General features: G+C 37.5%; 4 protein-coding genes across 5 annotated transcripts; 1 reads left to right on the forward strand and 3 right to left on the reverse strand.

The window, feature by feature from the left end:
- The first annotated feature begins 9,706 nt into the window (after positions 1–9,706).
- On the forward strand, positions 9,707–10,645 carry OR5J2 (olfactory receptor family 5 subfamily J member 2). The gene has a single exon (XM_075548163.1). The coding sequence runs from the start codon at positions 9,707–9,709 to the stop codon at positions 10,643–10,645; it is 939 nt and encodes a 312-aa protein (XP_075404278.1).
- Positions 10,646–19,404: 8,759 nt separating this feature from the next.
- LOC142445701 (olfactory receptor 8K3-like) lies at positions 19,405–20,352 on the reverse strand. The gene has a single exon (XM_075547636.1). It carries the CDS (start codon positions 20,350–20,352, stop codon positions 19,405–19,407), a length of 948 nt encoding a protein of 315 aa, XP_075403751.1.
- Positions 20,353–27,587: 7,235 nt separating this feature from the next.
- LOC142446413 (olfactory receptor 8K3-like) lies at positions 27,588–34,502 on the reverse strand. The gene is made up of 2 exons (XM_075548164.1): positions 33,603–34,502; positions 27,588–27,632 (listed from the first exon to the last, which is right to left on the reverse strand). Exons 1-2 carry the CDS (start codon positions 34,500–34,502, stop codon positions 27,588–27,590), a joined length of 945 nt encoding a protein of 314 aa, XP_075404279.1.
- Positions 34,503–40,250: 5,748 nt separating this feature from the next.
- Positions 40,251–49,187, reverse strand: LOC142446414 (olfactory receptor 8K3-like). 2 transcript variants are annotated; one of them, XM_075548165.1, is made up of 2 exons: positions 48,300–49,187; positions 40,251–40,322 (listed from the first exon to the last, which is right to left on the reverse strand). In XM_075548165.1, exons 1-2 carry the CDS (start codon positions 49,185–49,187, stop codon positions 40,251–40,253), a joined length of 960 nt encoding a protein of 319 aa, XP_075404280.1. The 2 variants fall into 2 exon arrangements, with proteins under 2 accessions (XP_075404280.1, XP_075404281.1); XM_075548166.1 differs by lacking the exon at positions 40,251–40,322 and having other exon boundaries at positions 48,246–49,187.
- Between the last annotated feature and the right edge of the window lie 9,003 nt (positions 49,188–58,190).

Consider the following 58,190-nt stretch of genomic DNA (forward strand, 5'->3'; position numbering starts at 1 on the left):
TAATGAAATGTGCTAAGATCTGGGATTAGAAAACCAAAATTGAATAACTTGCTTGATATTCATTAAGCAAAAATTAATGAAATAAAAATTAATCTCTCTAGTATGCAATATTGATGGATCCTATGGAGAATATAGTACAAGCATGAAAAGAGATTTGAAAAAATACACAGCATTTTTGTGCCAAAAAGGAATTTGATTGAAAAGGCTAAAGGAAACAAAGGCAAATATTTCTGTTTACCTATGCTGACATAATAATAGGCATTCAGGTAAACACACAGGCTGTGTAGGTGTGTGTGATAGGTAGGTTTATTGTGCCAACCTGGCCCATGAACATATGTTGAATTAATTGAAGGGTGGAGTGATAAATGGCTCAGTGAGCCTCGCCTTTCCTTTCTCTTGCTCTTTCGTGATCAGAGCAGTGTGTGGCTGCCTTGCTTGTTCTGTGCCTCAATTTGTAAGCTACAATACCTGTGGTACACCTAACCTGTGGACTGTGTAGCTGTAGATTTAGGTTCCTTCAACGCCTGCTTTGCCACACTACTGAAGTATACATCGCTTGAGCTGTGGACTGTAGGACCCTGTCCTCTGGCTGATTGTTGGTGACCTGCCTTGCTGTTTGCTGCCTGTGGCCGGATAGCCTAAATTACTCTACAGAAGACTACGTGGTGGCCCTCAAGACTTGAAGGAGTGTATTAGCTGTCTCACGGAAGGGAGTTGCACTGAGCCATTTGAACTGCTCTGAAGATTAATTAACTGTTTATTTCTTATGTGATATATATAATCATTAGCGTCCTGGTTTTGTTTCTCTAGAGAACCCTGTCTAACATAGTGTGGGAGGATGAGTAGAAGAATATGGTGTCCCATTGAGCTTTGCCCACCCAGAGCCCTCTGCTTTCTTGGTGGCCGAAGGGGTGGGCGGTAGTGCCCACTCCTGGGCCGTGTGAGGTATAGGCACACAAAGAGGAAAAAAAAAAGAAGAATATGGAAATTTAACAGAAGATATCTACAGGTGAGTATATATATAATGCATATATTTAAGAATGCAAATATGTGTATATATATATATATATATATATATATATATATATATATATCCACTTGTGTGCTGGAGCACAGAGAAGGAAAAGTCATCAAAACTTCTTAGCCATAATAAAACACCTTTCTCTGGGCCCAGAGGGTCAGGAACATCATCTTGGGGGACACCAAGGTCAATAGGTGTAACCTTGTCCACAAAGACAATGTTCAACATCCTAATTTGATAAGTCATGAGTGAGGTTTTAAACCGTGTAAGTTAACAAGTTAAAACTATTGATCTCTAACTGTTCATAGAAAAGAAGACTGATGAAAACCAAACACAATTAGTACACTGGACTAATGAACCATGTGAACACTAGTCTCTACAACCCTGAGAGTAAAACTATCTGGTGTACAGGATAACATGAAATGCAGTGGATATGGTAAAATAAAATGTGCAACAAAACTCAATATGATTAAACACATCTTACTTATTGATCCAGTAGAGGCTGATGGAACCTCCTAGTCAACCTTAGTCAACCCAAAGCTCTGGGAATGAACTCACACTTGTGGCTCAATTCCCAGCCAAATAATAGGTCGAAAAGGAGAACAATAGCACTGGGGAGATATGCCCACCTTTGAGTAATCAATAATTTGATATCTGAAGAGCAGAATTTTACCAGGGACAAAGTTGAGAAAGATTAAGAAAGAAAGATGTATGAAAAGAGGCAGCACAAAGAGAAAGTGACTAAGATAACATTATATTGAAAGTATTACAATGAATTAAATGGAAACAAGAAGTTGGATTTTTGAATGTAAAGTTGATCTGTTTTGTAAAACTTTACTCAATGAACAATAAAAAGTTTTAAAGAGAACATTAATAACACACTGAAATATCTTAATTAATGAGTATTTTACCTGTCTCATTTCTAATATTCTCTACTTGATCTTTCTGTGTTCTAATATTCATTGATGTTACTACAAAGAACTCACAGACAAAATTTATGATTAAAGGGCTGATTAAGAAAGTTAACAAGTTGTAATGCCAGGGAAAAATATTCAGGGATGAGCTGTTTATCAGAACATGGCACCAAGTTCTATCAAGTTTGCTAATAAATGCCCAAAAGGCATACCACTCAATAAGCCTCGACCCAAAGGCTTTCAGCTTAGGCTCCATGGGTTAGCAAACTCAGCTCACTGAATTACGCTCGCAAAGACACCACACTCCTGTAAACCTTAACCTATAGGCACTCAGTCCACTTCTAGTTCAGTGTCCAGAAGCCATCCATTCCACAAGCTGGTCTCGTGCAAGAAAGCTTTTGCACCCTGTCCCAGTTCTAGTTTCAGCTGCTGTTGCGCTGATGCTGTACAGCTGTTATCTGGATCTAAGTTTACTGTGCAGGGTCCCAAGGATGCATTGCATTCCTTTCACGCAGCTGATGAACTCTTCCATTCTTCTTCTCAGAGGGCTCATTGAATCTGCAGCAGGATGGCACTCTAGAAAATCCTGTTTGTAATTACTCACAGATGAATCTTAACACTATCTTCCCCTGCATTTTTACCAGATCTAGGTAGAAGCTGTGGTTTGGTGGGAGTTTGAGACTTTGGCTGGAAGAGCCAACTTAAATAATGCACTTCCCTTGCAGTCCTCAAAGGTTAAGATTTATTAAAATTAATAATTTTTACTGATTTGTCAAGGGGAAAAACAAGAGCCTTTGTTAATATTCAACTATTTCAAGAGGCAACATATAATCAATAACCAATGAAATTCAAGGAAAAGACTATCCAAGCTGTACTGAAGAGATTGGAGAAAATCATGGTTCCAGAAATGGTTGGAATACCAATGGGAATATTTACAGAACCTGATCAGTGCTGGAGCCAGTCACTAGGACAAGGAATTTGGAAAGCGGCTACCTGGCTAACTGACTAGAACTGATCCATATCTGTGTCCATTACAATGAAAAATGACCCAACTAAATGTGAAATTATCAAATTATCAAACAACACGCTTCATGGAAAATATAGCATCAAGATTGGAGGAAGGCTTATTAACATAGTAATATTCAAATGACACCCAATTGGTTGCTGAAGGCAAAGAGCGCTTGAAGAATAATATGACCAACAAAGAATACAATCTTCAGTGTGGATTACATCTCAATATACATAAAATAAAAATCCTCATAATTGGTCCAATAAATATCATCAGATAAAAGCAGAAAACATTTGTTGGTTGGCACCTTTTTATTTGCTCCTCAATCAATGCTCCTGGAAGCAGCAATCAAGAATTGACATCTGCTTTTATGAGAAAACCTGCACAATTCTCTTTGAAGAAAAAAAGGTCTCATTGTGAGGACTAAGGTGCAATTCATCAGTATTTTCAATTACCTGAAATGCATGAGACTGAGACCATTCACAAGGAAATGGGAGCTGTATCCATACATTTGCATCATGCTGTTGGCAAACAACACTGAAGTACCAAAGACTTCCTGAATTAACACCAAAACTATTTTTAAATTGGCACAGTAAGAATGTCCCTTAGACTGTCTCACTGTTTAGGACATATGATAAAGAGGAGAATCCTGCCTGGGAAAGGACATCATGCTTGGTAAAGCACAGATATCAGTGAAAAAGGGGAAGAATTTCCCCAGATAGATTGACCCAGTGATTTCAACTATGGGCAACTGAATGAGGCAGTGTTCCATTCTCCTGTACATAGGTTTCCTCTTAGTTGGAACTGACTTGATGGGACCTAACAGCCAATGTTTACTCAGTGATAACATTCTAATGCCATTTTAAAAATGCATAACAACTTCCCTTCTATCCAAATTCATTCTCTTAAAAGGAATAATGAAACATGCCAACATTTTGTTTGTTGTGTTGTTTTTTCTTTATTTAAGTTTTAATGACGAAGTTTACCTTTAATGACGAAGTTTATCTTCAACTATATCTGAAATTCTCTATAAATTTTTATTTGGTTTATTTATTTATAGTAGCATAAGTTGATATTGAAAATATTATGTCTTGAGCAGGTGCACCTTAGTCTTCCAAGTAACATTCTTCCTCATCACCACCTTAAAGAGGCTCAGTGTAGCATATTTATTCAGTTAAAATGTCATTGATTTCTTGACTACTTCCATAAGCATCAATTTTTGATCCAAGCAAGATTAAATCCTTGAGAATCTCAATCTTTTCTGTGTCTACAATAATGTTGTCTATTGGTCCAGTTGTGAACATGCTTATTTTCTTTACATTGCATAAAGAAGGCTATAATCCTTGATCTTCTTCAGCAAGTGCTTCAATTCCTCCTCACTTTCAGCAAACAAACTTGTGTCATATGCCTACCACAGGTTATTAAGACTACCACAGGTTATTAATAAGACTTCCTCCAATCCTGATGTTGCTCCCTTCTTAATATAATTCAACTTCTCTGATGACTTGCTCAGCATATACAGTGAACAAGAATGGTGAGAGGATCTAACCCTGACACACACCTTTCATGATTTTAAACCATGCAGTATTCTCTTGTTGTGTTCTCACAACTGTCTAGATCCATGTACACGTTCTGAATGAGCACAATGAAGTGTTGTGGAAGTCCCTTTCTTCTCAAGGTCAGCCACAGCTTATGATGGTCCACAGAGAAGAATGTCTTTGTATAGTCAGTAAAACACAAGTCAACATCTTTCTGGAATTCTCTACTTTGAGCCAATATCCATCTGACGTCAGCAATAATATTTCTTGTTCCACATTCTCTGTTGGGTTTTCTCTGAACATCTGTCAGTTCTCTGTCAATGTGCTGCAGCAAATGTTGTTGGATGATCTCAAGCAAAATTGTCCTTGTGTGCAATATCAATGATAACGTTCTATAGGCTGAGCCTTCGGTGTCAGTTTTCTTTGGAATGCACACAAATATGGATCTCGTCCTGTCAGTAGGCCAGGTAGTTGTCTTCCAAATTTCTTGCCAGAGAGGAGTGAGTGCTTTTACGCTTTTTCAGCTTTAGAACCATTTCAGTGGTATCCCAGCAATTCCTGGAACCTTGCTTTTGGCTCGTGCTTTCAGTGCAATTTGAACGTATTCCTTCGACACCTTTAGTTCTTGCTTCTACACTATCTCCTGAAATCGTGGACGACTGATTGTTTTTTTTTATAGTGATTGCGCATCCTTGCCATCCTTTCTTGATGCTTACAGCATCACTCAACATTTTTGCGTATAAAATGTTTCAAAATTGCACTTCGAGGCTTTGTTTTTTTTCGCCAAGTTCTTTCAGCCTCAGATATGCTGAGCTTGTTCTTTCCTTTGCGTTTTCTAATTCTAGATCCTTGCACATTTTTTAAATAATACTTGACTTTGTCTCCTAGAGTTGACCTTCGCAATTTTCTATTCAGTCCCTTGACTTCATCCCTTCTTGCATTGGCTTTAGGTACTCTATGATTTATAGCAGGTTTCAGAGTCTCTTCTGACATCCACTTTGTTAATTTCTTTATTTCCTCTCTTTTTCATGACCTTTTTCTTTCTTGATGGATGATGATTTCATGTCCTCCTACAGCCCCGTAGGTCTTTTGTCATCAGGATTCAAAATGTCAAATATGCTCTTGGGATTTTCTTAAAATTCAGGTGGGATAGATGCCAGGTTGTATTTTGGCTCCTGTGGACTTTTAAAATTTTTCTTCAGCTTTATCCTGAGCTTACATATGAGCAATTGCTCATCTATCCCACAATTGGCCCCTGGTCTCATTTTAGCTGTTGATGGTGAGCCCCTACAATGTGTCTTCCCACAGATGTAGTCAAATTGACTTCTGTGTATTCCATCTGGTGAAGTTCGTGTTGATAGTCACCTTTTGTATTGTAGAAAAGAGGTATTTGCTACAAATAAGTCACTGGTTTTGCAAAACTCTATGATGAAATTTCCAGCTTCATTTCAATCACCAATTTCATATTTTCCAACTGCTATTCCTTCCTCTTTGTTTCAGACTTGTGCAGTTTAAATGATCAGTAAAACTATTAATGTATCTTGATTGCACGTTTGACCAAATTCTGAATAAAGTCTTTGGTAGGATTCTTCCATTTCTTCATCACTAGCTTTTGCAGTTGGTGCATAAAGCCAAATAATAGCTGTATTGATTGGATTTCCTTGAAGGCAGAGCCACATAATTTGATCACAAATAATATTGTATTTCATGGTGGGTTTAGCAAGATTCTTTATTTCTGGCACAGTAAATCATAGGATTGTGTAATTCAAAAAGGGCAAAACCAGCCCATTTCAGCTAATTAATATGTAGGATATAGGGCAAGACATGACAAAATAATAATCTATTAATTATCAAAGGCTCATGAGGGAGGGGGGAGCGGGGAGGGAGGGAAAAAAAAGAGGACCTGATGCAAAGGGCTTAAGTGGAGAGCAAATGCTTTGAAAATGATTAGGGAAAAGAATGTACAGATGTGCTTTAAACAATTGATGTATGTATATGTATGGATTTTGATAAGAGTTGTATGAGCCCCTAATAAAATGTTTTTTTTTTAAAAAAGGATATTTATCTTCATGCATTCCATTTCATTTTTGGTTTTGCCCAATTTTTCTAAATTCATACTGTGCACAGTCCATGTCCTAAGCATTAGAAGATTTTTGCAACTGTTTCTCTTTACCTGGAGCCGTGCCCCACTGCGAATGGAGAGCCTGAGGTTCGACTCCCACAGACTTTACCTGACTCATGTTACCATGGTCAACTCACCTCAAAGAAATCATCTCTTTTTCAGTCACATTTCAAGTACCCTCAGACCTCAAAAATTAGAGTTATACAAATGGTAAGGTCTTTTTCAGTGAATGTGTGTGTGAGTGTATATATATACACATATGCTTATTTATCATTGAGGAAATTATCAGTTAGAACTATTAAAATATCACAGAGTACAGAGCACATGAAAATTATATCTATAAAAATTAAATTCTTAAATGTTCAGGCTTATACATTTTTATTTATCTTATTTTCCAAAACTTTAAAATGTGTTGGTAGCTCCAAAGAGGGCAACCCAAGTGTGTCCTATAGAGATACTATGAGTTAATAGTGTCTATTAGAAGATGTGTGTGGGTTAGGTAGGTCGGGTGTTGTTTTATGAGAAGTTACTTTTTAAAAATGGTTATGATCTAACACAATTCTGTTTATGCATTCCTATTTGGTCAAAGGTATACTCAGTCCACAGTATATATTTAATATTTATTTCATTTCAGACTAGTCATTTAAGATTGATCTTTCTACTATTTTCTCACCCATTATTACCTAATTCCCTCCACTCTTTGTAATATTCTTTGTATTAGATACCTTAGAGGAAATAAGTACCATGGAGACACATTCAGTATTCTCTTGAGCACCAAGAATACCATCCAAGTAGTAATTTTGTTGTTTTTGTGGTTGTACTGGTTTAATCAGCACAGGAACTTATTTACAGATTCTGGCCTCATTATAACCAAATGCATATAAACCTGCCTCTATTTCAAATTTATCCTCTCTGAGGAAACAACAATAGAAAATTATTTCTATTAATTTGTACATCTTAAATTAAGCCTAAACTTTACTTACCTAGAATGATCATTAAATTTCTACTATTAAAGTATTTATCATCCTGATCTTTAAATATTAACTATTATAATTTCTGAATAAATTTTTAAAAACCAGGAAAATAGAAATGCACATTATGAATAAGCGGTTATCCTAAACTATCTTCTGTCTTTGGTAAGTGGAATCTATTCACTTGATTGCCTTCTTACCTCTTTGAATATTTTAATATTTAGCATTTCTTCTTAAGAGAATTTAAAGTTTCAAATATGACAGCATTATAACTAGGTGTTAACTTTTAAATGTATAAAGCTAACTCCTTATCTTATTATTACTACCTTTTAAAAAATATTTTATTAGGGGCTCATTGAATTGGGTATTTAATATAAGTTCACATTAATATATTTAAGTGATTTTATATTCAAAATTAAATTCCTATTTATAAGATCATATTTCATGGGTAAATATTCGGTTAGAACGATACAAAAAAGTAACCAACTAAAGAACAGGAGAATTATATCTATGACAATATAATTCTTAAATTTCAGGCTTATAAGTTTTTGTTTATCTTACTTTCCCCAACTGTCATATTTGTTGATCATTCCTAAAAAAAGAAAAAATTTGAAAAAAAAAACATATTTATTTCATTTTATTTTCACTTGTAAAAACTGGGAGAAAGATGAAAATTTCTACTTTGGTAAAGAGTTATAGTCTCAGAAACCCATAGTCAGTTCTACAGTTCTCTGTCCTATAGATGTCATCACTTGATAGGTATAATTTTGTAGAATTTAAATTTAATTCTTTTACTTTTAAAATAGATGGACAGAAAGATTGTTTAATTATTATATTATACATATTGTGCATATTCCTCTTAGTTTTAATTATCATCTACATTTTCTTTGTTCTGGTATTATTTTGTTATTAAGGTAGACATTCAGAATGAGGGTGAAATTTTGAGACAAAGGTTTCATTTTTCTTATTTGCATATTAGTTTCTGCAATTAAAATAATGACACCTTTTAAAATAACTAGGAAGAAAATTAATTCAAATACAAAAATGGTGATTATAATGATTTGAACTTTTTAAAACAATTTTATGGGCATATAATTGACATATAATTTAAAACAGTTTTATTGGCAACTATTGACTGGCATATCAATAGTTCAATCATATTATGGAGGGTTAAACAGTCATCATCACAATCAAGTTTAGAACGTTTTCTTCTTTCTTGCACACCTTGTCTTAGCTTCCCATTTCCAGCAACGTCCCCTGCCATTCTTTCAAGAAATGATTAATCCCATTACTGCCTCTATAGATTTATCTATCCTGGATTCAATGTACAGAGAAACATAGTAAAAAGAACAAAACAAACATAAAACCAACAACAATAACAAAGAAAAATATAAAAATCTCAATTGAAAAGAAAGAAAACGTAAAACTCTAGAACAAATATCAATGGGTAAAAAAGGAAATCAAATGATAAGATGTTAAACTTTAACCAAAGTGCATCTACAACAAAATCGACTTTCCAATGTATTCTGCACGATAACAAGGCTATTGCCAGAGGGGTTTACCCCAAACTCTTGACAGCTTCACGTGTGTCAGAATAGAACTGTGGTCACCAGTGTTTTCCTGTGTGTATTCCTTTACAAGTAGACATTAGGCTTTTCTTTCCATGTGTCTCTGGGTAGCTTCAAGCCACCAATGTTTTTTTCCATCAGTGAACAGGTTAACCCTTTGCAATATGCAGGGAGTTTTGGAAAGAATTTTGTCTCACCCACTGATAATTGGGTCGATCTAACTCACAGAGAACCTATAAGGCAGAGGAGAACTGAACTTGCGGGTTTTCCAAGACTGTAAGCGTGCATGGTAGTAGAAGGCCTTATTTTTCAATCTGTTGAAACAGTTTTCAATCTGGTCATTTCAATCTGTTGACTTTGCAGTTAGCAGCCCAACACTTAACCCACTATGCCATCAGGACTCCCAAGAAAGAAGTTTAGACATTATTAATTTTATGGATAAGGAATATCAGTCAGAAAAATACTATTAATTCAAAAAATGGATCAGTAACTCTTCACATCAAATCTAAATAGTAATCCACATTTTTCTTTTTACAACAGATGTTCTGAAAGCAAACAAGCAAATGGCCGAGGAGAATCTCACCGTTGTTACTGAGTTTATTCTTTGGGGCCTGACAGATCAGGCTGAAATGAAAGTGGTGCTTTTTGTGTTGTTCCTGGTGATTTATGGCATTACCGTCGTGGGGAATCTGGGCATGATCTTCTTAATTCGAATCACTCCCAAACTCCACACCCCCATGTATTTCTTCCTCAGCTGCCTCTCATTGGTAGATGCCTGTTACTCATCTGCAATTGCACCCAAAATGCTGATAAACCTCCTGATGGTGGAGGGAACGATCTCGTTCCCTGCCTGCATGGTGCAGCACTTGTGTTTTGGGATGTTTGTTACCACAGAAGGTTTCATGCTGTCGGTGATGGCGTATGATCGATATGTGGCCATTGTGAATCCTTTGCTTTACACTGTTGCCATGTCTAAGAGAAAGTGTGTCGTGCTGGTCACTGGTTCATGGATATGTGGAACAATTAACTCATTAGTACATACGATAAGCTTGGGGAGACTGTTCTTTTGTGGGCCAAATGTTGTCAGCCACTTTTTCTGTGATATCCCTTCGCTACTAAAGCTGTCATGTTCTGACACATCCATGAATGAAATGTTGCTGTTGACCTTCTCTGGAGTCATTGCCATGGCAACCTTCTTGATTGTCATCACTTCCTACACGTTCATCGTTGTTGCTATACTGCGTATCCGCTCAGCAGCAGGCAGATGGAAAGCCTTCTCCACCTGTGCCTCCCACCTGACTGCTGTGACCATATTCTACGGGACCTTAAGCTTCAGTTACATTCAGCCGAGTTCCCAGTATTCGGTAGAGCAGGAGAAGGTGGTTGCTGTATTCTATACACTGGTGATCCCCATGTTAAACCCATTGATTTATAGTCTGAGAAACAAAGAGGTCAAAGATGCTGTGAAAAGGGTCATAGAAATGAAACATTTTCCCTGTTGACTTTCCATTTTGACCTTACAATATTGCCTATGTCAGTTCTCAGTCATTTGTGTTTGTATATTTTGTGAATGAATGCTTAAATTCCTAGTGTTTTCTTGTTTATTTGTTTCATTTTTAAGATTTTTCAGGCCTTTCCCCTATTTGCTCACATCTGAAGAGATCAGTCTGAAAAGGAACGCTATTTAAGTCATATAGCTATTTTTTACATGTGTCTCATCACATTAAACTTTGAATACAGAACTTTGTCTCTCTATTTTTTCACTTTCTAACATTGGCTTCATACAATATTTGTCATTTTGAGATAGACTAATATCCCTTACTATAATGCTCTCCATGAGTTGCCTTGTGATTTCATCACGGTCTTCTAGCTAGTGAGAAATAGCATTCCATTGTGTGTATGTACCAAAGATTCTTTATCCATTCTTAAGTTGTTTCCATCTTCTTGCTGTTGTGGACCATGCACCCATGAACCTCGGAGTGCATTGTCTTCTGTTCATGCTACGACTGATTTAATCATTTATATGATGATTCTGTCAGAATTAGTGGCAGTGATTTTTGAGATGCCTTTTACTACACAATTATAATATTTACCATTAAGATTCTTTGGGAAGTAAAGCTGCAATTATATTAAAATGTATATGAATAAGCAATTAGGCACTATTTCCCCATATTTTTGATCCTTTACTGACTATTAAATTTAGTACATGTTGCATTTCTTAATGCATTGAATTGTAGAAATATTAAATTATGATACTTTATAGTTTACAAAGAACAGATGAGCCCTGTCAACTTGCTACATTTAAAATGTGGAAATGGATTCAGTTTTTCCTATAATAAACACATAATTGTAAACCTGGTTATTTTAATGATAAAAACGTGAAACATTGTATATGGATTAATTTAAAATATATATAGCAATCACTCACGAAAGACACATATTTGAGTATTTTTATTTTTTTCCCTTCAGTACATTTTAAAATCAGGTTTTTATTTCTTCTGAGATTTAGTCAGCATGTTGTTCAATCTATAAATGAGTTTCATATATTTACAATATTGTGTGTTTCAGTACATGAGGAGTACATATCTACCCATCATTGATTTATTTCACCAGTTTTCAGTTTCTAATCTTGCCAGTCTTGTATATATATTTTTATGTATGTATAGATATGTCACATGTTTGGGTTTGCTAAAAATTATACTTTCATGAGCTTCAAATTTTTTACTGATAGGATACAGGATACAATTGGATCATGAATGTTGACTGTACATTTTATGATATTGATGTGTTGATGCTATTAGATGACTTCAAGTCAATTCCAACTTATATCACTCCAAAAACAACAAAATGAATCACTGCCTGGTCCTGCGTTACCCTCAATATTGTGTTATGTTCAAGCCAGCCATTGGGTTAAACCATCTTGTCAAGGACCTTCCCCTTTTTTCTGTCCCTATACTTTACCAAACATGATGGTCATCTCCAGAGACTGGTCTCTCTGACACCATGTCCAACAAATGTGAGTCAGAGGCTGTCCTTCCGTCTAAGGAGCAGTCTGCCTGTATTTCTTCCAGGATAGGTGTATTTGTTCTTTTGGCCATCCATGGTACTTTCAAAATTCTTTGGCAGTATCATAATTCAAATGCATTAATTCTTCTTCACTCTTGTTATAATAAATTATTAATTCTAGTATTTTTTAAAGATTATTTTCTCTACAAACAAATCACTTGCAAATAAAGATGCTTTTATTCATTTGTTCCATATATGTGTCTTTTAATTTATGTTCCTTTTCTTGTTGCAAAGTGGAGCCTCCATTATGGTGTCAAATAGATAAGTTGACAGCAAATATTTTCACTTGTTTCTTACCATAGGAATTATGTACATAATTTCATGGTTAAGTGTGATATCTGCACTAGATTTTTTTAATCCATTTGCTCCCTGCAGTGATATGATTATAGAAACCAATAGGACAGAGTAGAACTACTTCCTAGGGCTTCTGATGATTCTAATCCTTATAGAAATGAACTTCCTAATCTCTCTCCCTAGACCAGGTGATAGATTCAAACCTTTGACCCTTCAGTTGGTGTCCCAATGCTTAAATTACAATGCCAGCATAAGCCACTTCTACATATTTTGTTTTATTTTTTGTTTGTTTTATGTTAAGATGGTTTTATTGATGCATCATTTACATGTCATATATTCAATAATCCAATCACGTTAATAAGAGTTGTGGAATAATCACCACTTTCAACTTTAGAAGATTTACTTCTTTCTTGTACTCATTGTTGTTGACTCAACATTTTCCCCAATTTCCCTTGCCATGTCCCTAAGAATTATTAATCCAGCTACTAACTCTATCAAGTTACTTATCCTGTATTCTCTATAAAAAGAAGTATACAAAACAAAGAAATACAAAGAAAGGATGCAGCAAAAATGACCAAATAAAATAGAGTACACCTCGATTTTAAGAAAACAGAAAATATTTTAACACTGGAATAAATTTAAAATGATTAAAAGGGGAGATCAAATTTTACATAGTAGCCTAGCAACAGCTGTCAAAAGTCAACTGTACAATGCTCTGTCATTAAGTTAACTTAGATCCCTAGACAATGGTCTGTGGGAATTCACTGGAGACTTAATTCACATAAAGTATTTGCAAATAAATTATGGGCTACCACTACTGTTCTAGGATACTGTTTTATAAAGAAATCAATCCAGTGACATTAATCTATGTACAAGAAAGAGCTTTACATTAAGAAGCAACTTCGCATCAAGATGGCATTTCAACCCAGTGCAGCTAGAGTCCATAAGGCCCTCTTCAAATCATGTAGCCGGTGCCCAAAAGTGAAGTGGAAGGCAGGGTAATCACAGATCAATGGGTGAGAGTCACTTAGATCCAAGATTGATAGGAAAATGGCAGGGTGCCAACAGTTCTCATGATCTAGTAGCTCACAGAAGACTGCTCCCTGAGGCAGGCAGAGTTCCAGCAGCCAAAAAAAGTGGAGCGGCAGATCAAGCACTTCCCAGTGCCTTGAACTTGTCTACCAAAAGGTTTATGACACCCAGGAGAAGTCATCGGGCTGCAATCTGATTGACAGGTTGCACTCCTCCCCTAGCCACATGTGTCTCCAAAAAACAATCCAAACTCATTGCTGTCAAGTTGATGCCAAGCCATAGTGACCCTATAAGAGAGGATAGACCTGCCCTTGCGAGTTTCTGTAAGTATATCTGTTTACCGGAGTCTAGGGCCCCATTGTTCTCCTGTGGAGCAGCTGGTGATTTTGGAACTGCTGACATTTTGTATCACAGCCCATGGCATAACCAATACAGCATCAGTGCTCTAGGAGTGTCTGGCTCATATCAGATCATCTAGTGACCACAACTACTATCCGTCATATTCTGAAAACATTGTGTTTAGAATTTAAGGTCTAATACTGCTTCCTTATGGGGTTGGATTTTATGACTTATAATTCTTGAATCAAGCCAGGCTGGTGTGCTTGTTCCACATGGACTTAGCTAATCCTTCACTTAGATGACTGCTTGTTTTAAGAAATTCCTTTAAGATTCCTGACACTATTGTTTCTGATGGCCAGACACTATCTGATTTCCGTACCCCACATTGATACAGCATCATATCTTCAGTTATATCTTCATCAGGGTGAGTAACAAATAGAGCCATGTCATAATAACCAACTGTTCTTATATTAGGGCTACGATTAAATGTGAGCTTGAAATCCACTCAAAAACTGTGGTTTACATGTGTCTCTGGTACACTTCAGAGACACAATTATGATTTGGTAGGAAAAATAGCACTTATGGTTTTGCTTATATAGATGTCAGAAGGACCAAGGATTGCATAAAATACATAACTATACAAATAATTTAATTGCTAAAGATTTGCCTTAAAGGACTGTTATGTAAAAATCATTTTTCATAAAATTTTAAATCACTGAGAAGATATACTGTGAATAGGAATGTTCAAAGAATTTCATTTAGCAAGTATAGTTGTTTAAAGTTAGTTAAAAAGAAAGAAATTATTTTTATCAAGTCCTCAGGTCCCTGTTATCTCCATTTTGCCAGGATAAGAAATTAGGATTAAAATAACAACAGAAGAAATTAAAGAAATATGATATTGTGTTCCAAATCTTATAGAGGTCGCTTATGAAATACATTTTAGTTTTATGTTACGCATGTAGAGATATCTTTTACATATACTTAACCCACAACTGTATAAAAACCCATGTAACTGTCCAGGAAGAATGATTTCTCCAGTTTTTTCCATATCATTTGTCGTGTCATTCTCCGGAATTAATTAAGTCACTTATCAACATCCAGAATCACTCTGTTTTCCCATTTTTATATGTAAATGACTAATTTTTGCCTCACCCTGTAGATTTTCTGATTAAGCTATCATCCTGTGTTACAGGATATGGAATTGAAGAAGTGGTTCTCATTGCATGCATACTTATTTCCAATATTGAACTCATATTCCTTGTAGTGCCATAGAAGATTTATTTCGCTATCTCTTAAAGAGATAACATCAGTTTTTAAAGGGAAATACATTTATATATGGATGTCATTGAGATTTTGTATTTTTTTTCATTGTCCAAACATATGCCAGGAAATTCTGAAGGTAATAATATGGACAATCAACTGATTGAAATTCATATTTGTATCCATCCCAATGAGAAATGTGGAAATTACTGAACAAACTCATTATTATCACATACAAGTTAAGGTTTACTGCAGATAATTTAAAAACAGTTGCAGCAGTTTACTGACTGTGAGCTGCCAAAAATTCCAGTTGGTTTCAGAAGAGGTCGTTACATATGAGGTACCCCTGCTGATGTAAGATAGATCTTGGCTGAAAGCAGAGAATACCAAATAGATGTTTACTTGTGTTTATTGATTGTGCAAATTTGTAGATCATGGTAAACTGGGGATAACTTTAGATAAATAGTAATTCCAGAATAATTCATTGTGCGCTCACAGAACCCATATAGAGACTAAGAGGTATTCAGATGAGCAGCTCAAGGACACACTGCGTCGTGGAAAATCAAGGGAAAGCATACCTCAGAGTTGTATCCTCTCACCAAGTTCAACTGAACGATAGGCGAATCATCTGAGCCTATGGATTATGTAAATAAAATGTAGCACCGGGATTAGAGGGATGGTTATTATAACTTGTGGTATACAGTGGCACAGCCTTGTTGATGACAGTAGGACTTGTACTTTTTGGTGAACATCAGTATATATTACAGTTCAATGTAAAGGAAGCCAGAATTGTCACCAGTGGACCAATAGTTAGCATCATGATAAACAACGACAATATCAAGTTTGTCAAGGTTTCATTTTACTTGGATCCACGGTCAAGAAATCAAAAGATTCACTGTGCTGGGCAAACCTGCTGCACATGATCTCTCTTTATAGTGTTGACATATCGGACATATGGGCTACCACTGGACTGATGGACTGGATCTGAACTGGGCTGTGGTGTTTTCTCAATATTCAATTACTCTTGTATATAAACCTATTTCTTATATACATATAAGTGTCTATGAATCTGTTTCTCTAATCTACCCAGACTAACACACTATGTATAATAAAATTTAACTTGAATATTTAAGCACTTCTTTTCTCTCTCTCTCTCTCATATATATACCTTTTTCTTTCATTTTCTTTTATTTCCAGGAGTTCCTGCAATGAACAACTATAGAGTAGACAAGTTGAATATATTTTCCTATCTAATATATTGTTCCTTTTGAGCTATGCAATGACTGTTAATGGGAGATCTTGGATGTTTATTTCTATCATGACAATGCCCAATAATAAACATTTTTAGCTACTTCTTTCCAAACTTAGCTTTTATGAATGGCACAAAAAAGAATTCCATGGGGCCCAACAGTCCCAGTTCCATACGGTATTTCGGCCTCTCCCAATTGTGGTGGTATTTTTAGATGCTATCAATCAGTTCTGACCCATAGCTAAATGTTTTCTGAACAACAGAATGAAACTGAGTGCCCATTATATTCAGGAATGCTTTCCCCATGCATGTAATGAAACAATAAATAAATGAATCATTCAGTACCCAGTAGCTCAAGGAAAAGGGTTTAATTCCTAAAAAGAAATCAACAGAAAAGTTTGTTGTTGGTATTGATGGTTCCCACTGTTTCAGTAGCTCAGTAAATACAAAGTCAGGTCGTTTTCAATATTTTGTTCAAGAATTGAAACATATATATGTGTGTGTGTATGTGTATTTATGAAGCCAAAGAATAAATCTTCTCCCCACAGATCCTGCTTTCAAAGAAGTGGCCTCAATGGTGAGAAACCCCTGACACACTTCCACAAATCAATAGAGACTTCCTTTACTGATGGTGCTTTTGTTTTAAAATTCTACTTCCATCTTATTTTTTGTTGTTTAGAAATAATTTATTTATGGCAAATTGGACTTTCCTTGTGCATCTATTTTCATCACATTTCTTACTCCTCAGTGATAGTTCCCGGACATGCCCCACTTCAAATGCATTATCTCCTGCAGCCATTTTGTTATGTTTTCCATTATTTTCTGAATGAAACCACTCATCAAAAATCAACTAATTAGCTTTCTGTGAGCCAATTTATTAATTTGCAAATAGTCTTCATTTAATTTATTTTCCCTCCCTAAACATTGTCTGAAGGTGTGTTATCATCCCTACACCAATTGCTCTTCTTTTAATGTGATAGCTGCCGAGGTGAAGTTTTATTCTCCATCCTCTTGATTTGACATCATTAAAGCAGAAATCTAGGTACTCAGAGTTGACTCAGAGTCGTTCTGGTGAGAATGGAAACAAGCGAGGCCATGTGTGTTTAACGCTTTGTCTAATGCTTAAGAATGTAGACAATGTTTTTATCCCTTATTATTTGAACTTATAGAATTTATTTACCTTCTCTGAAGCTCTACTCCCCCCCACTATAAGTTAAAAATATGGACACAACCTATCTTTCTGAGCTGCTGTGGAGATTAAATGAATGAAAATCTGACGAATGCATATGCTATGGTGTTTAATAAATGTAAGATTACGACTGCCTAGCAGAGATCATGAACATGTTAACCTCTGAACTGATTCCGTTCTTTGAAAATACTTATGGTCACAGGACAATGTAGCCTGCACCCTGGGAGTGGTGTCCATCAGGTTAACACTGGACTTCCCACGAAAGGTCGGATGTTCAAACTCACCAATCAATCGACAGGAGAAAGATGAGGCTATCTTTCCTCCAAAGAGTTACAGCTTTGAAACCATAGCTATTGTTGCAATGATTTGGAGTCAGCTCCATGGCAATGTTTTTAAACTATTTTTTTGTTTCTTATATTCCAACTAACAGTTATTCTAATATATTTCGCTGTAAAGGAGATTTTATTTCATGACATGAAAGAAAGAAGTTTAGAGTCTAGTAGCTTAAATAATATCTTAGAAAATGTAAAATAATAACAATGATAGTAAGCAAGAATACAGGAGTAACATGCAGCAACTATGTCCATAAGGCAATTTAACTGTATTCTTGCCACGTAGAAAACTCTACTTGTTTACGCATAAAGGTACGCAGTTGCGTGATGAAAACCACTGGGCTATCCCACTTTGGTTCTCACAAATACAGGGAATGAGCATATTAGCCAAATACATATAAAGCCAAATACATATAGAGCATATTAGCCAAAGTTTAGGAAAGTCAAACCAGTGTCAGGAGCCAGCAAACATAAACAAACTGTAGATTATCTAGTTATCCAGAGAAATCCCCAAACACACAGAAGTGAGCAAATTTGTTGTTGTTTCTTCTCATTTACTTCTCACTGCCATCGAGTCAATAATGACTCATAGCAACCCTACAGCAGAGGGTAGATCTGCCGCTTTCAGTTTCTGAGACTTCAACTCTTAAAGAGAGTAGAAAGCCATTTCACCCTTGGAGCGGCTTGTGGTTCTGAACTATAGATCTTTAGAGTTAGACTGTGCCATCAGAGTTCCTTTTTTCCACCTCATAAAGGTAAGAAAGGATAACAATTGATGAAACAGAAAAATAAAACTATTAGATACGAACAAGCATTGAAGAGAGATGTTCAAACCAGAGAGCCTCTTTGAAATTGATGTTAAGACATTGATCTTCATGGGGGTGTTATTTATACAGAGAAAATGGTTGTTTAAAACAAAGCCATTTGCCATGCAATGCACATTGAGTTAGACTTGGAAAGAAAATGCATTAATGAGAAAATAGTGGGGTTCCAAGACCTGAAACAGGGTATTTGAATATTTGAAAAAATAAGAATTTCAAATTATCACAATACACTGAGACCCTCAGAAGACTATGAATGTTAAAACCGAATGCAAGGGCTTACAGAACACATGCCTACATAAACATACATGGCAATACTACATAGTTTATTATGATAATTAAAAAAATACACCAACATCTTATAACTCCATTTTTGTTTCTGATACATTTCTGGACTACCACTCAGCATATTCACTCTCCTTGCTTGATTCGAAAGCCACAAGCACATTCTACTGTAAATACAATGAAATATACTGTGACTATGATTGTGATCCTGCTATCCCCTCCCAGGAATTCAAAATTGTGTGCTATTTTTTTTCATCAGCTACAGAACTTAAGAGGGAGATGGGAATGAAAAAATCAGTTGATAAATGTAAGTTGAATATGTCTGTGCTTCCTATTCCGGGTGGAGGCATATCAAACAAAACGCAAAGCCTATAATGGAATTTATAAGAATGTATCAAGCATTAGCAACGTTATTGCATACACTTTTCCATATCCTATGTAGGGCCTGTTTTACATCTTTGTTCCTCAAACTATAGATCAAAGGATTCAGCATGGGGATGACCAGGGTGTAAAATAGGGAAGCCACTTTATCAGTGTCAAAGGAATGACTGGACTTGGGTTGCACATACATGAAGATTAAAGTCCCATAGAACACGACCACCACTGTCAGGTGGGATCCGCAGGTGGAGAAGGCCTTGCACCTGCCCTCCGCTGAGTTCATCCTGAGTATGGCTAGGAGAATGAGCAGGTAAGAAACAAGAACCACTAACAGGGATGAAATCAAATTAAAAGCTGCTAAGATGAGAATGATCATTTCAATTTCATGGGTGTCTGAACAGAGCAAAGATAGCAAGGGGAGACTGTCACAATAGAAATGACTAACTACATTGTAGCCACAGAAGGATAAGTTAAAGACCTTTATAGTCACTAGAAGTGAAACAAATGTGCTGTAAAGATAGGGGATTGTCACCAGCACGTGACATACCCTTTGTGACATGATTACTGTGTAGAGGAGGGGGTTACAGATGGCCACATAGCGGTCATAGGACATGGCAGACAGAATGAAAATTTCACTAACAATGAACAGGAGAAAGAAACCTAGCTGTATAGCACAAAAATAATGGGAGATTGTGTTTTGACTCACAAGAAAATTGACTAGCATTTTGGGTCCCACAGTTGTTGAGTAACCAAGATCAGTGATAGCCAAGTGTCTGAGAAAAAAGTACATGGGTGTTTTCAGCTTGGAGTCCACCTTGGTGAGGATGATCATGCCCAAGTTGCCCACCATTGAAATCATGTAGATGATGAGGAACAGCACAAACAATGGAGCCTGCAGCTCAGGGCGGTCTGTGATTCCCATCAGAATGAATTCATTCAGCATTGTTAGATTGTGCTTCTCCATCTAGGTCTATCAGGAAACTGATTCTAGATAGAAACATTATTAGAGTCAATAGCTTTTATGTAGAAACGTCTGGTAGATTTTTAGTACAAAGTCAGTATAATAATTGAATAAGTTAAATCCAAGTCTACTAATTGAATAAGATAAACCCAAACTTCTCACTATTGATTGATATTTGAACATAAATCTACTTTCCACAAATAAAGCATCTGAACATAGAAATAGAACAAAAAGGAAAGGGGCAGAGGAAAAAATGGAAGATAGAGATACCTGGTTATTCATTATTTGGTCCTCAAACAAGATATGTCAATCTCTGGAACATTTTTATCATAGCTAGAAGAAGGCCACTACTAATGTCTAGTTGTGAAAGACTTAGGAGGCTGCTAAACAATAACTGTATACAGAAAAGGTCCTCACAATAACACATCTTCCATCCCTAGTGTCAATAAGACTAGAATTAACCTTCTTTGATATAGATCATGAATATAAATATTCATGTAGGTATAGATTAATTTTATGAGTTGTTGTATGAAGCAATAACAAAAATGTAAGAGATTAAATGTGAGTGTGTAGACTGAAATATCCACTGTATCATGGACTTAAAAATCATAATGAATATGTTGATTTCATTATAAAAGTTTTAAAGCATTCCAAAAATTTGTGGAAACATTTAATATACTTACTGTTTGAAAATGTAGTCCATTCAGAATCCCATGACAAAGGTAATGTATATTAAAACAGCATTCTCAGGAATTGAATACATGTGTAAACAAGCATCATAGTGAGGATTGTTTGTCTTCATAAAGGAAACAATCCCAGGAGATAGACATATGCACATGTAGTCTCTGGTAGACCTCTATTTGTGGGTTAAGAATAAGATAATGAAATGTCTTTATAGACAACAACATAAGGATCACATATTTCATCATTTTTGGCAAACTAAATAAAGATTAAATATTTCAATGGGTTTATGGAATTGGGAAATACTTCTCAAATATCAAGCACTTGGTGTTTTTTTGTTGTTTTTGATTATTTATATATATATAGATATATATATAGCAAGTATACTAATAATAGATGTGTGTGTGTGTTTGTGTGTTCTTCAGGAGTGAGTTAACTTTGATATCAGGGGTGTGATTATGGCTATTTGAATTATATGTTTTCCTTTAAATCTTACCCTACACTATACACCACTCTATAGCTAAAAGTTGTCCGTTAAAATGCCAATCGTTTGCATTACCTATCTTGCACTTTACTTAAAATATTCTTATATAACTTTAATGTGAATTTAGTTAAAATATACACCCTCTCTTAGAGTCATTCACACTAACAAACAAACTAAAGGAAGAAACAAACAAAAACACTCACTACCACGGAGTTGATGCCAACTCACAATGGCCCTATGGAAGTAAGTAGAACTGCTTCTGTGAGTTTCCAAGACTAATTGTTGAAGAGTAGAAAGCTCTTCTCCCTCAGAGAAGCTGATAGTTTTGAACTTCTGACCTTAAGGATCACAGCCCAATGCAAAACCACTGTACCACCAGACCTCCATTAGTTAACATATGCTTGCTAATATTTTGTAACAAATTACTTATTTTATCATGGAAGAATCTATGATGGTGAGAAAAAAATTCATCAATTTAAGATGAATGAGGCACAATCATTGTTTGCACAGAGTGAAATTCTACTAAAGAAAAATTCCATTTGGATAAAGGATTCCTTTAGTTTAAAGAAAACGTTTAACTAAATCACTTAAGACCATAGGGACAAAATACATGGATGAGATAAACATGTGTAGATTTCTAGATTTATATTAAATCCTTTAATACATTAAGAAGCCATGCTAATTCTCTCTTATGTGACATATGCATAGTACTAATGAAGAAAAATAAAAATATACATTTAATTAACAATTAGTATATGCATATAATTAATAAACTACAAAATTCAAACTAAAATACCAGAGAAGATAGAAGTATGGTAGATTAAGGTAATGTCATTAATAGTCTGAAATGAAGCCACTTACAATGCTGTCCCAATAGTTTCTTAATAAGAAATTATGAAATAAACAGAAAAATAAATGATTATATTATTAAATTATACAAATATTAGAGGGGAAATTAATTGTCCCATTTATATATTACTTCAGCCTTGGTGGCATAGTGACTTACGGGTTGGGCTGCTAGCCCCAAAGTCAGCAGTTCACACCCACCATCCACTCTATAGAAGAAAGATGAGTCCAGCTCCACCATAAATATACACCATCTGGAAAACCCAGAGGTGGCAGTTCTATTCTGTCCCAATGTGTCAGACTATAAGTCAAAATTGAGTCACTGACAGTTTGCTTTATCTATCTATCTATTTATTTATTTGTTTTATGTAAGGTCATGAGTTTCTGATCTCTAACTTGTCCTAGTGCACATTTATTGCTTGTGTCAGAAATAATGAATTGGGTATTAGTTGATACTGTGATTAGTAAATTTCATATTTTAAATAAATCTAATAAAATCAGCAAAAATATTGCTTAGTTGTAAATGATAAAAGGCTGAATAATATTTAAGGAATAATCTGGAAAGTACTGATTTTTCTTAAAAGTGAGAAAAGATGAAAAGATTTCTCTCATCAGCACTGGAGGTTTTTGGAAGGCACAAAGTTATTTTTCATACTTTACTGATTATTTAACTTTTATTTTATAAAGCTATACTTTGATCTCATGTGATATAAAGTACTAGATTTCACACAAAAATGATTCAAAACCCTAATACTTTGCAATTACTTTGCTACAGAATATTGACGGAGTCTTTCAGATGGAACAGAAACATTCTGAATACTGCAAAAATCTGGGAATAGTCTGTCTTCTCACCTCTAATGAAGCCTTATGTCCCCCATGTGCTCACTACCAGGGCTTATGGAGAATGATTTATGGATTTTATTCACCCTTGGAGGTTCTCCTTGAGGAGATGACAAACAATTTGTTAATCATCCCTGACGTATTTGAAAACTTGGCAAACAGCCCTGGGGGATCTGTTAATTGACCAGGACAATTTGTATTCCTGAGTGAAAAAGATTCTACTGATATATTATGTATGCAGATTTATCCGTTTCATAAATACAAGTTTATCTATTTCATACATTCTTATGTTTTAATCTTTGCTAACTTTCCATTTTTATCACAATACACCTGTATTAAAACACTGCATTTCTAAATCGGGTTTATAAATATTTCAAATTTCTTCAGCATTTAATAATGGATGACAAAAACAAGAAGCATTTAAATGTCTTCTTATTGCATTGCTTCATATATTTATATGGCATGAAATTAATGAACAGTGCATATTGAGTTATAATCTGCTGGTTTCTTGTTGACTGTGATGTTAATGTTATCATACATAATTTTTTTCCCTATTGATATCTCTCTTATTTAAAATCGTCGCTCCTTTGAGCATTGATTGTGAATCCAAATAGGATGAAATCCTTGTAACTTCAATCTTTTCTCCATTAATACCGATATTGCTTATTGGTCCAGTTGTTTTCTGCATATGAATGCATATTTGTAGATTTGTTTTTGTATATTTAGATTTAATACATTAAGAAGGCTGTTGTCTTCTATCTTCATTTGTAATTGCTTTATGTAACCTTTCCTTTTAACAAACTCTATGACTCTGTGGGTTAAACAATACCCAGTTCATGATGGGCAGCTCTGGCCTCCTGGTGACTTGGTGGCCAATGGTGAGGCGTTCAGTCTCCACTAAGACCCAGTCACAGACCAACAGCTGTTTTTTTTTAAAGGAGAGTAGTTGTCTACAGGGGATGGCAGGACCTTACTCCAGAATTCCAATGGTGTATACTGTGATTCGCCAATGGGGGCCTGTCAAAATCTCCATACTGCATCGTTATGACTAATAGCTCCATTGGGTCAGCTGGATCATATGGGTCCACTGGCAAAGCAGCTTGCACAGCAGCCTGAACCTGTTGAAGAGCCTGTTCTTATTCTGGGCCCCACGCAATATTGGAGGCCTTTCATGTCACTTGATAAATAGGTCGAAGTAGTACACCTAAGTGAGGGATATGTTGCTTCTCAAAACCAAAGAAGCCCACTAGGCGTGTGCCTTCTGTTTAGGGTTATGTGTGTGTGTGTGTGTGTGTGTGTGTGTGTGTGGCAGGGGACAGAGGTCAGGGGGAAGACAATAGCTTATTCTTCACTTTAGGAAGAAGTTTTTCAACATGTCTACCATTGGAACCTAGAAATTTAATTGATGTGGAGGGTGCCTGAATCTTCATTTGGTTGATTTCTCAACCTCTTGCATGCAGATGTTGTACCAATGAATCTAGCCTTTGATACATCCTCCTTACTGGGCCCAATCAGCATAATACCATCAATATAATGGACTAGTGTGACATTTTGAGCAAGAGACAGGTGATCAAGATTCCTGAGAACTAAATTATGGCACAAGGCAGAAGAGTTGATGTACTCCTGAGGGAGAGTGGTGGATGTATACTGTTGCCCCTGCCAGCTGAAGGCAAACTGCTACTGATACACCTTTGAGACTGGTACTGAGAAGCAGGCATTGGCCAGATCAATATCTGCATACCAAGTACCGGAGAAGTATTCATTTGTTCAAGCAATGAAATCAAACCTGGAATAGCAACAGCAATTGGAGTCACCACCTGGTTAAGGTTATAATAATTCACTGTTATTCTTCAGGAGACATCTGTTTCTTTTTGGGTTTTGTTCCACAGGCCTTACAGGTGAGTTAAACAGGGATGTGGTAGAACTCACTACCCCTTCATGCTTCAAGTCTTTGATGGTGGCACTGATCTCTGCAATCCCTCCAGGAATGTGGACTGCTTTTGGTTTACTATTTTCCTAGGCAATGGCAGTTCTAATGGTGTCCACTTGGCCTTTCTTAGCATGATAGCCCTTATTCCACATTTTAGGGATCCAATATGGGAGTTCTGCCAGTTATTAAGTATGTCTATTCCAACGATGCATTCTAGAACTGGGGAAATAAGCATAGGATGGGTTTGGAGGCCCACTGGACCCACAGTGAGGTGTACCGGAGCTAAAACTCCATTGATAACTTGATCTCCTCATGCCCCCACTCTGACTGGTGGGCCTTCAAAACATTTTGGGTCTCCTGGAATTAGTGTCAGTTCAGAGCCAGGGTCCAGTAATTCCCAAAAAGTTTGATTATTTCTTTTCCCCTGATAAACAGTCACTCTTATGAAAGGCCGCAGGTCCCTTTGGGGAAGGCTATAAGAAAGACTAACAGCATAAAGCTTCGGTGATATAGCAGGGTCCTTCTTCAAAGGGACCTGGCCTTCCCCTCCTTCCAGGGGTTGTGGGTCTGTAAACTGGCTCAGGTCTGCGAATTCATTGAGTGGTCTTGTCTCTATTCTGATGTTCACTTCATCTATCATTCTTTTGTCTGTATAGATCACATAAATATTTAGAAAATTTCCCTTGTATTTCAATCCTAGAGACAACTGTGGCTAAGTAATCAATGCCATAAATCCACAAGACACTGGTTTCTTTGATTATTATGGAAAACTTTCTGTCAATTGAGAAAACTACGTCCATCTTGTCTCTGTGGATTCAGTGCTGACACCTGCCCCCTACCACCACCGGGACCAATCAACCCCATTGTAGGCAAATGTCAGAGTTCACTTATGGCAGGTTCCACTGTTAATCCTGTTAATCCTGATGTACTAAAAATAGCAATTAAGAAATGGTAGAGGCCTACTTCTCAAACTTTCACTTTATGGTTGTGGTGAAAGGTTCTTGGGGCACTCCTTTTTTGGGGTCTATTGGATTATTTTAATAGATCTGTTCCAACATACCAATCTCCCTAAACTTTTGCATGCCTTCTTGCACAGTGTACCATGGTAAATCAGGTACCTCAAGATGGTCTAATCTAGGCCATCTGTCAGCCCATGCTTCAGTGAACCAACCAAATAAGCAACCAGATCCTTTCTTACCCTCTCTTGCTGAGACATTGAAAGAAGAATCTGGGCTTGGGGGCCCCATATCAAGAAACTCAGACTGGTCGAATGTTACATTCCTTGCACCTGTATCCCACACCCTTAGTAACCATTCCCAGGGATATTCCCCAGGCATCTACTTGTACATATTGGAAAACTGGAGCAGAACTTTATGAGTATAGCACACTTTTTCCTGAGTCATCATCTGCCATAACCTCACTTTTAGGAATTTTCTGAGACTTATTTCTAGTTACAGATCTAGAGAGAATAATGCGTGTTCGTGTGTGTGGGGGGGGGGAGCGTTTCTTGGGAGCTCTCAGCGATATCTTGTAAAGCAATGGTACAGATGCAGCCCCACCTGTAATTTCAGCCTGAACAGTTTGGTTAATCTGCTCAAAGTTGGTTTACTGATAGTGGATCGAACCCCTCATATGGGAGGGGTGGATCCTATTGACTGGGGTGGCTTAATCGACTCTAGGGGCTCAATATCCTCCTCTTCTGGATCATCAGCCCTTACGTTTCCATCCTGTGCTTCAGGATTCCAATTCTTTTCTATGAATGCCCTTACTTTAATATCAGACACTGTTTTAGACCTGTAATTCAACTGATGCTGTAATTCAGCTGTCGGATGATGAGACTCTGCATTTGGTTTCCAGCCATGTCGGCTCTATTCCTAGAGGAGAGAAGACTCCTTTGTAGCACATGCAGAAGCCTTTAGGTCTGTTATTCGGCACTTGAGACGTGTGGCCGAGGTCCCGAGATTATCCCTTTCCTTGATCACATTTTCTCATGTGAGGAAGACCAGCCAACCAGCTTCCCTAAACTTTGGATCCTGACAAAACTGCTGGGAAATATCAAGCACACAGCATCCAGAGCCTCTCCCCTCATCAGCACTTCATCTATTGGTGGTGATACTATGGTTATTAGTTTTGCTACTTCCGATCATAGATTAACACCTCCCACTCTAATACTAGTGGCTGACTTATCCGTGCCTTTAGGACTAGAGATAGTATTATCAGTGCTGTTAAACCGAATCAGGGTGGAGAGTCAATTTGAGAAGCCCATTTTCATGATTTTGCTTCTCTAGAACTGCTCTAGAACCAATCTTGTTTCTCTAGATCCCTGTGTTAGGCAGTGTTCTCTAGCAAAACAACACCAGAACATTTATGATTAGCTAGATGATAGATAAGATAGTTTATACAGCACAAAGGAATATACCAGCTAATTATTCCACATAGCAGTACAGAAGGCTCAGTTCAAATCACTTTTATGGAACAGTTACTGTAAAGGAAGTCCTTCAACTCATGAGGGCTGCTGGGTCCAAGATAAAGGAAGCAGACAGGTGAGTCTTCCTGAGATCGATGCAGGCACAGGCTACAAACAGGAGGGCTGGTCACCAACAGTCAGCAGCTCAGGAGCTTAGCAAAGCAGGTCTGTTTGGGATATTAGATATTGAACTCAAGCAATGAAAGACAATCTCAAGCTCAAACAATGTATACACCAGCAGCGTGGAAAAGCAGGTCTCAAAGGAATCTCAAACTCTAGCAAAAGAAGATCCCACAGGTAGTGTAGCTCACAAGCTGAGGCAGAGAACTAGCTAAAGCAGCGGCACACTTGTCCTATCTATTTTAGTCCATGGCAAAACACTGTTGGGAAAAAGAGTTTATGCATGTGTAAGACAATTTATTATACTCTAATACATGAGTTGCTAAAACAGTTTCAAATTTTAAGTGGCTAGACAAGCTGTGAGAGCAAAATATACACCCAACTTTCAGCAACACTTATTTACAAAGACAGAATCATTCCTGGTTAACTAGCATATGAAACAAAAAGGCAGAGGGAGAGTGAAAGCAACAAATATATGTTGGTCCCACATCTCCACATGTTGGTCACTCTCAAAAGCATAGGTCCAAACACACCCCAAATTCAGCAGCTCCTAATTCCCGAACCTTAGAATAGTGATCCTCTGCTTCTTCTCCCACTCGGATATTTCAGTTGAAAGTTCGGGAGAGTATTTCAGTCCCCTAGTTCTGCTACAAGTGAATTTAAACCCTTGTTGGGTTTTCAATTTGGGTTTCTCAGGTGTGGTCCATGAAGTGGGTTGTGTACTTCAAAAGGGTAGCGTTTAATGTCCTTGTTGTCTGTAGCACAGTGAATGCATGGGTCAGCAGAGGCAGGTTAGAAACGAGTCCAAAAGTAACCAGCTAGGAATGTGATATTGAGCGTATTCCTTGTGGGGTCTGCATAGGTGATGCTAAGTGTTTTCTTTAATGGTGAGGTACGACGCCCAGTTAACTCGCTTTAGGTATTGTAACCGTTTTCTTCTTCTCCAATGCAGGCATCCTCTGCTTCCTCTTGATCTGATTTCCCAGTAAAGCTCCTTAATTATTCGTGTAGGGTTGCCTATTAATTTGGGATGACCGTAGAATACGGTTCTATGGCAGGAATTATTTGATCCTCTCGGTTTTCCCACAATACAGGAATCTGACCCCATCTACAGTGAGGCCACCCCTGGTGACATGAATTTTAAAGACACAATAGCTTTTAGAGATCGACAGTTTTTAACTTCACATGACGCTATTGAGGACCTACAACACTGCTAATGTGTATCAATAGCTTCTTCCAATTTGTTACTGAGTATAATTTTATGTTATGAATATACGTCAGCTTATTTAGCCATTAACCAACAGAAGGATATTTGAAGTTGTTACCAGTTTTTAGTTATTATTATAAATTGTGTGAATTTTTTGTAGTTTATTGTATAAATATAATTTTTTTAGTCTTCTGGGATAAGTTTCTAGGTTTGTTTTGTTAGTTGTAATATTGACAAACTGCAGCTTATCGATTAAATTTTTGTTTATTTATTTCCATGTAGCAATAATTTATTATTTTATTGAATGGTATTAACTAAGTTGCACATACAGCAATGTATTTATTTATTCTCAATTAATGGAATATTTGGGTTGTTTCTTGTTTTTGACTTAAAAATAAAGGTACTATGAACATTTGTGCAGAAGCCTTTAAAACAATACTATTATATATTTTGAATAATTTACTTATCAGAAAATGACTAAATTTTATGGTACATTGTAAATATATCAATATTTTTAAGACAACAATGCTCAAAAATTATCTTTAAAAGTATTTACACCATTTTTATTTCTTACTATCAGTTTAAATGTTTATTTCTTTTACATATTAACTAATCACTTGATATATTGATAGGTATATAATGTTATGTCATTAATATTTAACTTGAACTTTCAATAATAAATAATAATGCTGCACATTTTTACCTGCTTGTTTGTGAGTTTTGTGTTCTTTGCATAGGTATTGTTCACTTTTATTTTTGCAGATGGACTTATATATATCGTATATGGCAATAATTTAAGATACTTTATTTGAAAATACCTCTAAATTATAATTTATGACCATAAAATTTATTTTTATAAATAATATTTTAATATTTGATATATTCCAATTTATTTAAAAGGAATGCTTATTTATCTTTTAAATTCTAGAACTCTATTCCAGATCTTAGTATATTTTTTACATTATAAATCATGCTCTCTATAAAAAATGTTTTACTTCTGTGTTAGTCTGGGTAGAATAAAGAAACAAATTCAGACATTCATATGTGTGTAAGAAAGGGATTTCTATACAAGAGCAATTGAATATTGAGAAAACATCCCCTCCCAGTCCAGATCCAGTCCATAAGTCTGATATTAGTCCATATATCTGATACTAATCTATAAATTTCTCTTCAGACTAATGAAATACATGCAATGATGCCGAATGCAGAAAGATTACAAGCCAATGGATGGAAAGTCTTGTGGATCCAGTGGCAGTAGAAGCATCTTAGTGCTGGTAGGGGTCTCCACATGGTTCCTCCAGCCCAGGGCTCTGGCTGCAACAGTGTTGTTCTTTCTATCAGGCTCCTCCTCAGTAATGTCTCAGACAGAGTGAGTCTGTGTCCTACCTCCAGTGAGCTATTTATCTCTTTAGCACTTCCACATGAGGTCATCAAGCTGCGACCTGATTGACAGGCTAAACTCCAGCCCTTCATTCTTAAATCTCAAACTGACAAGAGATTATGTAACTCACACCTTCTTTCTTTTCAAACTTGATACGATTTTTTGTAAAAGTTCTATTATTATTGCCCAGTGTGTTGGCTTGAACATCCACAAATTTGTCCAATAGCTTTGATAAGAGTACATTTACTTTTTTGTTTCTGGTCTTACTAAGAATGTATTTTAGCTGTCACTGTTACGATAATAGCACCAGTGAACTGTGTATGAATATCCTCAGTTTGAGGAAGAATCATTTTGATTCCATTTTGGTCAAAGTACCATCATAAATATAATGTGGCATTTAAGATGTAATCCTACATTTATTTTTATGGCATTGTTTTCAATATTTTAGTGTGTTGATTTCCATTATTGTGTAATTTATGATTTAGGTGATAAGTTATTGAGGAAATCAGGTTCTGTTCAACACTTCATACTGATTGTATTTCATGCCATGTACTGTGACCTTCACAATGAAACCACACTCATAGCATTTTCTCCCTGTAGTTTCTATTTCCATTGTGGCTTCTTTCTTATTCCTTTCTTGAGTGAGCAAATGCTGCTTTTTTGATCTTGTATAGGTAAGTGTCCATAGGAGAAGGTTCCTGCCCTGTATTATTGTTCACCATATGGATTTGTCTACCATTTGGTTAAAAGTTGTGCTGAGATGTGTTCAGTTTTATCTTGAACTCTGCCTAAGGACCATAATATCAGGGGTCTACTGTCTCTAACTAACCAGTAAGCATGATCACTTTGCCTTTTGATAATAATAACAATAATGTTGACAGACCAGTCATGCACTCCTGGTGCATGTTTAATTTGGCATAGTATTCTAGTTGAATCGTTAAGGCTCAATTCCTTGCATATTGTTTAGATTTTTCACATGTATGCTCTGCTGCTTTCTTTTAATGCCTTTGTCTGTGTTTGACATCAGAGTAAGACTATACTTAGAATAGAAAAGGGGATATATACCTTTCTCTTCATTTTTTGAATCATGCTGCTGCTGGAGAACAAAAGCCAGAAGAACAAACAGGTCTCTCTTAGAAGAAATACCACGAGAATGCTCCTCAGAGGTGAGGATGGCAAGACATTGCTGCATGTACTTTGGGCAGCTGATTAGGTTCCAGAGAAAGACATCCTGCTTGGTGAAGTAGAGTGACAAAGAAAAAGAAGAGGACCCTCACTGAGATGACTGACACAGACTCCAAAAAATAAGTTTAACCATAATATTTGTGTTTTTGTGTGTACAGAGGGTCACCTTGAGCTAGAACCAACTTGATGGCACTGTACAACAATTTCAGTTTTGTGCAAGAATATGTGTAGAATTGGTTAATTCTTTCAAATAAACATTTAACCAAACTTCCAAATCCAGCCATTTGAACCTGCTTGGAAGTATGGAATATTTTAAATATAAATTCACATACTGACATCTTCTTCATTAATATTTTTATGTGGTTTCTAGATTTCACATTTCTGGAAATATACTCATAGGCCTCTTTGTGTGGCTCTAACCCGAATGCCAGATGGAGCTGTATTCTAAATACACAGCCATAGTGAACAAAGTCTACATTTCATTATGATTTTTAAAATGTTTTAAAAACGAAATTGCATGGAGAAATTTTAGGGAATGTGGAACAACTATGTTCAGAAATTGATCACAGCAAATATATCACTAGAAATATAGTGTGATTAAAAGTAAGCTTTTCTTTCTTTTCAGTTGGTAACCAAAAGGATAAATTGGAACAAAAAATTCTGATAAAAATATAGTACATACATTAATCAAATTTGAAAATATGTAACCAAATAAGACAACAATCCTCATTCATCATACCACAGTCTTCTTATAAAACGATTCAAGCGCATATAGCAAGCAGATTTTGCATAAGAGCAATTATTATTTTTCAGGAAGATAAGGATGACATTTTGCTAGACAAAAGCAAGCAAATAGGAACCAGAATAAATCCAATAAGGAAAAAAAGCACAAAATCTCTCTGATTGACTCCAGCAATTTATTTTACATACACTTATATATACAAAATGGAATGATTTAGAATCAAACCAGTGGTTGAGTTGATCCTGTTCAGCTAATCATTTTATTTTATCACTGTTTATATTACCTTTACAATATAATAATAGTGAACTCTTAATGAAACAGACTAGAGTCCATATATGAAAATAGAGTCACTGATTATGAAAGAGAATTATTTCAGGAATCATTGGAAAAACCTCAAGGACGAGTACTTTGAAATCGCATCACTACTCTGCACCTTCTTGCCATTCAGGCTAACTAACCCTATGTAAGTATGAGAACAGAAACAGAAAAAATATACATTCCTGTGTATATGTACACCCACAATTTTGGCTATTTTTCCAAATAGATAGGGAAAACACCAGATATTTAGAAGTCCTGCTGAAGTTAGTCTGATTCCCTATTCCAGTTTAAAAAAAAAAAAAAAAACCTTCACTCTTTCATTCTATTTTTTTTTTAAGCAAAAGGGAAGAAATTTATTGGAGCCCATACGGGAAACCCTAGGGGGAACCAGCATACCCTACTGTGTAGGCATGCCCAGCAAAGAGACATACCATTCACTGTACCCCCCATGTTCCATAGGGACTCCCTTGAACCAAGCCCCCAAACCTCAGGACTGGCTAAGGGTGGGGATGTTGACACCCAGAATGAACCTCTTATCCCCGTGTTGCAGGGGCTGGATTGAGCTGGTATTTATTTTATTCTAAACTCTCATACACAATCTAATATGCTGCAAAATTTCTTAATTATTTCTCTTTAAGGAAGCACAGGGTAACGAAGTTTGGGTTGCTAACTAATAGGTCAGGGGTTACTATCCAACAGTTTTTCTGTGGGAAGAATATAAAACAGATCTTAAAAACCCTACGGAAAAATTCTGCTCTGTCTTAAAAGGTCATTATGAGTCATAAACTAAATGCTCAGCAGTAAACGTGGGGTTTTGTCATTCCTTACAGCACCTTTCTAGCTAAAGGAAAATAACATGTTTTACCGTTTTATTTATTAATTTATTTATACCATTTATATACATATTGAAATAATTGGTGCTTTTATGCATGTTTGCCCCTTTGGAAGCAGACAGAAAAGAATTTAAGGTCCATAATGTAATTTATATGGATTACATGCATTAGTGAATTATAAGAACACTTACTGTGTAATTGTCCCAAAGTTCTATGTACGGCATATTTTACATCTTTGTTCCTCAAACTATAGATCAAAGGATTCAACATGGGGATGACCAGGGTGTAAAATAGGGAAGCCACTTTATCAGTACCAGAGGAATGACTGGACTTGGGTTGCATATACATAAAGATTAAGGTCCCATAGAACACTACCACCACTGTCAGGTGGGATCCGCAGGTGGAGAAGGCCTTGTGCCTGCCGTCTGCTGAGTTCATCCTGAGAACGGTTCTAACAATGAGCAGGTAAGAAATAAGAATTATTAGAAGGGATGAAATAAAATCAAAAGCTGCTAAGAGGAGAATGATCACCTCAATTTCATGTGTATTTGAGCAGAGCAAAGATAACAAGGGTAAACCATCACAGTAGAAATGACTGATGACATTGTAGCCACAGAAAGGTGAGTTGAAAATGTTTGTGGAGACAAGAAGAGAAACACATGTGCTGTAGAGATAGGTAATTGCCACCAGCACATAACATAGCCTATCTGACACGATTACCATGTAGAGCAGAGGGTTACAGATGGCCACGTAGCGGTCATAAGACATTGCTGTCAGTATGAAGAGCTCACTAGTTATGAACAAAATGAAGCAAGTTAGCTGGATAGCACAAAAATAAAAAGAGATCGTGTTTTTTTCCATGACAAAATTGGCTAACATTTTGGGTCCCACGGTTGTTGAGTAGCCAAGATCAGTGATAGCCAAGTGTCTGAGAAAAAAATACATGGGTGTTTGTAGCTTGGAATCCATCTTGGTGAGGATGATCATGCCCAAGTTGCCCACCGCTGAAATCATGTAGATGATGAGGAACAGCCCGAACAAGGGAGCCTGCAGCTCAGGGCGCTCTGTGATTCCCATCAGGATGAATTCATCCACCATTGTCAGATTGTGTTTGTCCATTTAGATTTATCAGGAATCCTGTGCTGGAGAGAGGAATTAACAAAGTCAATAGATTTCTTGTAGTGTCATAGATCTTTACTGTACAAGGCCAGAATACTAACTTAATAAAATAAATGCACGCTTCTGAGTATTGATATTAGGAAGTGAATGCACCTGCCATGAATAAAGCCTGAGGTTATAAAGTGAGACTTCAGTGGAAGAAGGGATAAAGAAAGATTTAACTGGTTATCAACATAGGAAAATTTGCTTCCAAGAACATTTGTTAATATCTGGGGAAGCTAGAGTAGCGTACAACTGCTGGGATTAAAAAAAAATGTCTATTACATATAGGGCAACTCTCCACAATAACACATTTTCCAGATTAAAATAAGAGGAGAGTAGAGAACCCTCACTGTATATATTGATATGAATATTCATATAAATTTTTAGGTGTTAGTTTTATGGATGGTTATTAAACTTTCTGCTTCTCTTTATAACATGTCAATTACATGACACAAAATTAGAATATATACCACTTACATTATTAAAATGTCAGAGCACAACATTCTAAAATGTGTGGAAATATTTAAAGTATCTTACTTGAAAATATAGTCTCTGAAAGCTTTTGTTCCCTAGATGGTACATACTGAAAATCATAGTTGATAGATACTGAACATATGCATTTCCAAATTTACTCTATTGGACAGTGGTAGTGATTTTTCGTAATTAAAAAGAAAATGTATCCAGGATGCAAATCTATGAACATACAATCTTTGGTAGCCCTCCACTTATGGGTTAAAAATAAGACACCTTAATCTTTTATCTACATCTGCAAAGCAAAAGCTTATTTCCAACATCGTTGGAAAAATAAATGGAGATTAAATATTTCAGTGAATTTATGAGTTTCGTAAATAGTTCTCCAATATCAAGAATACAGTATTTTTGTTGTTTTTAAAGTAATAATAGTAAATTACATGAAAGGAATTTCCAATATGTATGAATAAACAAATAATTCTAGTGGGAATTAATTTCAAAGTCAGTGCTACGCTAATGACTACATTGAGTATTGAGTTTCCTATGTAACTGACCTGAACCATTTCCTATCCCATTCTCAACTAAAATTGGTCAGGTTTTTGGATTCTGTGTCATCTGATGAAAACATTTTAATGTAAACTGACTTCAATGTAAATTTACTTAAAATATGTCCTCCTCTAAGGGTGTTCTCATTCTAATTCACACACATGTACTAAAAGGTTTATAAAAATCAGACTGGCGTGAAGAATCTATGTTAGTGAGAGGAAATTTAAGCAAAGTAAGATCACTGTCGTTGACTGTATCTAATGATGTTTAATTTTTAAAATTCCATTGAGACAAAGAGTTCTTCCAGTATAAAAAATAGATTAAAATCACTTCATTACTCAGGAAAATAGAGACAAAAATACATTAATGATACGTGGATTGCTAGATTTTGTTTAAAATAATTCTCTGCATTGAGGACCCAAGGTGCATCTATGTGCCACTGTATAGTTCATTATATATATATATATATATATATATATATATATATATATATATATATATATATATATATATATATATATATATATATATATATATAATGAACTATAACCATACATTTAAAATAAAATGGCAGAGAAGTATGAGGATGGCAGGTTAAGGTATAGTACTTACTCATTTGAAGCAACCTTATTTACAATGAAAATAGCAGTTCCAGGAGCCTGATGGATTGACACAGTGGCTGCATCAATGGGGTCAGGCATGGGAACCATTTTGAAGAGGGCACAGATCCATGCAGGGCTTTGTTCTGTTGTGCACAGGGTCTCTATGGCTCAGAACCTACTTGATGGTACCCAACAATAACAACAACAGAACCTCTCAGTTAGGAATAAAGAAAAAAATAGAAAAGTAAATATTATCTTATTAAATTATAAAGTAACAGGGAAATGCACTGTCTCATATTAATCAATGTTCATAATTTTGTAATCTTTGATATCTTATTTATTTCCTATGTATTTACATTGCTTATGTCAGAAATTCTGCATTGCATACCAGTAGACTAATTTTTGTTTTATAAAACTATATTTTTTGTAAAAGAAATGAAGACAATCAGTAGAGAAATCCTATTTACAGGCAATATTGAATACTAGGATGCACTCTGAACTAATTCAAAATCCTAATATTTTGCAGTTACATTTTCATTGGTGAGAACTTGCAAACAATACTGACATATTTTCAATGCTGGAAAATTATGACAATAATCTAACTTTTTACCTGAAATGAAGCCTTGGTCTTGCCACCCCTGTGAGCTTATTAACATGGGATGTGCAGAACAATTATGTTTTGATTTTTTTATACTCTTGGAGTTTCTCCCCAAGGAGATGACAAACAAATTCACAAATTATCCCTAAATACTGGAGCATTTAGTAAAATACCTAGAGGTTGTGTTAATTGCCCAGGACATTTTGTATCCACTAGTGAACATAGTTTTCTTTATGTACTATGTATGCTTGTCAGTAAAATCACAAAATGTGTGTCTTAGAGTTGCATCATCTCAGTCTCACATACGTATTCAATCTATATGTGGAACAATTAATCAGAGAAGCTCCTCTATAGAAAGAAGAATGTGGCATCAGAATTGGAGGGAAACTTACAAACAACTTGTGACACAACCTTGCTTGGTGTGAAGAATACTTGAAGCATTCACTGATGAAGATGAAGGTTGGCTGGCAGCTCTCAATGTGGATTACAACCGAAGGTCAAGAAAACCTAACTCCTTACAACTGCAGCAACAGGTGACATGATGATAAATGGAGAAATGATTCAAGTTGTCAAGGACTTCATCTTGCTCAGATCCACAGTCACTTCTCATGGGAACAGCAGTCAAGAAAGCAAAGGATGCATTACTTTGGGTAAACTGGCTGCACAACACTTCTTCAATGGGCTGAAAAGAATGGCTGAATTTGTCAGGAGAACCAAGATGAGTTACACTAGGTAAATCTGTTGCACAAGATGTCTTTTGAGTATTGAAAATCAAGGTTGCAACTTTGAGAATCAAAGTGTACTTGACCCAAGACATAGTATTTTCATTGGTCTCAAATGCATGGGCAAGTTGGACATTGAACAAGAAAGACCGAAGAAGAATCGATTCATTTGAATTATGGTGCCGTGGAGAATATTGAAGGCACCATGGATTGCCGAAAGAACAACCACCATGTATGACTTGGAAGAAATACACCTAGAATGCTCTTAAGGAACAAGTATGGCAAGACTTTATGCCAGGTATTTTGGGCATGTTATCAGGACAGACCAGTCCCTGGAGAGAGAGGTCATGCTTGGTAGACGAGGGGCAGCAGAAAAAGAGGAGGACTCTTGACAAGGTTGGTTGACACATTGGCTACAGCAACGGGCTCAAAACAAGTAATCATTGTGAGGATGGTGTAGGGCTGGGCTGTGGTCTCTCCTGCTGTGAGTGCTTGGTTCCGGCCCATAGCTACCTCAGGCACCACAGAATGAAACCCGGCAAGGTATTTTGTCATCCTCACAATTGTTCCTGTGCTTCAGTTCACTGTTGCAGCCACTGTGTCAGTCCATCTCCCCGAGGGTCTTCTTTTCTGTTCCTGTTCCTGCCCCTCTACTTCAGCGAACATGATGTCCTTATCAGGTTCTCCGTCTTTGGCATGCCCTGATTGATTTTGGCTTTTCAGTTTCTACACAAAGAATTAGTTGAATTTCCATTGAAATTGCATTAATCTACAAATAAACTTGTATAAATTTGAGACATTTACAATACCGAGTATCCTGACTCATAAATATCTTGGTCTTTTAATTAATGTTCTCTGTTTTACCTCTCTAGGCTCAAATATCCACTGCAATGGCTAAACTGAACTCATAGACAAAATTCATGAATAAAGACTTTATTAAGAAAGTTAACAAGGTGTAATGACCATGAACCATGCTTAGGGTAAAGTTGTTTATCAGAACATTTTACAAAGTTATTTCAAGTCTGTTAATAAATAAATGCCCAGGGGTATACAGCTCCACTGTAAACCTCAACTGGAAGTCAGGCAGCTCAGGCTCCTTGAGTCAGCAAACCCGTGACCACAGGCAAGCCGCTCCAGTAAACCTCCACTGGAGGGCGCTCAGCTCTGCTTTTGTGGCTCAGCAAATCCATCTTCTCCTGTGAAGTGCCTGGAGGCAGCCCATTTCACAGGGGAAGAGCCTACACAAAAGCATACAGCTACATTTGCTCCAAGGGTTAGGGAATCCATCCCTCTGCTCCACAATCTGGATCATGGTTCTCCTGTTGTTCTGTTAGGCAGCTTAGCCTAGGGAATTGGGAAGTCCGTTTACGCATGCTCAGGAGAGCCAGCATAGGAAAGCTGGATTTTCCCGCCAGTGGGCTCCGATGGGTGTTACACCTGGAGCAGCCCACCTGGGCCAGGTGGTAGCAATTCAGCCAATGGGAGCAACCTGGGGTCGTTCACCACACCTCCCCCGGGAACACTTGAAAAGGCAGGGACCGGAAGGGAGAGGGGCTTGGCTTGCTTGGGCGTCTGGTCATCTTCTTGGGAGGAGAGAGATCCTTGCGTGACCTGGGGCAGTCTCTGCCAGGCCGCATGGTCAAAGGAATCCTATGGGTGCCGCGTAAAACCTGAAACTTCTTTTAACTCTCATTAAATTCACGAGCCGAGCTTCGGCGTGAAATCTTTCTCGCGCAGAGCCAAGGACCAAGGCTGAAATCTAGTCCCGGAGAGAGAGAGACCTAACAGTTCCTTTGACTGTCTTCTGGATCCAAGAAGTTCACGATGTAGGGATCTACTGTCCATCCAGAGGTCTGCGCTTTGGCTCTTGCTGGTAATGAGCTACTTCATTCTGCTTCTTGCAGGGTTCATTTTATACACAGCAGGATGGCATTTCAGGGCATGCTGTTTGCAATTACTCACAGGTGAAGTCTATCTGTGTTGTGCTCACCTTTTGACGAGGCCCATGCAGGAAACGCTGTTAGGTGGGAATTAGAGACTTTGACTAGAAGAGCCCATATTAAATAATTCATCCCCTCAGCAAACATGCCTTACCCCACCACGAGTTCAGTTTTTAATTTATTTAACAAGGTTTCCAGTGTAAACTATCTTCCCCAAGGTAGCCACATGCTTCATTTGCTCCTCTCAAATATGTGACTGAATGTCATCTTCTCATAGACTTTCCCCTGCAGACCTTTATTAAAATTTTCTGCATACTTTCCTACTTCGTTTTTATATTATTCAATACCTCCTATTATATGAGATAAACTACTTTTCTTCCTGTCTGTTTTTCATCCTCCTATAATAATGTATTATAAAATAAGTGACACTCATTATTTCATGTAAAATGTGTACTTACTATAAAGAATGAGTTTATTAGCATAATATGAATCAATCATCTCTCTCTATGCTTTTACTGTGCTGAGTACTATAAACCAGATAATGAATGGGATATATGGTTTCTGCCTTCATAAAGATAGAAAATCAATGAAAGAAACATATGAAAGAGGATACATTTGAGACTATGTTATGATGTGCCTAATCTAGACTTGACACCAAATATAAATTGAAACCTGATAAATTCTAGTTTTAAATTTTAAAAAATTCTTATCTTTCTATACTTAAAATAATGTATTCTATTCATTCCTCTGGAGACAAACAGTGTAAGGCTATAGAAAGGTCAAATGTATCACCTTGAATCACATACACTTATATACAAATGTTGCTATTATATTATACAATTCATTTTATGTAGAACATTTGAACACATTTTCCAGGTTCTATGTACAGCATGCTTTACCTCTTTGTTCCTCAAACTATATAGATCATGGGATTTAGCATAGGTTTTACTAGGATGTAAAAGAGAGGCAATTTTATCGGTATCAAAAGAATAACAAGATTTGGAACACACATACATGAATAATAGAGTCCCTAAATGTTTCCTGCCTCCCACTATCATGATTCCAATTCTACCTTACAAATCCAGATAGACTAGAGGATGGACACTGGTACAGATAGGAAGTGGAAACACAGGGAATCCAGGGAAGATGATCCCTTAAGGAGCAGTGGTGTGAGTGGCGATACCGGGAAGGTAGAGGGAAGGTGAGGTAGAAAGGGGAAAACAATTACAAGGATCTACATATAATCCACTCCCTGGGGGATGGACAAAAGAAAAGTGGGTGAAGGGAGATGTTGGACAGTGTTATGCATGACAAAATAATAATAATTTATAAATTATGAAGGGTTTATGAGGGAGGGGGATGAAGAGGATTGTGAAAAAATGAGGCACTGATACCAAGGGCTCAAGTAGAAAGCAAATGTTTAGAAAATGGAAACAAATGTATAAATGTGTTTGACACAATGGATGTATGTATGGATTGTGATAAGAGTTGCACGAGCCCCCAATATAAAATTAAAAAAACAAAAATTCACAGTCCCAGAAACCCATAGGTCAGTGTCATCCTGTCCTATAGGGTTGCCATGAGTTGAAATCAACTGGATGACAGTAAAGTTTTGTGTTTTGGTTTTTGATCATTTTATTGGGGGCTCATACAACTCCAAGCACAATCCATGCATACATCCAATGTGAAAAGCACATTTGCACATTCATTGCCCATCATTCTCAAAATATTTGCTCTCCACTTAAGCCCCTGGCATCAGCCCTCATTTTCCCTCTCCCTCCCGCTCCCCCCTCCTTCATGAACCCTTGATAATTTGTAAATTATTATTTTGTCATATCTTACACTGTCCAATGTCTCCTTTCACCCACTTTTCTGTTGTCTGGCTCCCAGGGAGGTTATATGCATATCCTTGTAATTGGTTCCCCAATTTCTACCCCATCCTCCCTCCACCCTCCCAGTATAGCCATGCTCACCACTGGTCCTCAAGGGATTATCCATCCCGGATTCCCTGTGTTTCCAGTTCCTATCTCTGGTCTAGTCAGATTTCTAAGGTATAATTGGGATCATAATAGTGGAATGGGGTAGGTGTGGGTGGGAAGCATTTAGGAACTAGAGGAAAGTTGTTATGTTTCATCATTGCTACACTGCACCTTGACTGGCTCATCTCCTCCCCACCACCCTTCTGTAAGGTTATGTCCATTTGCTTACAGATGGGCTTTGGGTACACACTCTGCACTCCCCCTCATTCACAATTATATGATTATTTGTTCTTTGATGCCTGATAACTGATCCCTTCAGCACCTTGTGATCACACAGGCTGGTGTGCTTCTTCCATGTGGGCTTTGTTGCTTCTCAGCTAGATGGTTGCTTGTTTACCTTCAAGGCTTCAAGACCCCAGATGTTATCTCTTTTGATAGCTGGGATATCAGCTGATAGCAGGAATATCAACTTTCTTCCCCACATCTTGCTTATGTACCCACTTGGTCTTCAGCGATTGTGTAATCATGGAATGCCAGTTTAATAGAACAAAGTATTCTTGCATTGAGAGAGTACTTGAGTGAAGGCTGAATGTCCATCTGCTACCTTAATACTTAACCTATACATATATGCATGTAGATCTATTTCCCCATACTCATATATAAATATATAAAATATATTTACATATATACATGCCTTTATTTAGACCTCTATAAATGCCCTTTGCCTCCTAGCTCTTTCCTCTATTTCATTTGACTTTCCTCTTGTCCCACTATCATGTTCAACCTTCATTTAGGTTTCAGTAATTCCTCTCGGTTACATGAGCCTTGGTTATGCCCTGTCAGGTCATACACCCTCCTCACCACCAATTTGGATCACTTCTTGTTCCCTTGTCCCTGGGTTTATTAACACCAGTTTCTTTTCCCCCCACTTCCCCCTGGAACTGTTAAACCCATTGTTTCCTCTTCCAATTGTTCATCCAGCCTTTCTTATTTAGACAGACCTGCGGAGATAACAGGCACAAAAACAAGACAGCAAACCCAAGCAATAAAAGAAAACAAAACAACAACAAAAGGCCAATGACAGAAAAAAAAAACCAGAACAACAACAAAAACGAAAAGCTCATAGTTAGTTCAAAGACTATTTGTTGGCCTTTTGTTTTCTGGAGTGTTTTCTGGTAGAGTTTGATGGGGCGCCAAGCCCTGGCTCCAAAGTCTATTTTTGGTATTCCCTGGGGACTTCATAGCCCTGTTCCCCTTGGTGTTCTGCTCCACACCCTTAGTATTTTGCCTCAGTGTGGTTGGATCCGATCAGGCGGAATTCCCACACTGTGTCTCCAGTGTTGTCCCCTGTAGGGCTATGGGTCAGTGAGGGATGTCGTGTCTCACAGTGGGGCCGGCCATATGGTCTTCTCTGTGGATTGGCTGCCCTGAGTGGTAATATCGTCCTCAAGGCTTCGTGGGTCAGGCTGAGCTCCACTCTCTCTCTCTCCCCCTTCATTTGCTCCTGTGTGCTCTGATCAGACATGTCCCTCTCCCTGAGCTGCAGATTCAGTGCTGTCCTCTGAAATAAATTCTTCTGTGGGCAGGGGCAGGTGTCCACAGAGTTGGGATTGGGGCCGGCCCCTCAGACCTCTGTTGTTTGTTTTGTTTACTTTATGGCCTCTGGAGGAAGGTTAAAAGGAAAAAAAAAGAATTTTCTCTTTCTCCTCCTTCTCCTCTTTTTCTTCTTCCTCCCGTTATTTCTTCTCCTCCTCCTTCTTTTTTGCCTTCCCTGTCACTGAATGAAGTAACACCCTGGTGGCACTGTGGGCTAAGCATGGGGCTGCCAACTCAAGATTCCAGTAATGCTTACATTCTCCGAAACCTTAAGGAACAGTTCTGTTCTGTCCCATAGGGTCTCTATGAACCAGAATCAACTCAATGGCTTTGGAATTGATTTTGGTTTGGTTCACCCTATTTTGACCTGCTGAAGTTATTTATAAGAGAGTATGACCAAAACATATTGCTGCGCAATTGAGATAGATAACGTTTATTGTACCAATGTGGCCAATGAACATATGTGGGAATAATTGAAGGACAGAGAGATAAATGGCTCAGCAAGCCTCACCTCTTTTCTCTTGCCCTTTGATCATCAGACCAGTGTATGGCTGCCTTGCTTGTTCTGTGCCTCAATTTGCAAGCTACACTACTTGTGGGTCACCTAACCCATGGACTGTGTCGCTGTAATTTGAGGTTCCTTCAAGACCTGCTTTGCCACACCATTGGAATTTGCATCTCTTGAGCTGGAGACTGTTGGACCCTGTCATCTGGCTGACTGTTGGTGACCTGCCTGCCTTGCTGTTTGCTGCCTGTGGCCAAACAATCTGAATTTCTCTATATAGGACTACCTGACGACCCTCAAGACTCGAAGGATTGCCAGTTTCTCCAAGCTGTCTCACAGGAGTCAGTTGCACTGAGTCATTTGAACTGCTTTATGGATTGTTTATTTCTCATGTTATATATATCTATATAAATAGATACATACATATACACAATTACTATCATTCTGGTTTTGTTTCTCTAGGGACCCTGTCTAACTTAACAATAATGAAAAACAAATTACAAAAACAAAGAGAGGCCATTTTTAGTCCATCCAAGTCTATATTCTCCTGAAGCCAGATTTTAACTCATAATCTAAAACAAATTTCTTCCCAATGAAAATTTGGACTTAGAGTGATCATTTACAGGGTTTCCTAGACTTGTGGTTTCAAACAGCCAACCATATAATTAGAAGCCCAACACCTAACTCACAGCACCATTAGTGTTTTGTTTGTTCTCTTTTGATCTAAGTAAAGTGAACTTTTAAAGAGGCACAAGATTTTTCTAGCACATTTAGGTCTTCGAGTTAATTCAATACTGTTTTTCAACACAAAAAATTCAATGGGAATCCTGAGTATGTAAGTTCTTGCTCTTGAAAACCATCCTTCTAGGAGGAAACTTAACTACATGTCAAAAATGTCACTCTTTGTGAGAAATAGTCCAAACCAGTTGTTCTAGATATCACTTTATTTCATAGTGTTAATTGATTAGACTATTTCAAATAATTTTCTCTAAGAGATTCATTACTAAAATTCTATTTCTTGTGAATTTTACATTATTTGGTGAATACTAAGAAACACACACAATTGATACACACACAATCCAATTCACTTATGAAAGGATTTATAAAAGTATTGCTAAAAATCATAGAAACCTTTATTAAACACAAAACGTGAATCTAAAGTTTCGTGATATATTTTCCGTTTAAATCTATCCCCTTCAGGAGTTGCTGTTTCCTTCCGTCTCTCCAACTCTTACCGTAATAATTCTTTGATTTACACCACATCAAAATGGGCACCTGGACGAACTCAAGTGATGCTAATTGTGTTCTTTTAAACTGTTCTTTGTGCTTTCAGATCACAATGAAGCCTGAAGGGTTAAGATCAGAGCTATAAGGTAGATGAGGCATGGTTTCTCAAGGAAATTCTAATAGCCCTTTCTGTCCTTGAAGAATGGTTGTGATGGGAAAGCAATCCTGTCACAAACATTTTATAAAGGTGATTGAAGATACTATTATAGCTGAGACTATATTTCACATCTATTTAGTTAGCATTTTTCCAATTCACTTATTAAAATATATGTGATTGGTATAAAACGAAAGAATTTCATTTCTATTTTGAAATAAATGAAGGATTTTTTGAATGAGAAAATCATCAGTAGACCTAACTTGATATTCATCAGATTGGTGTCATTCTCACCCAAGGGCAGGAATGTATTCTTGCTTTCTCAACTGATTACTTGTCTGACTTCATTGAGACAAAATATTTATGAGTGTTTCTCTCCTTTGAAATAATCCCCAGAAATTTATAATGCAAATTTTTTCATTATTTCTAAAGTACTTAAGAACAAAAAATAATGCAGTAGGTCTTATGTAATTATCCAGGATGCTTGGGTGAGATAACTACTGAATGCATTTATCTATATAAGATCCATATATACTTCTCACATAATTATTGCCTCTAAATGTTGATGGTACAGTAAATAAAACTATTTTTTTGTATGTTGAAACCAAGACCGCACAAATTGCATAAGTACTGTGCACAACTGGAGTTCCAAGACCGAACTAGAAATTAATGACACACAGAGAGAAAATATCTCTGCAGCTATCCAAGTGTTTAAAAATAGAAAATTATATGCAAAAATGTACAATAATATGCATTATAAAATTATCTAAAAATTTTCAACAGCAGTTTTGAGCAGGCAAGAAAAGTCAGTGAACTTGAAGATAGATCAATAGAAATCATCTCCTCACAGGAAGAAAGCAAGGAAGCAAAATCAAATTGGAAAGAGTATAACATAATCAAAACATACTGTTGAAAGGGAGATAATAGACCTACGTTCAAACATAATATGTAAAGACACTTTCATGAAGTCTTAAACAGAATGAAGATAAAACAAAGACATCATGTGAGTAGGAGACTGTGAAGATGCCCCAGGACTCACAGAGATATGCTCACTTAAATGGAACCCGAAGTGCAAGAGAAACTATCACAAAAGCATGATTGCTGCCATGTCAATACATCACAATTGCAGGTAGGTTAGCAAAGGCAGGAAAGGCGCCATCATCAGGATAACCCCAAACCAGCTCTACTGCCATCGAGCCAATGCTGACTCATAGGGACACCCTGTGTTTTTCTGAGACTGTAACTTCTCAAGGGTCTACAAAGACAGTCTTTCTCCCCGAGCTGTTAGTGGTTCCCCATTTGAATCGCAGCCCAATGGGTAACCACTACACCACCAGGGATCTTATCATCAGGATAGGTACACCATATTCTAGATAGAAAAGCTTACAAGATTGGCTCAGATACCTGTGGCAGTCAGGATATTACTCATGATCATGAGGACTCTAGTATCCTAAATTCCATCATGGATTATAGCTGTTATTTTGAGGTACCAAAGAGTCAGTCCTGACGAATAGAGACTCTATAGACAACATAACAAAATACTATCCAGTCCTGTTACCTTCCCAATTGTTCTCTTGTTTGCGCCCATTGCTGTAGTCACTGTATCAATCCATCTTGATGAAGGCCTTCCCTTTTGGGCTTCCCCTTTACTTTATAAGCGTGATGCCATTTTCCAGGTACTGGTTTTCCAGACAATATATCCAAGGTGTGTGAGAGGAAGTCTCACAATATGTCCCTCTTAGGATAATTCTGGCTATACTTCTGAAAATGATTTGTTTGTTCTTTTGGGAGTACTTAGCCCTTTCAATATTCTTTGCTGGTGCCATAATTCAAATGCACTGATTCATTTGGGATCTTTCTTATAATATATCCAACTATTAGTTATTATCATATCTTTCATGAAGTATATCTTCAGGTTGTTTTCCTATTATTACATTAGATTGGTCCATTAGCATATTAATTTTGGGGTGAGGGGGCTGCATATTAACAATGTCAATTCATTTGGGTACATACGTTCAGATATACCTTTATAAATGGAAAATTTTAAGTAGAATAATATGTTATATATATATTTTAGTGTTATTAATTTTTGTATTTTATTTACTAATGTTTATCTCAAGATCATGAGGCTACCATTTTAATTTTCTTCAGAAATTAAAGTGGTTATGATATTCACATTTATACTTATAATCTATTTCAATTAACTTTTATATATGATAGAGTAACTAAAGTTTATTATTTTACATAGGAAAGCTACTTGATCTATGTCAAACACTGAAAGACCATTATTTCCTTATTGAATTATAGAGAAGATTTTCTTTAAAATCAAACAAAACTATAGGGGTGTGTCTGTTTGTGGATTTTATTTTCTCTGTGTTTTGTTTTGTTTATCTATCTGCCATGTGTATGCTAATGGGAGACTTTCTAAATAATGTAGTTTTGTGAATGAACACATATACATTTATATAGCATATTCAAAATCTGTTACTGGATCCACCCAAAATTCTTTCTCCTGAGATAGTTCTGTGGTTACCCTAGCTATCTTGCATTTCCATGCAAACTTGGAAATAACTACACATACATACACACACACACACACACACACACACACAGGATTTCTAAAAATTCATGGAAAATTAAATTTTAAGAAATAATGGAATTTGTTCAAGAACTTTGAAGCCTCTTCATATCTAGTCATATGTATAGACAAACACACATATGTATTGAAATTTGTATTTTGAGTGCATTAAACCTAAAGTGCAATCTTGATATCTGTATACCTTTATGCCTTCCAATCAACCCATGGTCATGATATACATATCTCTCAAATTATGTATTCTTTAACAAAGTAGAGACATCTTATACTTTCTAACAGTGAGTTATTTTTAAAAATTTAAATAGTATGCATTGCTGTGCTTAGTTCAGGTAGAAGCATCCATTATGTTCTATGTCAGTCTACCATTACACTGAGACCTTTGGTTTAAATTGTATGCACTTCATTGAAAAAATATAGATATACACATATATATGTATATACACATAAAATATATTTACCACAAGCATTAAAAAAGAGTGCTAGTGGGAGATGTATATAAAAGGTTCTCTTTAATGGTCATATGCATATTTGGCAATACAAGGACAGAGATCTGGCCTTTAGGCACTTGTATTGAACTTGAGAACAAGACCAAAATTCATACTAAAAAGAAAGCAGAAGAATAGTCAGTACTGGAACATCTATCAGTTTCTTATTTTCGTTGAAAACAAGACACATTTTCCAGTTTCCCAGATCTTTTAAGGATTTCCTTCTAGAATAAACAACTGTCTATGACTTTATTCATTGAGTATGCATGTACTTTAAACTTTAAGTAGGAATTTTGCACAGAGATTTCCATATTCTGTGCAAGGCACCTTTCACCTCTTTGTTCCTCAAACTGTAGATTAGGGGATTCAGCATAGGTATTACAATTGTGTAAAATACAGAGGCCATTTTATCGTTATCGAAGGAATGGCTGGATTTGGGCTGCACATACATGAAGGACAGAGTCCCATATAACACAATCACTACTATCAAATGAGAGCCACACGTGGAGAAAGTCTTGTATCTGCCCTCTGCAGATTTCATCTTGAGGATGGCTGCAAGGATCAGCATGTAGGACACAAGGACTATAAACAGAGAGGAAACCAAATTGAATGCTGAGAAGATCAGGACTATCAGTTCAACGTCACGTGTGCTGGAGCATAGCAATTCTAACAAGGGAAGGCTGTCACAGTAGAAATGACTGATGACATTGTAACCACAGAAGGAGGAAATAAAAATCTTGATGGTGGTCAAAAGAGAAGTAAAGGCACTGTAGAGATAGGGAACAATCACCAGGCCCCAGCATACTCTTTCAGACATGATGACTGTGTAGAGCAGAGGGTTGCAGATGGCCACATAGCGGTCATAGGCCATTGCTGACAGAACAAAAAGCTCACTGATGATGAACATTATGAAGAAAGCAAGCTGGGTAGCACACCAATTATAGGGGATCGTATTTTTCTGCACCACAAAATTCACCAACATTTTGGGTCCCACGGCAGTTGAATAGCCAAGGTCAATAAAAGCCAGATGCCTGAGAAAAAAATACATGGGTGTTTGTAACCTGGAGTCTATCTGGGTGAGGACGATCATGCCCACGTTGCCCACCACAGAGATCATGTAGATGATGAGAAACAGCACGAAGAAGGGAGCCTGGAGCTCAGGGCGGTCTGTGATCCCCGTCAGAATGAATTCCTTTACCACGGTTAGATTTTGTTTATCCATTCGGGCTGCCAAGGAAACTTACTGTGGAAAGAGCCATCGTGGGGATCGTTATGTTTCACAAAGTACAACCTGATAAAATATTAGTAGCAAAGGCATCAAACGTGAAATAAATTTTCAAAAGAAATCTTTAAATAAGACCCACCAGTGTCATTGCACCTGGAACTAGATTTAGAAAACATGAAAGGTTGTTTCAGAAATACTATAACCTTTGTATTTTAATGCCATAGTCTGCTTTTCATAGCAAGATATTTAGTCTTTTAGCAATAGAGCTAACGGGTCCAGCAGTAACGTTACCGTTCTGAGCCATAGGCAGCATCTGTAACCGCAGAGCATAACTTGACATCTCTCCTTCTCAAGATGTCTCAGAGAAGCTTCCGCCCTCTCTTCACTGGTCCACTGGTGCCACAGACAATCAGGGGGAAGCACGGGCTCCTTTTAGACAGAATAAGTTATATCTGTCCCCAAAGTTTATTAACACGGGACTCCTCTGTCCACTCGCTCTGATGCTCTTCATCTTCTCCTGAGGTCCCACGGGCCTTTGTCTCTTCCTCTCTCTAGCGCTTCCCTTTCTCACTTCCAGCGATTCTCTCTCTACTCTGTCTTCCAGTCTTCCCACACCCTGCCTCCTTTACTCTCATTCCATTCTAAGCACCCAGCTCGTGCGGTCCTTGACTCTAATAAAACCTGCTAATGGAAACCCACACTCTGGCTCCCCTTTCCTTCTATTCCTCTTCTAACAAGAACATGAGATAAATTTGTCCTGGAGTGGTAAGTTTGATATTATATTTTTAAATTTTGAGATACATATATTTAGCTTAAAAAAACACCTAAATTTAGAATGAATTACATTAAAAGGTTACAGCTCTCCCCTCCTTGCCCCTGACCCTGCAGCCTCAATCCCTCTTATTAACCCATTTAACAGATCTTCATTTAATTCTACTTGTGATCAACCCTATATTTCTAAAGAAACATTTACTAGCAGCAATCAGGCAAGGAAAATGACCAAGTCTGATGTGTTTTGCTATAAAACGGTGATATATTTAAAGAAAGACATAACCCATAAGAGTAGTTTTTATAAACCTTTTCTATCCTATAGCTTCCTTTTGTTGTTGTCAATTCCTATTATTAGGAATTAACAGCGCTCTGAAGCCATCTAGGTTATTAAAGAAATAATCGGTGATTAATTTAAATATGGTGTGAAATAAATGTACATTTTTATCTTCCTTCTTAGTGAAAATAATATTATTCAGTTCCATTTATTGAATAGACCCTTTACTATTCATGCTGTGACATGGCACTCTGAAATTCACAGCATGTCCAGGGATCTCTTTCTGAACCAAAAGCCTTATTTTTCCACCCTGGTTCTGATGGGGAGAAATAGAAAAATCAAGCAGTAGGTCTGACTCTCATCTCATGGAAGTATAAAGACCAGAGCTGCACTAGTAACTAGGTGATGGACCTGAAGCTCAAAGTTATCCTCTGATGCAAATGCACAACTCCAAATAGAATTAAATTTAATAGGAAATTTTGAAAAGAGATCAGATACATTGGTTGGTAAAAAATTGAGGGCCTTGTACTCCCATCCAAGAAAGGGAGGGGAAGAAGGAGGGAGGGAGGGAGAGAGAGAGAGAGAGAGAGAATAAAGAGTTTTGCATGGCTAAAAATATGTCAGGTTCTCCTGTAATCTTTGAGTGAGTTAACATGGCAGAGGAATGTATACAGACTAATTATCTTAAAATATACAGCAAAAGATACAAATATTCATATTCCTCTAATCCAACATATTTAATAAGTATATAAGCTCTTGTATATTTCTACCCAGTATTGCTTAGGACGGACGGCATCATGTCTACGGGGAAATACTAGCACTGCACTTGAGGGCTATCAGTTAATGATATAAAATCAATATAAACCTTTCTTAATTATATCTTTGGAATCTGACTAAAAGAGCCTTTGACAAATCCTATTAAACAGATACCAAATTTTGGTTCTTTAGAAAAAGACGTCCAGTATTGTACTCACCATCTTTTAGATTCAATGTCAACCCCCTAACATTTTTTAGGTGGCTTGCTATGATACATGAAGACTAAAAAAAAAACAACAACTGAGCTTCTTAAATACAATTGTGTGAGTTTCTCAAGCTCCTGTGAAAAAATCGTATACACTGAGATTCATGGCCTATATTGTGCTTGTGCCACATAACTGGCACTTATTGGGGAAGGGGACTAAGAGAAGGTCTCTAACCTGTTTCCATCCTTCAGAAAAAGATTCTCCCTACTCATGTTTGAGTGGAGAAACATATGCCATGGAGAAGAGATCCGTTTGAGAATAGTCTCTACTGAATCACATGAGAAAATGATTACTCAAGCCTGGACTTACAGGGTATTAAAAGTTCCATAAAACTAAAAGTTGAATGGTAATACCAACTTTATAGTTATTCCAAGGATTGGCCCTCCCCGAGCCTTTAACTGTGCTGATTTTAAGCTCACTGTTGCCTTCACTGAAGTGTCTATTTGAAGATGCTTTACCAAAATATGGAAATACTTAAAAATGTGATACAAGAATAGTGGGGGACCATACCCGTTATTATTACAATATGATAAGTATATTACCTTACGGTGAGACGTCTAATGTTTTATTTTGGTTTGTCATTACCTCTCTCTTTTTTAAAAAAAAGTCATTTTATTGGGGGCTTTTACAGCTCTTATCACAATCCATACATCCATCCATTGTGCAAATCACATTTGTATGTATGTTTCTATCATTTTCAGAGCAGTTTCTTTCTTCTTGAGCCCTTGATATCAGTTCCTCATTTTTGCCCTTCTCCACTCTTTCTCCCTCATGAACCCTTGACATTCTATTGCAAATGAAACATGAGGAAAAACATCTGCTTCTCAAAACCCATTCGCTTTTGGCCACCTCTGACTGTAGTCCTGGTAGACTTGCTGGTAAGCTGACAGTTTCCCATCACAACTTCTTTGCCTAAGGGGCTTTTGCCAGTTCTTGGAGAGCTTGCTCAAGCCATGCCAAGCAGTTGTGGAAGTTTCAGGCATTGAATATGTTAATGAATAACTTGCAAGCAATGTGTGACAAGAATTAGTGAATACATATAAAAGCATCTCTGGCCATTCTGCCTTTGGAGAACGGCAAGAGGAATGTTGCAAGGCAGTATCTCCAGTGACTAAGCCAAAGTTGCTTACAACTATCATCTGCTTTTGATATATGCAGTCTCTTCCTTCTCAGTTTCACACTCCCGGTTACCTGTGTTCACTTTCTTAGGATCACCCACTAAATAAATACTTAAACCAGTTCTTATCAGAGTCTGGTCAGAGTGGGGGAGGGTTAAGGTTTAAATGGACAATGCCAGTCCCCTGTGTGATGCTGTTCTATGCAACCACCAAGGACACATCCTAGACACAAATAGAAAGGTGCCTGCTTGAAAACAGGATATGACAGGAGCACCCATCTGAAAACTAATAGTAATCGAGACAAAAACCCACGTTAGCACCATTAACCCTGTCCTGACCATCGGTATCTTGCTTTTGACAAAATTCAAGGTGGACCTTTCAAAGAGTGCCTACTCCCCATCAGAATGGTCCTTGCTTAGAATTCCAGAATAAACAAGAAATCCATAAAAAATAGAAATGAAGTTTTTGCATAGCTCAAATAACATAACAACAGTAGTAAAACATTGTAATTATTCCATAAAATATAGTTCATAAAAGAGATCACTATTATGGCTGATAAGTGTGACTTTAGAGACAATTCTCCTGACTGTAATGCAAATGGAAGCCAGAGGCAAGCTTAGTCACTAAAGCTCCTTGAGAGTCACTAAGATCAGTGTCATCTACTCACCTAAGATGAGTAATAGGTTCTTGTTCCCACAAGTGATTTCTACCCTGAATGCAGGGTGACGAATTTAAAAGTGTTTCTCGCGGGGTTCCTCCTCTGGGAGCATGAACGTAAATTTGTTCATTAATGCCAAAGTATTTGAGAAGAGGAAGCAATGCCATTGGGCCTTTGTTAATTATCCAGAATACTTGTGATTTCCCTCGTGAGGAAACATTCTTTTATATGCAATTCCCCTGCTTTCCTTGTTATTTTTTATAGCCTATACACTGGTGACACAATGGGCTGCTAAATGCAAAGTCAGAAGTTCAAACCTACCAACCACACAAGATTAGGCTTTCTGATCCCTTAAAAACACACAGTCTTGGAAACCCAAAGGAACAATTCTACTGTGGCCCATTGTTTTGCTAGGAGTCCGATTCAACTCAAAGGTCATGAGTTATTTTGTGTGGGGGATGCCCAAAGGCCTGGATCAGGTATACTATTAATAGCGAGGAGTGCTGACGTCATAGAGGTTATACACTGGTCTGCTTTCTAAATCCCCAACTGCTCTGAGGGAGAAAGACGAGGCTTTCTAGTCCCATAAAGGCTAGTCTGAAAAATTCATATGGGCAGTTCTACTGTGTCCTGTAGGGTCACTGTGAGTCAGAATTGACTCAATGACAGTGAGTTTGTTTTTTAGTTGATTGGTTGAATATGTGCATCAATTTTTCCATAAATAACTGTTACAGTGTCACCGAGTCAGGAGACCACCAGGTTCAGTTCAAATTTTAGAAGTCTTTATTACCGGCCCGTGACTGACCTGACAGCTCCTTCGCAGAGGCAACTGGAGAATGCCTGACCAAACAACAGAGGGAGTTTATATAGGGTTCGATCACAACGGGGGATTTCCCATACCTTTAGCTGAAGCAAGCAAGCTTGCAACAGAAGCAGATGTGACAGTTAGCAAGCAGAAAATATTTCTGTGCACAGAGGTCTTATCTAATGCATGAATGCCATTATCGCAACTGAAACCAGAGGGTCTTTCTGTTTTCTGTGTTTGAGTAAGGGAATATTTTCTACTAGCCTCTGCTTGACCATCTGGGCTAGGCAGTTTTTCCACTGGACTTTGCCTGGCGATCTCATTCCCCACTGGTTTTATGGGGTATCAAATCACCGATTCTTCTGGATTTATTTTGATACTGAGCTCACATTCTCATGAGTTTTACTGTCTGAATTTGAGACCTAACCTACGCTTAAAAATTGGTTAATTTTACAGGGTCCAACAGTTAATGCTAAAACAAGAAGCACTAGTGGGCCTGCTAAGACAGTCCACAGAGCAGCTAACCAAGGGAACCGATTACAGAGGCCTGCAAGCCAGTTATTTTCCTTGGTCCTTAATTCTTCCAGTTCCCGGATTCTCTGGTGGACTAGAGCTAAACTATCTATTATAATTCCTGAATGGTTTACATAAAAGCAACAGGGTTCTCCTAGGGTCATACACAGAACCCCTTGTTTTAAAAATAATAGGTCTAGTCCTCGTCTGCTTTATAATACAAATTCAGGCAGTGTGTTCAGAGAGCACTCTAAGTGGTCGACTTGGGTCTCTAGTTCTTGAAGGTCTAGGTCAACTTCCTGAGATAAGATTTTAAATTGCTTTGTCCACTTATTAACAAAGCAGTGTCTATTGCTGCTGAACCTGCCACTCCCAGACCAGCCAGCAAAGGTACCAAAATGGGGGCCCTTGGAGCAAGATCATTGATAAGACTTAGGTGTTCATGCCCTCCTCTCCTGAGTAAAAATATACTTGGGTAATGATGTGGACTAAATGAAAGATTATGGGGTTTATAAATAGTGTGAGTCCAGTAATACGCATGAACCATGTTCTTTCAAGAACCACTACCAGAGTTAACAATGAGGCCTCTCTGAGAGCATTTAGAAGCTCAAGTACTGAACATGATTTTTGGTATACAGAGGCATTAAAATTAAGTGTTAGCTTAAGTTCTTGACTCCCGAGACACCTGGGGTTTGCCTATTTTATGGGAAGTCGGTGGATCTGATGGGGTGCCTCACCTTCAGATGCATTTGTTCCTATTCCAACATATTATGGGGAAGAAAGATTTACACGTAGCCAACAGTCTGCCACCTGTGCAGGACAAGTTTGATTAAGAAAATTATATACCGCATCTAGAGTGTTTAGTAGGGGTCACCAAGGATGAGTAAGAGGGGAGACAGGCGACTATTGGGGTGTAAACATGCCTGTTTGTAAGCCAGTGGGTTCAAGCATGGGAAAGACCCCAAAATCAAGGACAGGGTTTAGTATAAGGTTTGGACCAATAGGCTTGGGCACGCCAGGGTCCACCCGTTTTTGGAAAACGTCTCCTAGTGAAAGCATCTCCTAGGTCGTCTCCTGCTACATCAATGCAGAGGCCCCAGTTTTTTCCTGGTTTCCAGGCAGGGGTTTTAGGGTTGAGGATTTCTATTCTAATAGGATTACAGTTCCCTAATTGCTTATAATCTAGACTGATTTCTCTGTGGAGTTTTATGCCTAGGTCCAACCCAATGATTACACTTCCAGGGCCCCACCAGGCCTGGGTAACACCATCCCATGCTGCACAATGCCATTGTCTTGCACCTTCACAGTGAGGCTTGACCTTGGAGGCTTGACCTATATGTTGGAGGGTCTCTTCATTTTGACAAACCCACACCAGTAATGGCAAGCAGCCGAGAGGGAATAGGTTGGGTAGGTCAAATTGGAGGGTGGATGTGTGAATATAACTCTTCCACTCTGTAATCAGCTGCCCTGTTTCAGTATGCAGAACTGAGTGGGGTAATGGCCCAGCGAAGTAGTGACAGTGGGTACAATGAGAGCAACGAGGATTAAAGTCTGCAAAGTGTGACTTTAGAGGGTCTGAGGTTTTCTTTACCACCGATCACTCCAGTACTTGTTCCTGTGCAGCGGGCTTTACCTGGGTGTAATGGATCCACGGTTGACATCCTGCTACCTTAACGGCTGTGGATTTGTTCAAGATGACAGGTGATGGTCCAGTCCATCTAAGTACGAAACCATCAGGGTTTATTCATTTGATCCAGACCCAATTACCAGGCTGATGGTTATGGGTCTGACCGGATGCAGCAGTCTTAGTCCATGAGTTCTGCACCAGATGATTTGTCTTCTGCCAGATGGACTGAATTGCCTATAGGGTTTAAGAACAGTTCGATTATTTATGTCTATTTGCTCAGCCTGTAATCAAGGGAGTAAGGGAGGTGATCTACCAAACATTATTTCAAAAGGAGATAGTCCAGAAGCATAAGGGATACACCGAGCTGTTACCGGGTGAAAATATAGGAGATTCACCCAATTCTCACAAGTCTCTATTTTAAGCTCAAAGTTTCCCTTAAGGTCCTGTCCATTCTTTCTACCTGTACTGAACTCTGAGGCCTATATACACAATTCAATTTCCATTTGATATGTAAAATTTCAGCTATTAGTTGAGTTATTTGGGCAATGAATGCTGGGCCATTGTGGGACCCCAGAGCTAGAGGCAAGCCAAAATAAAGGGCTATTTCTGAAATTAGCCTTTTTGCTACCTCAAAGGCAGTTTTAAATTTTGAAGGGGAAAGTTCAGTCCAATCAGAAAAAGTGTCCACGAAGAGTAGCAAGTATTTTTATCCATATTTTCCAGGTGCCACTTCCATGATGTCCACTTATCAGAATTCCCCTGGTCCCTGTCTTTAGACTCTTGCTCTGTACAGCAGGGAGGTGTGGGCCAGGTTCCCCCAACCACAAGAAGGGCAGCATGCCACAGTGGTTTGGGCATAATGATGTACTGGGGGATGTAATGTTATCTTATTAATACTTCAATTAACTTAGTACCTGGTGGACATTATGTACCAGTGGGTACTCTGGTGGGTACTCTGGTGGACATTATGTACCAGTTTTCTGGCCAGTGCTTCAAGGAGGAAGTCTTTGATTTAGCAGGCAGGTACCAACCTTGCTCATTTAGAGTTCCTTTTAGAGTCTCAGTCCGTTCTTTTTCTGCCCTTGTATAGTGTTTTGGGGAGGGTAACGGCTTGGGGGATAGCAGGGACAAAATTGTCAAAGGCCCCACTGGTTTTACGGTTACCTCTCACATTGTGATATCTGCTAAATTATTTCCTTTGGCAGTAGGATCCTCTGAAGTCTGGTGCCCCGTGCAATGCATTATAGCCACCTTGCTGGGAAACCAGATGGCTTCTAACAGGGCCACAATTTCTTCCTTATTTTTGATTTCCTTACCTCCCTACGCCAGGAGACCCCTTTCTTGGTAGAGGGCCCCATGTATGTGTTCCAACACAAAGCCCTACGTGCTGCCCATAGAGTTATTGAAAATCTTTCCCTTTCCTCATCTCAGGGATGCCTTAGTGCAACAAGTTCAGCTCTTTGCACAGAGGTGCCTGAAAGGAGTGACTGGGCCCATATTACCTGTCACCCATGACACAGCGGCATCTGCCTTCCTTTCGCCGTTTGCCAGATAGCTGCTTCCGCCTGTAAACAGAGTGACATTTGTTGTGATCGGTGGAGCATCTGTTAGGTCCTTTCTGGTGCTGAATAGATAAGGAGTTTAATATGTCCAGGCCAGTGGTTCTCAACCTTCCTAATACTGCAACTCTTTAGTACAGTTCCACATGTTGTGGTGACCCCCAACCATAAAATTATTTTTGTTGCAAAGTCCACATGGAAGAACACACCAGCCTGTGTGATCGAGTGGTCCCAAAGGGATCAGTTACCAGGCATCAAAGAACAAAAAATCATATCATTGACTGCACACCTCCATGATAGGATCGCTGAAGACAAATGGGTGCACAAGCAAATGTGGTGAAGAAAGCTGATGGTGCCCGGCTATCAAAAGAGATAGTGTCAGGGGTCTTAAAGGCTTGAAGGTGAACAAGCGGCCATCTCGCTCAGAAACAAATAAGCCCACATGGAAGAAGCACACCGGCCAGTGCGATCACGAGGTGCCCAAGGGACCAGATATAAGGCATCATGCAAAAAAAAAAAGATATAAGTGTGTGTATGTATGTGTATATATGTGTATATGTATATATGTATGTGTATATATATATTATATTAAATGAAGGGGGAAGTGCAGAGTGGAGACCCAAGGCCCAAGTGTCGGCCAATGGAGATCCCCT

This window comes from Tenrec ecaudatus, chromosome 4, assembly GCF_050624435.1.
Source record: "Tenrec ecaudatus isolate mTenEca1 chromosome 4, mTenEca1.hap1, whole genome shotgun sequence".
Lineage (NCBI taxonomy): Eukaryota > Metazoa > Chordata > Mammalia > Afrosoricida > Tenrecidae > Tenrec > Tenrec ecaudatus.

Excerpts from the sequence above, each read along its gene's own strand:
- LOC142446413 (XM_075548164.1), bottom strand. The coding sequence starts at position 34,502 with ATGGACAAACACAATCTGACAATGGTGGATGAATTCATCCTGATGGGA. Across the intron at positions 27,633-33,602 it reads ACAAAGATGTAAAATATGCC|TTGAAGGACTTCCTTTACAG; the intron begins GTACATAGAACT and ends AGCCCTCATGAG.
- LOC142445701 (XM_075547636.1), bottom strand. The coding sequence starts at position 20,352 with ATGGAGAAGCACAATCTAACAATGCTGAATGAATTCATTCTGATGGGA.
- LOC142446414 (XM_075548165.1), bottom strand. The coding sequence starts at position 49,187 with ATGGATAAACAAAATCTAACCGTGGTAAAGGAATTCATTCTGACGGGG. Across the intron at positions 40,323-48,299 it reads ACAGTTTGAGGAACAAAGAG|GTAAAGCATGCTGTACATAG; the intron begins GTGAAAGGTGCC and ends AGGAACAAAGAG.
- OR5J2 (XM_075548163.1), top strand. The coding sequence starts at position 9,707 with ATGGCCGAGGAGAATCTCACCGTTGTTACTGAGTTTATTCTTTGGGGC.